Here is a 72,089-nt window from a genome sequence, read left to right on the forward strand (position 1 = left end):
TTAAGCGACTGTCTACTACATAATTGTCTAAAACTTCTCAGGTACATAAATATGCATAAACTGTAAACCTTTTTAAAATATCAATATTAGAAAATATTAAACCTTTAAAACTATTTAGTTCATTTATTTTTAATAAAACAATCTAATTATTAATCGAAGTCCTGTTTAATGAACCACTCATTACATTTACTGTTTCATTTTATTAAATCATTCATTTTAAAAGAATTAAAGTTAAAGAAATTAAATGTTTTATGTGATGTCACAGTTCGTATTGAGAATAGAAAATGAGAAAAAAGAAGCGTAAATTAAGCGTGAAAAAAAGTTTAAAAATTAGCTTGCAGACGAAAGACGGGGGGAGACGCCGAGAGAACGCTAACAACAACGTGTTAACGATAGGATATTGCGAAGCTTAAGAAAAACATTCGAGAAGAGATTTGTTGTTTTTGAATGTGGATAGAAAACTTTATCGTCGAGTCTATTTCATGTCCATCTCAACAAAATGTTTAGTATTTAGTAAATGTGCCTTTTGGACTCTTTTCTAGAAATCATTGGTAACACTTTTATTTTGATTTCTTTTATTTCACTTATTTCACAATGTGTCTATTAATCTTGTATATATATAATTAATCACGTGCACTAATATCTAGTTTGATAACATCATTCTTATAGTAAGTACTAGTATGTCAAATTAAGCCGGCGTTCCATCTGAACGTTTTTTATACTTAAGATAACCATTATTAATAATCTTATTTAAAAGCAGCTTTATCTATACCAAAACCTAAGTAATCAATGCTATTTTTGATGACGGTTACACCTGTTTTTATTCACAATGTTAAAATTTTGCATTACAATGTGCAGCTAACATGAATAACAAAATATTTTATACAGAAGAAACTAAAAACGAAGTACTGACCAAAATTAGTAATTAACTTGTCTAAATAGTAGAAAAGCATATTCAATAAAATGTAAATAAATTACTTAGTTTAACAGATCAAGTGTATTCATTGACAATGCATTCTTTATAATAAATAGTTTTATAAGTATCATAATGAAACTGAACGGCCAATCATTAATCAATAAACTTGCTAATTGCAAGTCACTTATAGTTAAGTATAAAATGCATTGTTGCTAATGTTATTTTTTTAGTTTATGAAAATCATATTTATAACTGGTTTGCAGTCAATTAACTGCTTATTGGAACAAAAGTTGTATACTTAGCTCTGAGTAGTTGAAGCAGTTCATTTATAGCTGGTTTGTATTTGAATTTACTGTTATTGGACCACAAGTTGTATATTTGGCTTTGAGTAATTGAATTGGAACCCAGCAGTTTGTTTCAAGTTTGAGCTAAAATAACATTTTTAACTGCTTTTATGTACAATTTAAATAGAGCTTATATTAATTTAAATTATTACACTGCTAAGTTTTATATGTTATTAACTTGCTAATTTTCTAGATTTGTATTCATTTGTATTGATTTGTAGTCGAGTAAATTTGTTATTAACATTGTCTTGATTTTATTTATTGATTTAAATTATCATAGACTCAAAGCTATATCTTACATGGACCCTAATTATGAACATCCCTCCAGTCTAGATATAGCTAAGCTACCATCTAGTAAACCTTTACCTCGGGCAAACCTTTTAAGGACTTTATCATAAAAGGTCGCCATTGAAGTCGGCAGATACTGATGGCTCAGTATCTGCAAGACCCGTTAACTTTTTTTATGTCTTAAGCACTTCTTAGTCTTAATCATTTCTATTAGTATAGTAACCACTTAAATAATAACTTAAATTAAAAACAACTGGTTATAAGTTACACAGCAAAGTTTAATATACAATAATTATAAGAAATGTCATTAAAAATACGTATTAAATCAAGTGAAATTGTACAAAAAGTTAATAAAGCTAAACAAAAATTTAATATTTTGGTACTTTCCTTAATAATCAACAAAGTTTAATCTATAATATGGTACTTTCTTTTAAAGCAACAAATTTATAAAAGTTCAAATGCTTAACTGAATTCCTTTCAAAGATTAAATTCAAAGTGATAAAAAGTATTATGTCATTCATCAGAGTTCATCAGTAACTGCCCGTTGCTACAACAAGAATAGCATTTTGTATTAAAAATTGGTCCTTAAGCAAACGTCATATTGCTTTAACAAATTTTAACTTCACAGTGTTACAACTTCTTAATTTGTAAACTTATTTACTATTATCACAAAGCAGAGACAATTAGCGATTTCAGCACACTTTCCTTTCTTTGTTTGCCCTTTTTTGGCATTCTTGGCCAGGCTTCAATGATAAGCCTCTAGTCAGTAGTAGACAGGAAAAAAAATCACATACTGGTTCGCCTAACTCCTAATGACGTAACTCATTAAACTGCTTCTCTTCTCTTGCAGCTGAAACAGGTTGCCCGCCTGCAACTCGTCACACTTCTCTAGACACTGCTGATGATCTCACAAATGTCACGAATCTATGACATGTTTTTTTTTTCTTTTTTTAAGTAACAAACTAAACTACTTTTGAAGATAAGAAAAAAAAGAGAGAAAAACTTATATTAAATTTGTTCAGGTATTTTAACCAAAAATAATATATTAAGTGCAATAACTAAAAAAAAAATCAACTACTAATAGAATCATTAAATAAACTAGTTACTAGAAGTAATAAATAGAAAGAAAATAAAATTATAACTATTAGTTTTCCATCCACTACTCTCAAATATACATAAACGCTTAAAAAGAGCAAAAAAATATATTTACGCAGAATGGACGCTTAGAACTCATCCGAGCTAGATGCTTCGGCGTAACTTATGGGGACTTATTAGTTCCCTATTGTAGCTATCGATCTCCCTACACGATGCGACTCTTGGAACAAAAGCTTTCACGTTCCCTAGTCCTGAATTGTTCTGAAAAATCATACTTTTTTCTGACTCGTAGCCAGACTCACTTCTTTCTGGAGAAGAATCTCGATACTTGTTATAACTGAAGCTTTGCTTGAAGCTTCTAAGATCCTTCCTTGTAAGTTGTAGGCTTGAATCGGAATTATAATACCTTCTGTAACTATTTGGTCTCCTGTTTCGCTTCTGCTGATTGCCTAATTTGTTGCAGCTGTAGTACATGTAACTATTTCGTAGAGGCGGTTGCTGCAATTTGAAACCTTTGTTATAAGATGTGTCTCTTATCTTCAGCATACCGTGAACCTCGAACTGGTTTATTGTTTGGACCTGTAACATTAGCAGCCTCTGGTAATTTTTTACTACCCATGACAACATCAAATTCAACTACCTCCCCTTTTGTAACTGATTTCTTCATTTTTCTAGGGTTATTTTTGATTATGGCACTATAATGGATAAAAATATCACTGTTTAACTCTTCATTATGGATGAAACCATAGCCTTTGTGAACATGAAACCACTTGAATTGACCAGTCAATCTAGAGGCTATAGGTTTTCTGGGAACAAAAATTTTCTGCTTAGATACTTTTGACTGCTTTTTAGTGGATTTACTTGTCACGTTGGTTGGAACTAAATGGCATGACAAACAATGAGAAGCTTCAACCATCTTTGTAAGAGGTTTTCTGACTCCATCCTCAATTCCTCTTACTGTGTGTAGGACAAGAGCTCCTTTTTTGTGGGTTTGTTGCTCTAATGGAGATATAGGACAAGTTGCGACGGCAGCACAATAGTCTGAATTATATCCCAAGTTAGCATGTTTGTTACAAAGAGTGTTTTGATCGTAATTTCCGTGCTGGTTATACCCTTCCCCTTGGCTACGATTGTGCTCATGGTTGTGGAAATTTTCCCTTCTCGTTGGAATAGTCTCATGCCATTTATGTTTGTTAGGATATCTCTTATTACGTTTTAAACGCTGAGGTTCGTATGAAAACTTTTTAGTATTTTCAAAGACCCTCTGTTGTTCAATATCGCATATAAACTCCGTACGCCTAATAAACTCGTTATATTCTAGCCCAAAACATTCCTTAATTTATTTTTTTAAATTATTAGGGGCATGTTTGTGCATAAAGTATTTAACTCTATCTTCCTCTTTAGACGTTGCCCATTGTTTAGCTGATAAAAACAAATCCTGGAATTGCATTGGCTCTGGCCATGATGGGCTTGCACTTAAGATACGAGGCAATTTACTACCTTTGCCTAGTAAAAACTTAACAAGACTGTTGTACGTCTTTCTTCGTCATGTGTTTCCACAAAGTCTATTATATCAGAACGGGGCCATATTCTCTGAAGAATTTCAAACTTCTCCATGTCAGAGGTTATACCATAGGCCGTACATCGGTCTGCAAAAAAAAACGTAACTCCACAGCCGGATCACGTAAAAAGGCTTAAGCTTTGTAACGGCCGTTTAAAATTAATTACTAGAACTAAATGAGACAACAAAATATTTTTTTTCACAGTCTAATAATCTAAAACTAATAAATTTTAAAATACCTTACTTGAACTTTGCATTAATGTTCTAAGAAATAAAAGAAACTTTATATGTTAAATTAGGGTTTAAAACAGATATATAGAAAAACTATAATTATTTTTAACTAGGAACATTTATATAAAACATTTAAACTTTATATTTGATTTCTTGAAGGTCTCATTTTATGTGTATTTTCCTTCTTAATTTCATTTTATCATTTTATTATAAACCAGGACATTTCTAGTATAGCGACTCATCGTAAATTTCAATTTTTAGCTATCTACTTTAAAAAAAACTATACTTATGTTTAACTTAAAAAATTGAAACTTTATGTTTGCATTCTTGAAGGTTTAATTTCACACGTATACTCCTTATTTTTGTCAATTAGTGACATTTATAATAAAGTAGTTTTTCAACGCATATTTCATTGTTAAAAACAGATTGATACTTTCAAAAAAAACTACACTTCAAGAATGCAAATATAAAGTTTCAATGTTTTAAATTAAATATAAGTGTTTTTTTTTTTAAAGTATAAATCTATTTTTAACAATGAAATATGCGTTGAAAAACTACTTTATTAGAAATGTCTCTAAATGACAAAAGTAAGGAGTATACGTGTGAAATTACACCTTCAAGAATGCCAACATAAAGTTTCAATTTTTTAAGTTAAACATAAGTATAGTTTTTTTTTGAATATGATGGCTAAAAATTGAAATTTACGATGAGTCGCTATACTAGAAATGTCCTGGTTCATAATAAAATTATAAAATGAAATTAAGAAGGAAAATATACATAAAATGAGACCTTCAAGAAATCAGATATAAAGTTTAAATGTTTTATATAAATGTTTCTAGTTGAAAAGAATTATAGTTTTTCTTTATATCTGTTGTAAACTCTAACTTAACATATAAAATTTCTTTTGTTTCTTAGAACATTAATGCAAAGTTCAAGTAAGGTATTTTAAAAGTTATTAGTTTTAGATTATTAGACTCTGAAAAAGAGTATTTTGTTGTCTCATTCAGTTATAGTAATTAATTTTAAACGGCCGTTACAAAACTTAAGTTTATTTTATTTTTCATAATTTAAAATATTTAAAAAGTTATCTTTTTATGAAAATATGTAAAAAAAATACTTTTTCTTATTAAAACTTGTTGCCGTTTTTTATTTATTTATAACTTATTGCGTTAATACCTTAGCCTGCATAAATTAGCTTATTGGTATTTAAATTTGTTGCCACTGTTTATTTATTTATAACTTATTGCGTTAAAACCTTAGCCTGCATAAATTAGCTTGTTTACCAATAATTAGGCTAAAAAAAAGATAGCCTGCAGTAAGTCAAAGTATTAACCTACAGTAACCTTTTTTTTTTAAACTTAGCCCAAAAAGATAGCATTCAAATGTTGTAATCTAAACAAAAAAGTTTCTATAAAATAGTTATCAGACTTAATGTCAAAGCTTCCTAAAATGTTTTTATTTTATAAATTTTTTTAAATCAAGAAATAGAGTGTTTCTGTAGACCTGAGAATTTTCTATAATAGAGACTTTTGTTTTTTAAATGTTTCAAAAAGTTGCTAATCATTAAGAACAAGACAAGTTTTGTGCTATATTTGTCAATTTTCTTGAATGTTTAATGAGTCACAACTCAAACATTAAGAATATAAGTTTATATAGGGTGTGCTCAAGGTAAGCTTTATAGCTTAGATTCAGTGCTAATCTAATAGTCGTTATTTCACTGGACAAAATCCGACTAGACAAAATTTTCAGCTCGATATTCGGCAAAAAACCAAAGAAGTTAAAACTAACTAAACTGGACGATTTCAAACTGGACAAAATCCGATAGGACAAGTTTAAACTAGACAAAAAAAACTTTGCAAAATTAAAGAGATAGTAAATAAAAAGAAAAATAAGTTTAATAAAAATTTTAGCTTTGTATATTTATGATTTAATATGATTAATATTAAATTTGAAAATTATAATTTAATTCAATTTAAAAGTACATAAGTTGAATGTAATTGTAAAAATTCAATAAAAAAAAATAATCAAAACTTTTTGTTTTTCTCAAATACAAAACTTTAGTACAAAAAAAATCTTCTTAGCTACCGCTTATCTAAATAAATAAACCCTAGCTATATTTTTAAATATCATCAGTAGTTATCCTCATAGATAGTTACAGAATAGGATTGAAAAAGATAATAAATAACAAGAAAATAAAGTTTAATAAAAATTTAACTTTTTATATATTATTTTCCTTAAAATCTTTGTAAATTATGTAAATAAAATTTAATCGTAATGTAACTATAAAAAAAAATTAAATAATTTTTTTTTTCTCAAATAAAATACTTTAGTTAACCTTTTGTACAAAAAATGCTATTTCTGCTTAGCTACCGCTCATCTTAGTTAATAAACACTAGCAATATTTCTTAATATCATCACACATAGAAAATTAAAGAAAAAGTATACCATCAAAATGTTTCAAATTTTAAAATCGTGATCATTATCTGATTATATACCGCTGATTTTAATAAAAAAATCCTAGATTTCATTTTTTTTATTACTAATTGTCAAAGTTTGGCATAAAAACACTAGTAACACTGCTATAGTTGCTTCTTTTACGAAAAAACAAAATTAGCCTAATAGATAATTAAAGAAAAAGTACATTATTAAACTTCTTGAATCTTTGTAATTGTGTTTAGTAATTGTTTGGCTACGGCTGATTTTAAAAGAATAAACTTTAGCTTTCATATTTTTTGAGTTATCAATGGTCAAAGTTTGGCATAAAAACACTAGTATAGTTGCTTTTTTGGAAAACACACTTTGGCTCATAGATGGTTAACGAAAAAGTACTTCATCAAACTAATTCGAACTTTGTAATTGTTTATTTTGATTATTTTGCTATCGCTGATTTTTTGTAAATAAACTTTAACATCTTTACCTTTCGAGTTATCAATAGTCAAAGTTTGGCATAAAACACTAGTATAATTGCATTTTTGGTAAGCACAGTTTGCCTAATAGATGATTAGAGAAAAAAAAAAACTTTATCAAACTAATTTAAACTTTGTTATTGTATTTATTAGTTGTTTGTCTACCGCTGATTTTTTGAAAATAAACTTTAGCTTTCATATTTTTTGAGGTATCGATAGTCAAAGTTTGGCATAAAAACAGTAGTATAGTTGCTTTTTCGGTAAGCACAGTTTGGCTCATAGATGATTAAAAGAAAAGAACTTCATCAAACTAATTCAAACTTTGTAATTGTGTTTATTAATTGCTTGGCTACCGCTGATTTAAAAAAATAAACTTTAACATTTTTATTCTTTAAGTTATCAATGGTCAAAGTTTGGCATTAAAACACTAGTATAGTTGCTTTTTCGGAAAACACAGTTTGCCTTATAGATGATTAAAGAAAAAGCACTTCATCAAACTAATTAAAACTTTGTAATTGTTTTTATTAATTACTTAGCTACTGCTGATTTTTTTTTTACTTTATCGGATTGTAAGGAATTTATTTTTATTTATTTTAAACATACATTATTATGCTAATCAAGAAAATGTATGTTTTAATTGATGCTGTTAGTTTCACCGTATGTACGGCTACTCCACCAGTACGCCTCGATGAGGCCAGCATCATGTACTGGGTTGACTTTTTTTTTATAGTGGAGTGTCACTTATAATAACATAAGTCCTATAATCCACTTGTATTTGTTCAAATACACAATCCACACTCATAGTTTTTACCTTGAGTGCAATCTTTTAAACAGGGAAGATGAAAACACCTTTCGCATTTTCCAGAACCACGCTAAAAATTTATATTTGTCATAAAAATAAATAATAATAATATAAAACAAATTATTAGTTTAGTAAATTAGTAAATTATTATATAAAAAAGCAATTATACTAGTGTTTTTATGCCAAACTTTGACCATTGATAACTTAAAAAATATTCAAACTAAAGTTTATTTTAAAAAAGTTAACAGTAGCTATGCATTTAATATAAACAATTACAAAGTTTAAATTAGTTTGATTAAGTACTTTTTCTTTAATCATCTATGAGCCAAACTGTGTTTTCCAAAAAAGCAACTATACTAGTGTTTTTATGCCAAACTTTGACCATTGATAACTCAAAGATAAAAATGTTAAAGTTTATCTTTTTAAATCAGCGGTAGCTATGCATTAATATTAACAAATACAAAGTTTGATTTAGTTTGATGAAGTACTTTTCATTTAATCATCTATGAGGCAAACTGTGTTTACCGAAAAAGCAACTATACTACTGTTTTTATGTCAAACCTTGACCATTGATAACTCAAAAGATAAAAATGTTAAAGATTATTTTTTAAAAATCAGCGGTAGCCAAGCAATTAATAAACACAATTACAAAGTTTTAGTTAGTTTCATTATGTATTTTTTCTCTATTTATCTTTGAGCCAAACTGTGTTTTCCGAAAAAGCAACTATACTAATGTTTTTATGCCAAACTTTGACCATTGATAACTTAAAGAATTAAAATGTTAAAGATGATTTTTTAAAAATCGGCGGTAGCTATACAATTAATATAGACAATTACAAAGTTTGAATTAGTTTGATGAAGTACTTTTTCTTTAATCAGCTATGAGCCAAACTGTGTTTTCAAAAAAAGCAACTATACTAGAGTTTTTTTGCCAAACTTTGACCATTGATAACTCAAAAGATAAGAATGTTAAAGTTTTTTTCAAAAAATCAGCGGTAGCTAAGCAATTAATATAAACAGTTACAAAGATTCAAGAAGTTTAATAAAGCTCTTTTTCTTTAATTATCTATTAGGCTAACTGTGTTTTCCGAAAAAGCAACTATACTAGTGTTTTTATGTCAAACTTTGACTATTGATAACTCAAAAAATATGAAAAGTTTATTTACAAAAAATCAGCGGTAGCCAGGCAATTACTAAACACAACTACAAAGTTTAAATTACTTTGATAAAGTATTTTTTTCTAATCATCTATGAGGCAAACTGTGTTTTCAGAAAAAGCAACTACACTAGTGTTTATAGCAGTGTTACTAGTGTTTTTATGCCAAACTTTGACCATTAGTATTAAAAAAATGAAATCTAGGGTTTTTTATTAAAATTAGCGGTAGATAATCAGATAATGATCACGATTTAAAAATTTGAAACATTTTGATGGTATGCTTTTTCTTTAATTTTCTATATGGATAACTACTGAAACTGATGATATTAAGAAATATTGCTAGGGTTTATTAACTAAGATGAGCTGTAGCTAAGCAAAAATAGCATTTTTTGTACAAAAGGTTAACTAAAGTATTTTATTTGAGAAAAAAAAAATTATTTAATTTTTTTTTATAGTTACATTACGATTAAATTTTATTTACATAATTTACAAAGATTTTAAGGAAAATAATATATAAAAAGTTGAATTTTTATTAAACTTTATTTTCTTGTTATTTATTATCTTTTTCAATCCTATTCTGTAACTATCTATGAGGATAACTACTAATGATATTTAAAAATATAGCTAGGGTTTGTTTATTTAGATAAGCGGTAGCTAAGAAGATTTTTTTGTACCAAAGGTTTTCTAAAGTTTTGTATTTGAGAAAAACAAAAAGTTTTGATTAATTTTTTTATTGCATTTTTACAATTACATTCAACTTATGTACTTTTAAATTGAATTAAATTATAATTTTCAAATTTAATATTAATCATATTAAATCATAAATATACAAAGCTAAAATTTTTATTAAACTTATTTTTCTTTTTATTTATTATCTCTTTAATTTTGCAAAGTTTTTTTTGTCTAGTTTAAACTTGTCCGATCGGATTTTTTCCAGTTTAAAATCGTCCAGTTTAGTTAGTTTTAACTTGTTAGTTATTTATTTTATTTTTTTCTTCATTTAACCCTCGATAAGCGGTTTTCAGATTAGATTTTGCGATATGATAATAAATATTACAATAGAAAATAAAATTTTTTTTGTCTCTGATTGTTCAGTTATAATTTACTATTTAAACATATGAAGTTTTGTCACTGATATTAAATTTTAATCAACTAATGATAGTAGGGGATTTCCGAAATATCTACAAAATGACTCTTTTAACTTCTTTATTTTTTGCCGATTATCGAGCTGAAAATTTTGTCCAGTCGGATTTTGTCCAGTGAAAAAACGACCATGTCTTGTCAAAAATTGTATCTTTCTAAATTAAACTGAATTGAAATTGAAATAAAGTTTTAATTTATTTTAAAGTTTAAAATTTTTCAAAGACTTAATAATCAAATGTGAAAATTAACTAAATGCCTATACTATCAGGGTTCGTGCGCGTCAGGTTAAATCAGGCTAAGTCAGGCTAAATCAGTTTTTTTGAAAAAAGTTGAAAGTGTCAGGCTAAATCAGTTTTTTTATTTAAAAGTTTGAGAGTCGCAGTTTTTCTCTGTTCAAATGCTTGAAAATATTCGATTAAAAAAATTGAGAAATCTTTTTAAGATCAGATTGAGATGTGAATTTATTTCTAAATAAAGATTTAGTTACTAAAGACGAAATCAGTCAGTATTTGTAAAAATAATGGGGTGGCTTGGCGTTTAGCCAACAGATCCTTCGCTCTACTGAGCACAAAAGATAGCTTTTTTTAATGAAGTAAAATCATTCAACCTTATAAATTGATGCTAACAGCTAAACAGTAAAACACAACATACATTTTTTGAGTGAAACAATAAAATCTTATAATATTTTAAGTTAGAAACAGTAGTAATGGTGACACAGTTAACAGCACAAAGATAAATAAAATTGATGTTAGCCTAATCTAAGAATGTGATTATAGTGTGAATATTATATTATATTAAGTCTATATATTTAGTTGAAGTTTTCATTACTTATAAAAGATATTTAGTTAATATAAATCCCAGTTTATATATAGTTAATAAATTTAGTTAATATATAACATTTAAAAGCTTAAGGTATATACCATAAAAGTTTTTTGGTTATGGTTATCTTTAGGTGAGCACCAATATCAAGCTGAAACTATAATACATTTGATGTATTATTTGGTCATTATTTCAGGCTAAAAATATATCTTTTATAAATACATAAATAAAATTAAACTTATAAATCATAAACTAATTAACTTCAGTATTTAATTGCTTTTATTTTACAATATAAAGTGATTATATCAATACAGTAATTTATGTTGATTATGATACTGTAAAATAATATTGATTAGATGTTTTAGTTTATAATATACTAATTTAGCTCTTTCTTTGTATTTATATAGCTTGTTTAAAACAAAGTATCGTTTATTTTGTCTGAAATAATGATCAAATAATACATCAAATGTATTATACTTTCAGTTTGATATTGGTGCTCACCTAAAGTTAACCATAACCAGTTTTTTTATTGTAAAAAACTTTAGTTATTGATAGTGATTAGTTAAATAGTTTTATATGAACTATGTTCTTCCAAAGTTTTAAACTTTTGTATTTATTCCAACAGACTTATAGGAAACATTTAGGTTTTCATTTAACACCTAGTGTTAAATTTTCTTTACAAAATTGATTGACCCCTCCCTATAATAGCCTTAGTAACAGTTTGTTTCTTTGCTCATACAATTTAAACTGCCTTTATGAAATCATTTGAAGTATATTGCTTTAAAATAGATGGAGGATATCTATTTTTAGTGAATTTGTAACCATACCAATCAATATATGGTAAAAAAACCAACTGGTATGGTTTTAAGGGCATAGGGGGGGGGGGGGTAAACACCCTTTTTTGGTTTTTGATCTTATTTTATAAAGTTTTTACTAAGCTATAAGATGCTTTTTACAGATTTAAAAATTTCAAAATATTTTTTGAGATATAGCCGGTCAAAGTCGGAGGCAACAATAGGATCCTTATGGGAGGCGCAAACTAAAATGGCAAATAACTAGAAATCACTAAAAATCTATCTCCTCCTACATTTTTTGAGCTAACTACCTCAAATTTTCAGGAAATGTTCCTTGCAATATTTAAAAAATTCTGTCGGAACAGAATTTAAAAATGTTATTGTGTTATTTTTTAAATGTTATTTTTAAAATGTTATTTTTTAAAAATTCCTTCCGACAGAATTTTCTAAATATATCAAGGAACGTTTCCTGAAAGTTTGAGGTAGTTATCTCAAAAAACCTAGGAGAAGATAGATTTTTAGTGAAATAGTCTATTTTTGCTGTTTTAGTTTGCGCCTCCCATAAGAAACCTATTGTTGCCTCCGACTTTGACCGGCTATATCTCAAAAATTAATTTGAATTTTTAAAATCTGTAAAAAGCATCTTGTAACTTAGTAAAAACTATATAAAATAAGATCAAAAACCAAAAAAGGGTGTTTACCCCCCCCCCCCCCCTATGCTCTTAATAAGTTAAAGAAAAAATGAAATGTGTTTTGTTAAATTTGATATTTTTTTTAACTTTCTTTTTTAAACTTTAGTTTGGATAGCTTGCTTTTTATAACCTTGTAAAGTTTGTCATAATCAATTGAACTTATAATTAATCATGAGCACAATAATTTTACTTTTTATTTCTTTTTTAATGAGAAATTTAGAAGATAAAATAATGGAATGATTGTTCATTAAAGTCTACAAAAATTTTAATACACATATAAAAATATGTTCAAAATGCTTTCAGGAGTTCTAATACCTTAAAACAGTTTTTAAAGTTTATTGACAAAGGGAGTAGAGCTCTTGAAAGCACTTTGAACCTATATGTGTATTAAAAAATTGTAGATTTTTCTAAATACTTGGATCATTCAATTTTTTTAACTTCTTGATGCCATAGAAAAATCACAAACAAACAGTGTTCTGGACAGATTTGACTAACAAATTCAATATACAAATATTTGCACCAAGTAATTGAGCGACTTAAAAAACTTTTAAGTATATTTTAGTTTGTAAGATTGTAAAATATAGTGATTTCAAATTGCAAATGGTTTTTAGATAAAGATTTTTTTTTATCAAGCAGGGCTGCAATACACTTTGCATAACTCATGATATTTTGAAGTTTTTCAAAATCTCAGGATGACTCATCTAATATGAGAATATTTGATTTTTTTAAATCTTAGGATAATTATAAGGGTAAAATAAGCAAGAACATGTTTGTAAATATTGTGACATAAATAAAGAAGAAAACAGTAACAATCCAATGGATAAACACATTTAAAGTAATAAAATGATTTGATCAAATAGATGAAAAATCTAGCAAATGTTTTGTCAACTTTGACATCCAAAAATTCTATCCAAGCATCAAATTGAAACAACTTAAAAATGCAATAAAATTTGCAAGAAAATTTACAGGTATAAGTGAAGAGGAAACAAACATCATAAACCACACATGCAACTCAGGGCTTACTTACAATGGAAAAATATGGACCAGGACTCAACTTTGAATTTCCTATGGGGTATATTTCAGTGCTGAATTATGTGAAAAAGTTGACTTATACATACTAGATAAATTAGGAAAAAACAAACATGTCAAAGCAAATAGGCCAAATACAAAAACAACCAGGATCATGAGAATATAAAAAAGCAAACGATAAAAATTCTTAAAGACATCGGTTTCAGCATCACAATATCTATTGTCAATAGATATTGGAATGACAAGATGTAACTTCTTGGACATTACCTTAGATCTAGCTAAGAGTTGGTACATGCTATACAGAAAAAAAAATCCTCAATCAGATACATCAACAATAACTCTAACAACCTGATGATAATCAAGAATAACCTACCTAAAATGATAGAGAAAAGATTAGATAGGTTGTCTACAGACCCACAAACTTTTGATAATGCAAACAGGGTTGCCACTTTACCTGGAAACCTGGAAAAACCTGGAATTTGACAATTTAGGCAAAAATAACCTGGAAAAACCTGGAATTTGAGATTTTTTGATAAAAACCTGGAAAAACCTGTAATTTTGATTAAAAAACCTGAAAAAAACTGGAATTTTTATAGTTTTAACATTTTCAGTAGTAAAATTCCGATTTGACACAAAAAATCTATCATATAAATAAGATATTTTTGTCATCATCAAAAACTTTTTTTATTAAAAAATACATAAAAGTAAATTTACAGTATCTTTTCAATGTTTTTATACTATTTAATACAGTTTCTTATACAAAAATTAACTTAAAACTAAAAATATACCCAAAAATGTGTACTTTTAAAAACCTGGAAGAATTTTGGAAAACCTAGAAAAATTTTTGAAAAAACGAGTGTCAACCCTGTTCAAAGCATAGCTACTAAGTTGCTATACACCTATCTAACTTCAAACACTAACTTAAATATGAAAATAAACCCAACCCTGTAGACAAAGCAAAACGAAAAACAAACAAGAAAAATTATGTTCTTCAATTCCCCATACTGCCAATCAGTTGAAACTGATATTGAAAAAAAAAATTGTTGGATATTATTGATAAATAATTTAAAAACAAAAGAATGAAAAAGATTTATAACAGAAACAAATGCAAATTATTGTATTCTTGTATGGAAAATGTTAAATCATTAATAAGTCGTCACAATAAGAAGGTACAAAGTAGAACAACCAATAAGAAAGATCAAGAAAGTAGTATGCGCAACTGCTGCAACAAAGATTCCTGCCCAGTTAAAAGTAAGTGTTTACAGAAGAATGTAATATACAAAGCAACAATCACTACTCAAAAAGAAATGAAGGAGTACATTGGATCTACAGGAGGTCTATTCAAAAAGAGATGGTACGGCTTATTAGTGACATTAGAAATGAAGAAAAAAAACAAAGGAACAACACTTTTAAAGTACATTTGGAAATAAAAGACCAATAACACATGCTACAAACTTAAATGGAACATTATGCATAAGATTGGAAACTTTATAAATGTAGGTAAGATCTGTAAAACCTATAACCTGGAAAAAAGTTGAAATAGCTCTTGCTGACAAAAAACGAAATTTTAATAAAAGACAAGAACTTTTTTACATCTGTCAGCACTTTAAAAAATTATACTCTAAAACTTGAAGTGTTTATAGCTTTTATATTTTTTGTTTTTGTTTGTTAAATTTTACTGTACTTTTTTTTGTTAAATGCCATTTTTTATTTGTGTTGTTATAAGCTATATCTAAAACAGTATCTTGTGTAAATAAAACTAATATTAGTATTGTTTCCAAAACAATTTTTGTCAAGACTTTTAAGTTAAAGGAATACTCTTCACATATGATGATAGTTATAAGGTTTTAAAAATCTAAGAATTTAAGTGAAATTAAATTGATTTAGTCGCAATGTTTTGTTATTTTATAACCAAGTTTGTCAATAATTTACTTTTAACTACTCAAAATATAAATTTAAGCGTTTGTTAACAAAAGATCCTAGCAAAACAAGTTCACCGGAATATATAATTTTAACAAATTATACAGTATCCTTCTTTTATTACACTGACATATGTTCCTGTGTGTTAACAGATTAACACATTTCATAGCTCAGTTGAAGTGTGTTAATCTGTTAACACACATAAACATTAGTCAGTGTAATAAAAGAAGGATTCTGTATATTTTGTTATTATTATATATTCCATTGAACTTGTTTCACTAAGATATTTTATTAACAAACACTTTAAATTTATATTTTGAATAGTTAATTTAATTTTTATTAATTTTGAAAAATTTAATAAAACTTATTTTAGTTTTTAAAAACTCAGGATGACTTGGTACAGTTTTAGGTCACTCAGGACCGTTTATTTTGACTTAAAAAGTAGCAGCCCTGCAAGATTAAAGAAAAATCTTAGTTTAGAAAAAAACAAAGGAAATTAAATTATGAATTTCTAGTTAAATGATTTTAAAACAAATGACTTCAGTTTCTTATTAATAAGAACTAAAATTTAAACTTAGTTTATATGTTACAAGGTTAATAATTATAATTAAATATTTCTTTTGCCTTTTACTAATAGTATTATTAATTTTAAATTGTTTTATTCTAATAAAAAATTCATCCAAATGATAATTACTGATTTTTTTAAAACTTAAGACTCTGTGAGTATTTTGAAAATAATTTTTATTAGTTATGTAGAAAAAAATCAATAAGTATTAATATGAGTATGATACAAATGAAGCTTTTTGAAGTTTTGAATACGTATTAATAAATTTGTTAGTATAAGCTGAGTAATAATTTATTTTATAATCCTAAATAAATATCACATTTTACAAGTTTTGTTTCATTAAATAAAGAATATAAAAATGTTTCAAAAACTATGATTTTATTTCTGTTTATTTTCTTTGTTATGTAATCAAGTAGACTTAATAAAAATTTTATTTACCTTTTTCATGTTTAAGGCAACTGGTTTCAGTAGTTACAAGTTTAGTTATTTTTAATTTAAAAAGTCTTTACAGGAGCTTACACCTTTTGTCAGTATTCAATAGTATAAGTCTGAAATCTTGACTTGTAAAAGGAAATTTGCCTTTAAGTTATGTAATGAAAACTCATTTTTTAAATGGTAAATTTATTAGTATTTTTTATGATTATAAATTCCACATACTTTCTGGACCATTTCACTAAAACATTTTTTGACTTAAGTAGTTAATTCGGACTTAACTTTCAACTAAAGAATTGTTTTTCGATTAATTAACCTAATCAAACTAATTTATTAAAATAATTAACGACAACTTTATTTACTTGAAGTTTAAAATAAAATAATATTTGGTTTTTTATTAATTATTATTTTTCAAATTGTTTTAGATGAAAATATGAGAATAAAGTTAAGACTATTGCTTCAAACTGTGATTGCACTGATTTTATTTTTAACAGTTCTTTATTTGACACCATCTGTTTTTAAAGATACTGTAAGTTTTACTTGTTATTTAAAAATAGCCACTAGACTAATCAGTAACATATTCTTTCTTTAAATATAAGTAAGTAAAATTTTGAAAAAAAGTAGTTGATGTTTTTTTTTTTTTGTAAAAAAGGTCTAATGATTTAAAAAAAATTATAACTACATAAACAGTTTATAAGGGTAAATTAAAAAAAAATAGAAACAAACATCTATGTTTGATTGATAACCAATTTAATTCTTTGTAATTAAGGTGCTTTGCTGAAGGGACTTTTTACATGTTGAATTTTGAAAATTTAGCTAACAGTTGCTTTTTTACTCCTTAGTATGTAAATTTTTATTTTAAGTGTTAGGGGACAAAGTCAAAGTTCAATTGGATCCTTATGGAAAGGGTAGAAGCTTTTTGCAGAAAGACACTTTTGTACGGGTTGATATTTTATATATTTTATACAAATTCTTATTAATTTTATTTTATTAATTTTTTATTAATTTAAATTTTATATTTATTTTATTTTTACTATCACTGTTACCCTTACCCTTGGTTGGTAACTTATTTTTTCTTTTTTTGTTTTTTAATAATTAAATTCATGATTATTATTCTTTTATTTTACTTAGTAATTTTTATAAGTTACCTTTTTTATTATTATTATTATTATTGTTACTATTATTATTAACATTATTATTATTATTATTATTATTATTATTTTATATTTTTAATATCACTGTTACTCCTTACCTTTAGTCAATAACTACTTTTTTTTTTAAATAATTTATTTTTATTTAATAATTTTTCATGTGTTTTTTAATAATAGTTTTTCTAATTAATTTTTACCATTATTTTTACTATCACTGTTGTCCCTTACCCTTACCTTGGTCGGTAACTTAATTTTTCTTATTCTTTTTTTTATTCTTTTTTATATAAAGTTTTTTATTTTTTTATTTATTTATTTATTTCTTTAATTTTGTGCAAAAATGACCCTTTGTGCAAAAGTGACCCTCTGTGCAAAAGTGTCTTTGTTCAAAAAAGACCCCTTGTGCAAAAGTGTCTTCGTGAAAAAGTGTCCCTTTGTGCAGATTTGACCCGTTCCCTTATGGAAGTGCCAAGTTAAAAAGACAAAAGAGTTTATTAAAAATGTATCTTCTCCTGTAGTTTTCAAGAAAACTTTTTCAAAGTTTATGAGTATAATCTTAATTTTGTAATAAAAATTGTTATTGTATAAATTTTGCAATTTTTAATTAAAAAAATCATTTTTGGTCTTATTTTTAAATTATTTTCTCATTGATCCAATTGGATAATTTCTTATAATGCAAGGAAAGTTTCTATAAAATTTTTGGTCAATAGCTTAAAATATGAAGGAGGATATCAATTTTTAGTGAATTTTTAAGCTTCAGAGTAAATTGTGTACTTAATACTTTAAAGATGACAATCAAAGTTCTCAACTTAAATACAAGGAGAATGATCAATTATAAATTATAGATTTTATTAACAATACAATGTTACACTCGCTTGAAACTAGTCAAACGAGATCTTTAGTTGAATAAAATCTTATTAAAAGAGAATCAAACAATAATATTTTATTCAACTGAAGATCTCGTTAGACTAGTTTCAAGTGAATGAAACATTGTATTGTTAATAAAATTTAAAATTCAGAGTAAATTGGTAGAAAAGAAATTTCAGTGATAAATTTGAATTGTAAACTTTATATTAAAAGTTAATAATAGTTTTTCTATCCTTTAATACTGACTCATAATTTATACTTTAATCTTTCCTATATGATCTAATTTTAATTTATGTAAAAAAATCCTTTACTTTTATTTTCATTACTTTCTACAGCAGTGGTCTTTAAGCTAATCAAAATCTGTGCACCCTATAATGCAAAATTAAAGTCTGTGTACCCCAATGTGCGACTATCTAGTATAAGTTTCATTTTTTCTGTAATATTTAGTTTGCCAAACATTTTTTTTACCTTCCAACAAGATTTCTCAAAAAACTGCTTAGAACCTTTATTTTTTTATATTATCAACTCCAGAATATATAGTGTAAGATTTAAAATATGGCCTTGTGGCTCCTCTTTTACGGCTTGTGGCCCCCTAAGTTTCCTATCTTTTTACATGTTATGTAATATAAGTTTCAAACTTACCAGTAAAAACACCTAAGACCTTTTTTTTTCATCATCAACTACAGAATATCTAGTGTAAGTTTAAAATTATGGCCTTGTGGTAGTGATCTATGGGATCCGGCTTTTTTTTGCTTGGATCAGGATCCAACCGGATCCTAAAATTAAAAAAAGATTTGGATTTAGCCGGCCAGATACGGATCCAGTTAATTTGGAAAGACTTTATTTTCCGCGAACAGCTTTTTTCAGTTTTATATACATAGGTTATTGTGTTTTAAATATTTAATATATATATATATATAATTAGTCTAACGAAACAGATTAATTAAAATTTAGTAAATTCAATCATTTGTTATAAACATACAGGTACAAATTGTACATGCATCCTTTAGAGTAAAAATAGTTAATTGTTAATTTAAAGTTTCTTACAGATTAGGTTCTTCTGCTGAATCTGCAGTTTAGTTCAATTTAGAAATTTAAAGTATTTCTCTTTTTAAAATATTACATATGTTAAAATTTTAATGTATTTCAATTTCTTAAAAGATTTTACAAGTTTTATATAATTTTTTTTCTCATTTAAATATATTAAATTATGTAAAAACTCTACAAATACAGCTCATATAATATATGGTTACTATAACTTTAAGAGGCAGCATTTGTTCAACAATTTTTTTTTTCATTTTACAAAATAAATTTCTTTTCAGTCATGGTTTATATTAGTATAAAATATTTATGTAAAAAGTTTAAATTTTTTTTGAACAACTACTGGCTCTTAAAGTTATAGTAACATAATATTTTGAATATTTTTTCTATATGTATACTTATAAAAAGGTTTTTTAGTAGGTTAATGGCGTTGATATGAGTAAATGTCATTTACTAAATTATTTACTTTTATATATGTAAACTGTTGCTGAAGAAGTTATTGTTCATCATATAACTGAACTTTGGTAAATAAAAATATAATGTAAAGCTTATCATAAAAAAAAAGTTCTTTGTTTAATAAATTGTAACTTTTAATTTATTTTTTTATTTTTACAAGGTACACAATTCAAGTTTAGTTGTATAAGCAGCATGAAATTTAACATTTAACTAAGATTCTGTATAGGTAGATTTTTTTTACAAGTTCTTTTTTCTAGTGTTCAAATAAAATATTTAGACAATAAGATTGTGTTCATTATAATTAAGTATTTGTGTTAAACAACTTTTACTAACTAATGGTATTTTAGTAATTAAATTTTATAAGTTTGTACTCTATTGAAACTACTTGAACAGATTTTTTCTGGTGCATAACTTATTTAAAAAAAGAAAAAGTTTATCTAAGCAGAAAAAGTTTGTATACCAAACTAGACTTTTTAAATCCTAATAAGTAATTTTACAGTAACAGTTCTTGTAATTTTTATTAAGTGTAGTTTTATTTCATTTTTAGCGCTAGTTTATTTTAGTTAGATTTTAATCTAACGAGTTTTATTAGTACAGCAAAGATCTACAGTATAAGCATTTTGTTAGTTTTTACATTCGATTATTACGTCATTTTATGTTTTAAAACTTTAAACTACAATATAATCTTATTTCAATTTCAATTTATGAAGATACAACTTTTGGTAAGACTTACTACGAAAGATCTCAAATAAATTTAAGAAAAAAAATGAAATGTGTTTTGTTATAGTTTTAAAATTAAAACTACATAAAACTTTAAACATTAAGGATCCAGATTAAGCCGGACCTTAAATTAAAAAAATAGATCTAGATCCGGCCAGATCTTAATTTTAAAATAAAGGACTAGATCCGGTTGGGGTCAGATCCTAATTTAAAAATAGAATCCGGTTCTGGCCGGACTTTAAATTTAAAAAAAAAGATACGTATTCAGCTGGATCCTAAATATTGGATCTGGTAGATCACTACCTGGTGGCTCCCCCTTTTACGGCTTGTGGCCTAGTAAATTTCCTAACTTTTTTACATAATTTATAGTATAAGTATTAAACCTACAATCAAAAATACGTAAGACCTTATATTTTGCTCCTCATCATAAACTCAAGAATATCTAGTGTTAGTTTCAAAATATAGGAAATTTTTTTAAGTTATTATTCATGCACCCAAAAATAAATTTCCTGTGCACTGGTGCCTACTTTGAAGACAACTGTTCTATAGTATTAATTAATTCTCAGATTTAGTGCATATTTTAGTTAAATAATTCAGTTTATTTAAGAATCTGCTGAGAGTATTTTGTCCAATGGTCAAGTTGATACAGCTTTGGCTACAATCAGTTTTGATATCAAATTATAATGTGTGACCAGTTGCAGGGCTAATTTAAATAAAGATACTTTAAGTATTTAATATTACTATGAAAAATAAAATTATTAAAGAACACTTTTGTTATGTATTTTTGCTCTTTTTATGTAAACCAATTTTATATAATAAAAAATACTTCGGTCTTTATCTTTAGTAATTCATTAAATGGTGGAGAAAAATGTAAATAAAACTACAATTCAGTTACATGTCATAAAATTTATTCAGAAACATTTTATCTTTCTCATAACTGTTATAATTTTTGGTAAAAAACCCACATATATATATTGAGTGTAAAAGACAATAATGTTTTTAATGTATAAAATTTTTGTAATTATCTTCAACTAAATGGTTGTTGTTTATAGTTTCTGTTACTAATTTTTTAAAGTTATGCCTCATAACTATTTTGTTTTCCTGTAGTATGAAGATAAGCAAGCGAAGGAAAAATATTTCAACAAAGGTTTTCCTGAATTTGACTCAAAAGAAATTATTTTAAGTGATCAAGATAAGAAACTACAAAATGCAAATGAAAAAAAAGAAGTAGTTTTAGATAAAGATGTTCTTAATTTTCCAATTCTTAGCTGGAGATCGTTAGGAAACTATGAAAAAACTTATCCTAGTAGATCAGGTCCTGGAGAATATGGTGAACCAGTTTATCTTACTTCAAAAGAGAAACAAAAAGCTAAAGCAGTGATAAAAGAGTTTGGTTTTAATCTTGTTGCATCTGACAAAATTTCTTTAAACAGGCTTCCTAAAGATCTTCGCCATCCTGAGTTAGTGTAGTTTATAATATTGAAATTTAAAATTTTGATGGTTTTTTGTGTTAGGTTTTACTTGTCATTTATTATTTTCTTGAAAATTACATTTGGGTTTATTTAGTAAAAGTGTGTTTCATAAATTTCATCAGCTATTTTTTAGTTAGAATTATTTTATCTACTAGTGTTATCGTTGTGGATTCTTATTTTGAACTATTTGCTTCACCTAATTAGATAGTTTAAAAACTAAATTACAGTGTTACTTAAACATGAAGTTTCATCAAAGTTATGTTTTGATTCTACTTAAATTTTTAAGAGCATATGCTGTCATTATCCTGCCAAAAATTACCTTATAGATTAATGTCTACAACGCAAAAAGCGCTGTATTAGAATCTCATATTTATATTAAAAATTGGAAAGATATGTAATGAAAGTTGTATTTTATTTTTATGTGTATACACCCTTTTGATTTTTTGTAACCAAGTATTGTAAGAAGTAAGTGAGTTTGACTTTAAGAAAGCAGTAACTTTTATTGGATTTATATAAAACGGACACTAAATTTTTGAAGTTGTTAAGTTTTGCTTGATAAAGGTATGTGATCTTCAAAATTTAATTAGCAACAAAACCAAGATTTTATGATATTTATTGTTAAAGTAATAAGTTCTTTCAATTTTATTCAAATTCAGATAAGTGCTAAAACCACCTTTAGCAAGTCAACAATGCAATGTTACAGTTTTTTTCATTTATTACAAATTTATATAGCACTTGAGCTACAAGCTATTGTTAACAACATACTTTTTTTAAAACTGTATAAAAAGTTGGTTAAGTATATTACAAACTTTACTATTACTTAACAGTATTTTATAAATTTTTTTATAAAAGTCCCTAATTCTTAAGTTTATTTAAATTAAAGTTTTTTAAAAGGAACTATCTTTAACTTTAAACTATCTTAAAAGACAAATACTTTATTCTATAAATTACCTTAATAAATAGGAAATTTACTTATGATTATGAATATGAATACATGAGAATTTTTTTGTTTAATACAGGGTTGCCACTGGTCAGGCTAAGCCAGTTTTTTTGGAAAAAGTCAGGCTAAATCAGTTTTTCAAATGATCAAAAGTAATTTTTTTTTGGTTTAGAATACAGGGTTGCCACTTTACCTGGAAACCTGGAAAAACCTGGAATTTGACAATTTAGGCTAAAATAGCCTGGAAAAACCTTGAATTTGAGATATTTTGAAAAAAACCTGGAAAAACCTCGAATTTTGATCAAAAATCCTGGAAAAACCTGGAATTTTTAATAATTTTGACATTTTCAGTTGTAAAATTTTGATTTGACACAAAATATCTATCATATAATTTAGATTTTTTGTCATCATCAATTTTTTTATTAAAAAACAAATTTAAAGTAAATTTACAGTATCTTTTCAATATTTTTATACTATTTAACACAGTATCTTAAATAGAAATTAACTTGAAACTAAAAATAGACCCAAAAATGTGTACTTTTAAAAACCTGGAAGAAATTTGGAAAACCTTGAAAACAAATTGAAAAAACGAGTGGCAACCCTGAAAATAGCAAAAAGTCAGTTTTTTAGGTCAAAATGGTAAAATGTCAGAATTTGTCAATTCTAATTTACACAACTCAATAATTTTCGAAGCCTTAAAATGGTAAAATATTTACATAAAAATTCTTTAAAGTCAAACTAAAATTGCAAAATTTTCCTAGAGACATGTTGAACTATTACCGTATTTGAACAATTAGTTGTTGTATGTAATCTTTTTAGTATTGATGATCTGTGGCAAGGACACTTCCATTATGAAACTTTGATATATACACAAAAGTCTATTTTGAAAAAATTTAGAATCAGACAGTTTTTTGTGTAAGTATAAGTCTTTATAATTAAGCACTTAGTTTAGTATTTTATGTAACAAGTTTATATGTATGGTTTACCTCTTTATATAATTTTTGCTAAGTTAATTAAATTTTGAAAATAATTAAAAGCAAAATATGTTATTTATTTTAGTTATTTAAAGATTTCATAACAAATAATAGGAGGAAGTATTTTATAAAACAGATGTATGGTTTAATTTATTATAGTTATTAAGTTTGCGTACTAGAATGCGTACTTGGTAAAATATTTGTACTCAAAATACGTACTTATCAAACTATGCGTACTCAGAATGCGTATTTAACTAGAAGTGCGTACTTAAAACGCATACCTAAGAGGAACGTTAAAAGTTAGGCTCAATTGGTCAAAATCTTGAAAAGTCAGGCTAAATTAAAAATTTTTGAGTCGCAACCATGTTAAAATCTGGTTAAGTGCACAACTACCGTTAATACAAGCATTTTTTGTAAAAGTTTGTGTTTATAATAATAACCCTGTAGTATTTTAAATGCAATAACAGTTTAAACTTATATTAATATTTTTTGTTTCTGAATCTATCAAAAAAAGTTATGTATTTATTTTTTTACGAATCAGTAGTAGTAAATATACAATAACTATTGATAAGTATCTCTGTTTTTGTTTAAAACAATACTTACAGATGTAAACATTGGAGTTATCCTGATCAAATGTTTGATGCCTCAGTTATAATAGTATTTCACAATGAAGGTTGGTCTACTTTAATGAGAACTGTTCACTCTGTAATTAACATGAGTCCGCCAGAAATGCTTGCTGAAGTTGTTATGATTGATGATCACAGCTCAAAAGGTTTTTTACATAGAAGTTCATTAAAAAAAAGTTATTTGTTTGCTACTATTTATAATATTTCGAAAGTAAGTGGTAGAACATAAAAATTGTTGCTTTTGAGTAAGTAGCTTATATTTTTAGAAAGCAAAATATTAAAGCTTTAAACGCTTTTTGACTTACTTAGTGACTTTTCTTCAATTACATTAGGTCTTTTTTGATCAATTTATTAGTTTTTCAAAAACTATGTATTAAAATGAAACGTTAAGAAATGAACATACAAACATAATTTGAAAAATAACCAGTGGCAAAATAACTTTTTTCAACAAAGCTTTGATTTTTATAATAAATCACCACTTGATGTAGTTTCATTTGAGAAGATAGAGTATTTTCTTCTAAAGCCTTTAAAAAAAAAAGAAAAGTTGCTCGTAAAATTTGATAAATACCAAAAAATTGTTTAATTTTTTTGAAAAACCTTAAATTTATTTAAATTAATATACAGCTACATACTGTGAATAACTTTTGAGTTTTTTTCTGCAATTTAATTTTCTTCATAGTGTTTATAATTAAGGCCTCTATTTAATATTAAACACTTTTATTATTTTACTTTTTGTTTCTCTTCTTTTTTAGTTGCTCTAGTATTGAAGCCTGAATTCAAAGTTGCACTAGAGTTCGAAGTAACATTTAAAACAATGATTTAAAGTAGAATTTTTGACATACGATCAGTTATTTTGTAAAATGAATTAAACTTTTATATTAGATATTTTTATTTCTAGCTTAAAAAGTTCAAAATTAAATTTTGTGAGTATTTTTACTTAAATTTGATTATGATATTTTATTAATTTTTTTATGATAGTACGATAGCTTTAAAAATTTATTTTCTTTAATTATTTCTTTTATTTATCTTTTAAAGGTATGCCTATCATTTTAACTAAAGAAAGTAAAATAGCATAAATTTGAATAATTTGTTTTAGTTTAAAAGCTGAAAATATGGTTATGTATTTAAGGGAAAATTTGAATTAGTTATTTAATTTTCAAAATTAGAAAACATATAAAATAATTTTATAAATTTCAGCATTTCAACAGTTTTGTTAAGTTCCTGTTATGTTTAATGTTCAAATTGAGATATAGTAACAAAAGTTTTAATTTTTTCATCACGAGTATTTTGAAGTATAAGCATTGTTTAATAAGTTAAACATTAGACTACATTTAAATATCACGGTAATCAAATATTATGCTTACTTTAATTTAGTTATTGTTTTTTAGTATAAACTGTCGTATTTGCATTATAATTTGTCAATCATAGAAAAATTAAACTTTATAAGTTGATAAAGTGGTATGAGTGGAGTTCAATATGTTATTTTATTGTTCTTATCAAACAAGTTATATACTATAATTAATAAAAGTTTAAAAAATTGTTTGCAAGTTTTACAAAAGCAATACGTTTTACATCAATTTAAAAATATAGAGCACCTTAGAAGTAAGCTGACAGAATACATTAAACGTTGGGGAGGCAAAGTAAAACTGTACAGGAACAATCGAAGGGAGGGATTAATAAGAGCTAGGATAATTGGGGCACAAAAGTCACAAGCTAAACAAGGTAGAGTTTTGATATATTTGGATGCTCACTGTGAATGCGGTTTCAATTGGCTTCCTCCTTTACTTATACCTATCATGAAAAACAGGTTAGAAGTTTCGGTAAGTTTTTGTTTAGTTTTACTATTATTTTCCATATTTTCTGTTTGAACAAATTGTTAGTCAGCTTTGTTTCAAGTTGTGTAAAAATAAAAGGCACCTTTAGCGTGTATTTAATCCTTTTAGTTTTAAACGAATATATTTTAATGTTTTCTTATAACTGTCTAAAAGTTGATTTATGAATAATTTTTTTTTCTAAAAATTGTTTTTTAATGGAAATTTAGCAAAAATTTGAGATAAGATTCAGTCAAAACTTTTTTTTTGAGCAAACAAGTAAAATATATTTCAGCTAACCCTTATCAACGACTTTTGTTAGCAACTAATTTTAAAAATAAATTTTGAGAAAGTAAACAGTTATAAGTTTCATCAGAAAATATTCAAACTTGTTTTTTATAACGCCCCCTTTGACGAAATTAATAATGACTCCTCTAATAATACTACCTAAGGTCTTTTTTGTTCTTGAAACCTCTTGGGACTACCCCTAGGGTCAGTGTTAGCACTGACAGGGCGAATCCGAGGTGATAGTTACCTAGTTGACAATTTAGTTAAATTAACACTAGAAAGGGAAACATAAAGAGGGTCCATAATTTCAATAAAAAAATTTAGATTTAATATATTACTTTATACTTAAGACTAATTGATACAACTACAAATGTAAGTTCTTAATTTAAGGCAGTGAAAAACTTTAAATTTAGCATTACAACAATAAAGCAGTATAATAAAACCCTACAAAAAATTTATCACTATAGACCAGGGGTTGGCAAACTGCAGCCCGTGGGCCAACTGCGGCCCGCGAAGGGTAAATCTGCCGCTCGCGAGCACATTTATTTTTTGAATGGAATGTGGCCCGCGAAAGAAAATTTTGTGGCCCGCTGGCAATTACCGTCTTAAGTAATTTTTTCTTCGGTAACTTGGTTTAATTTGATTTATTTCATTTTAAGTCCCTATGTAACATTTTAAAATAATTAAAAGACTTTACTGCTTTAGCTTAAATAATTGAAAACGACAGATAAGAATTCTAACAGGGGTTTTTTCTCAGTTTCATAATAACTTTCTTTTTACAAAAGCAAGTAGTTATCTGAAAAAAAGATTGTAAAGAGTGCTTGTATTTAGTCAGTTAGTTATATTACACCTTATTAGTAAATAAACTAAATGTAAATGTTTTCCGTTTTGTACAAAAGTAATGCACAGTAATTAACTAAAATTTCATTACATTACAGTTTAGGTATTCTTTTTAAATAATTTTTGTACCTAAGTTTCTTTTATAGATGTTTTATGACTAAAAATTATATATGAGTGTGCACAAAAACATTAAAAATATTATTATAACAAGAAATAAGGTTTATTTAGGTTTTGACACATTTTGATTTTTTAAAAGTTTTCTTTGCACATAGTTCCTATGCAAACCAATTAAAAAAGATGCTCATATTTAAAACCTTTTTTTATTTAATACTTAAGTTAGATTAAGTGTAGTTTATTCATATCTCTCTAACATTATTGTTTCTAAATGTAGTATCTAAGTGTGTACAGACACATTTAAAACAATATATGTGACATATATTGAAATAGTTTTTGTTAGGTATACATTTTCGCTTTTAAAACAATGTTTTTTGGCAAATTAAGTTAATTTTTATTAGTAGCATACTAGTATACAACAATTGCTGTATTTTGAAACTACATATTCAATATAAATTAGATTTAGGGATGGCAAACTATTTATTAAGTTTGTACATTGTTAATCAAAGTTGTTCAAACTCAGCAAATAAATAACTAAATATTGACACACACTCAGACTATGACTATTTAAAGGCTTCAAATCTCCAACAAGCTTGATAATTTTTCAGTTTTTGGCGTGAATTGCTTTTTTTATACGAAAATAGCAGGCTAGTTTTTAGTCACTCAGGCTGGCATTTTTGCTTTAAAGAGCGGCAAATTAAATTTATGATGTATGATTAGTTCAATTAAAAGTGTTGGTTTGAATTATAATACATGTTAAATTTTAAGTCTTGCAGCTGATGTAATTCGAAATATTATTTATATTATTGTATACATGTAAGTGTGAACGATCACTGTTTCCAAAAAGCTTGAATCCCTGAAAAGCTTTGAATTTGACAATTTATGCTTGAAAAATCTGGATAAAGCTTGAGTTTTAGAATTTTTGAAAAAACATGGAATTTCAAATAATTTTTAAATAACTAATGTTAAAAAGTAATGAATTTTCGATTTGACACAAAAAATCTACCATATAATTTTTTTGATAAAAAAACACATTTAAAGTAGCTTAATAGTATCTTTTTAATATTTATATATTATTTAAGACAGTTTTTTACCATCAATTTAATTTTATACTAAAAATATAAGAAGAAGACTGTACTTTAAAACGTTCTATATTGGTGCACTGCACCTTTGCTTTTAAAATGTATTTACCTACTGTTAAACTTTGCATTAGAACTAAACCTAGAAATTCTTCTATAATATCGAAGTTAGTAAAAACACCTCTAATAAAAGTTCTCAGATAAAAAATATTTGTTGTATCAGTGCGCTCATCTTTTCAGATTGATTTTTAGTCCTATTTGATTTATGCGGCTTTATGATCTTTAGAGATTTCCTAAACACGACTTCTTGTTGTCATTGAAGAAATAAACTAAAATGCTTTACTACCTAACATAAATTCTTAAAAAAAATACCTAAACGGTATCTTCTTTTTAATAATAAATTTTGCTACTTTATAACTTGCCTTGATATTTTTTTCTGATCAGTCTGTAGTTACTGAAGATAATCATGTGCTTTGTTGGAACTGACTTTGGCTATTTGTTTATTTTTCGTTTCTCGCAATAACTCCTAACTAACGTTTTTTAATTTTTTTAGCTCGTCTTATATTTCACATTTACTCTTTTTAAATGCAATATTTTTATTGCAAATAAATAATTGCTATAGTGCTTAATAAAAAATAAGTTTTTCTACTTCGTTAATGACTTTATAAACTTTTATACTTTTGTTAAAAATGTTAAAAATATTAATTGTTTATTCAAGCTTACTTATAATTTTTTTTGCTATGTCTATTTTACTGTTATTTCTTTATTTTGTGAACTTTATTTTAAACAAGGTTGCCAAACAAACAGACTAGTTTGAAAATTTGAAAAGCTCAGACTAGGTTAAACCTGTTTAAGACATTTTTTTTAAACTTAGGTGCGTGTGAAACTTTTATTTCAAACACATAAAATAAATCTTCGAATTCTAAGAATAGTTTTTATGACTTTAGTGTAGTTTACTAATTGTATTTTTTCTTGTTTTCTTAAATATTGTGTACTTTTTTATAACGATGAAATTTTAATTAGGTATTTAATCTTGATTAACAGAAAGTTTTGAGCGTTTTCAACTTTTAATAATTTTAGGCTGGTTTGATATAACTTTAACATTTTTACTTTTAAAGTGGCAACCATGTAAAAGACTAATTATTTACTAAAAATGTTTTTATTAAAGTATTCGAGAATTAATCATGTTTAAGAATTTGTTTTAGCTTTTTTAAATACAAATAGGTACTACTTTTATTAAGTTAACTAATTACTGATTTTTTTAATGAGTGTAAACTATTTAAGACGGATATTTTTTTTAAAAGTAAGCATTTTTAGAAGAATGAAAATAGGGTTAATAGTATAAAAAAGTGTATAAAGTTGACCTATAAATGTTTTCAAGCTCGGTTTTTATAGAGAGTTAGTTGTAAGTAAAATTATTAAAAAAAAAAGTTGAACTTATTAAGTGCTTAAGAAAGTTCATAGTATATTAACACTTAAGTATATTAGTCAATGTAAATTTTGTTCTAATAAATATTTATACTTTATATAGGCAACTATGTGTAGCTAAAAGTCTTTAAAATAATAAAGTAATAAAAAGTAAAACTCTCTCTCAAGTGTGACTAAAACCGAAATATTATAAATGTAGCTAAAACTGCGGCCCGCGAAGACTTTGGAAACTTGAAATTTGGCCCGCGAGCACCAACTGCCTGCCGACCCCTGCTATATACAATTAAAAATGTTATTTAAGTCAAAAATGTTTATCAGAAGTACTGACCGAATGTTTCTGATAAAAAAATTCAAATATCAAAAGATCAAAAGGTGCAGACTGATACAAAGCTGCAGATCAAAACTGGCAGAAAATGAAACAAAACCCATTATGTCTAGTACAAAAATCAAAATATCTAAATTCAGATCAAAAGGTACAAAGCTGCAGATCAAAGCTGACATAATCTTAAACAAAATCCTATATATTAAAAATACCTTAAATTTTTCCTGTTTATTTTTCAAAGGCCAAAATCCATCTCATCATTTATCTGTTTTTTTAACAGATGCTACAACATTCACAATACTCATCATCGAAGTACTAAGAATAATGTACTTAAGTTCCAATTTGTTTAAAAAAACGAATTTCTGTAAGCAGGCTCATAACTGTATTCACTTACTTCTGAAGAATTACAATAAGCAGAGTCTTGATCATACACTCTAATTTTTCTACTTGACACTTTAGGGTTATGCCCATGTTTAAATCTTTTTCTGTGCCTCTGATGCTTTTCAAACTGTTTGTTATAGATTGGCCACCTCTTTGGAATTTATGTTGAACTAAAGTGCTTGTAAAGTACTTGTGTATAAGGACAAAACCTACTTGTTGACAAGGTCTGTGCTTGATGTTTTATACTTATACCCTGAACTGGTTTGCCTTGGGACTTGTTATGTTTGCGGCATCTGGCAATTTTTCTTTACCTAGTACTATATCAAATTGAACTGCTTCACCATATGCATTTGACCTTAGAAACTTGTTTGTGCTGTTTTCAATAATGGCAGACTGATGAAAAAAAAAGTTATATGCTGACTGTCACGATAAATAGAACCATATCCTTTGCTAATATTGAACCACTTTACTTTACCGGTCACTCCTAATGCTATTCTTTCTTGGTGATTTAGTAGTTTTGCTTGAATAACAACTATCAGCAGTGTTGTTTGGTGACAACTTTCTCACTTCTGATAAACTTTTATGAGTTTTTATTACTAAAAACAAACAAGTTTGTTTTTAATTAAGTGATTATTAATACAGTTTTTTTTTGATATTTATATTAACACTTTATGGCCTTTTATGAAACTGCCCTTACATTTTGCAATGAAAACATATTACACTCGTCATCATGAAATCCAAAATATCTATATAGTTACAAAACTACCCTTTTCAAGGTATAAGAACTTTTTTTGTTCTTTAACATCAAATCCAGAATATCTAGTTTAAGTTTCAAAACTATTTCCATATTAGTTAAAAATGTTAGTTGAGTTTTTCAAGTTTACCCACAAACGGCCGCTTCATTACTTCGTACTTTATCCCGCTTGGTTAAGATCACAACAGCGGTTTCTCGCGACTATCCCTGCCTGATGAAACCGGTCGTAGGTTGTCCCGGATGCTGTTGTTCATGATTTTGCGGTCATGTTTATTGATTATTATTGATGGCGCAAAACATCTCAACTCTGTTGATGATGACCGTAATAACTACTGGTTAGTTAAATAGGGAAATACATTTTTTTGCTCTTTGTCATAAACTTCAGAATTCCAAGTGTAAGCTTTAAATTATGACCTAAAGCAGTGGTTCCCAACCTTTTTGATGCCCCGCACCCCTAAAGTCTCTTAATTTGATCTCGCACCCCTAACACTATATGCTATAATTATTTATTAATAATTTGATTATAAAATCATTGATTTCATTAATTAATAATTTGTATTTTAATTTTTATGATAGTGTACTATATTAAAAAAATAAAATACTTGGAAATTTAAAAACATAACAAACTATATTCGAACACGTTTTATTTATTTTTTATAAGGTAGAAAACATCAGAACTCACTCTTCCTTCTGCAATGATAAACGATTTCTAAGATTAAAAAAAAAATTAGAAGTGAGGAAAAAGCACTAGAAAAGTAATAAATATTAGGCTTAAACTTAAAAATAATTTTTTTATACATTTTGTTATGAATATATGTACTTAAAAAATAAAAATCAGCTATTCTAAGTTAAGCTTATGTAATGTTTTATTTTCAAAACTATTAGCAGCTAGGAGGTTTCAAAATAATAAAGACTTGAGTTAAGATTTTAAAAAGTTAAAAAATATTTAGTCTTAAATTGTACAAAGATATGTATAAAAGCAAATACAAGAAAAGTTTGTATGCTTACAACATAAATAGAAAAATGTAGATTGAAAAAGGTAAACAGTTTAAGTTCAAAAAAGGAATGAATAGAAATAAAGTTGATGCATTGAATACTTTTGCTGATCTATAAAAATTGGTTTCACTGAAGCTAAAAACAAGTTTTCTTAAATGTTATAACATACAGGAATTGCTGTGAACTTTACAATTTACTGATGTTAAATCTTTAAGCACCACTTTCTGCACAACTAAGCTTAATAAAAGATGACATTATAAATGGAATAGACTTAACAGAACCTGTTCTTAACAGCTAATAAAAAGCCTGCTGAAGATACTAATTTTTATCTAAGTATTTCAATTAAAATAGATGCTAGCTCATAAACTGTTTTAAACAATTAATGTCCAGTTAAGAAAATAAAACATTTAAAGAACAGATGATTAAAATTCACAGGTGTAAAACTCTAAGAAAGCTTTATTGAAATGTTAATTCTAAACTAACAGCTATTAAATGAAATTAGTACAATGAATTTACTTCTAGAAAAGCGCTCTTGCTTTATGACGTATTAATAAAATTAATTTATTCAGAAAGTTAGCACCAACTTCTTTTTATAACAAAATGTACTTTTTAAACTTTATCAGAGAGTGAAATCTCCTTATTTATCATACAAAAATAAAAAGCTATCTCGCACCCCCTGGAATGCTGCCTCGCACCCCCAAGGGGTGCGAGCACCCCTGGTTGGGAACCCCTGACCTAAAGGATCCAAACGCTTAGTCAAACAAATTTCAATTTGTATTTCAATTATTTTTTTAGCTTTTTTAAATATCAAAGAAAACATCGGCAAACACTTAACAGATTCAAAGCCTGGACTTTCGTGTGCCGTGAGACTAGTTGAAGTTAATTAGTTGAAGTTTCGATCATACCACCTGAATCATTAGACCAAAAGCCCTTGGTAGACTTAGACCCGTATTTCGTTTTTTATGAATCTCTTCAGTCAGCTGTTTAAGCCAACTTAGATTTATCTTAATTCCAAAAAAGTCAACCTTGCAAAACTATCTCTCCTGCAAAGTGACAATTTGTGTAAAAAATGGCAACAGTTAAAAAGTGATGCAATGCAAACATAATGCTTCGTGCAAAAGTGCCACGTATTCAAAACTGGTACCGTGTAAATGAATTTCATTTCCCTGCAAAATAAATGCTGGGTAAAAGTGACATGGAAATTTGAATGTCAGTAAGTTAATCGCGCGGAAATTAAATAAGAATTTTATTATAACTAAGGAGCTTATTACTCTCATTGATTAACTGAGTGAAAAGTGGTTTCATGAATAAGTTCGTGAATAAACAGGTTTATAAAAATTTAGAAAAATAAATTAAAATGCAATTTCGTCATTCCAAATAAAAGTTTAAAAAGAATCGGCAAACGTTCAACAGAGTCTAAGCCAAGTACATATTCCGTGAGAAAAGCTTAAGTTAACATAAAAGATTATTCATAAATTTTCGGTCATCAGACCACAAGCTTTCGGTAGACTGAGATCTGTTTCTAGACTAATGCTTAGAAATAAATGTGTCTAAGGATGAAAAGACAGATTGCATAACAGCTGAGAATTTCTTATGCCCTCCTTATCATGCATTGGTATAATAGCTCACACTTTTTTCGAGCCAGATCTTTTGTCTGTGCATGACTTTTTTAAAGTGTCTGTATTTATACAGCAGACTAATGAGTGATGGCTGTCATAATCTTCACTAAGATAAGACCTAAATAAAAGAACATCGTTTATACGATAACGTCTTGCTTGAATCAGTTCTAGCTGGTGCCAGTTTTTTAAATGGGGATGTCTTTGCAATGGTTTATGGTACGGTTTGATTTTTAAAATGAATTTTGTTAAAGACGAAATTCCAAAAAGCATTGACCATTAAAACATAATTTTCCAATACTAAAATGTCTTATACAGGAAGCTCAAAAGTCATGACTAGATCCTACCTTGTAAATTGAGTCCTTCAAAATTATCCAACAGTTATAAAACTTACTTTTAAATATACGATGTAGATGTAAAAAATATTTTTGTTTGAAAATATCTGAACATGACGAACTCGTTGGAATATAATTACAACGGTTAACAAAGTACTTGCTTCATTAAAACTGACGTAGTTTTCTCTGTGACAAATCAGTAGCACAGTTCTACGGAGACCTGAAAAAACAGAAGTACTCCAAAGAAGATGAATGTTTTCATTATCTAAATATAAATTATAATTATAAGCGAACAAAACAATTACTAATAATGTTAGATTATATTTACAAAGTATACCAATCACAAACAGTATTAGTTTCCAAAAATGTTAGTTGAATAAGCTTATACAGGTTACACGAAACTCGTATATAAAATGGGACGAAGTTTTTTTTACTACCGTTTTCAGGGTTGCCACTTTACCTGGAAAAACCTGGAATTTGACAATTTAGGCTAAAATAACCTGGAAAAATCTGGAATTTGAGAAATTTAGAAAAAAACCTGGAAAAACCTGGAATTTTGATCAAAAAAATTAGAATTTTTAATAATTTTAACATTTTCAGTTGTAAAATTTTGATTTTACACAAAAAATCTATCATATAATTTAGATTTTTTGTCATCATCAATTTTTTTATTAAAAAACACATTTAAAGTCACTTTACAGTATGTTTTCAATGGTTTTAAACTATTTAACACAGTATCTTAAATATAAATTAACTTGAAACTAAAAATAGACCCAAAAATGTGTACTTTTAAAAACCTGGAAGAAATTTGGAAAACCTGGAAAAAATTTGAAAAAACCAGTGGCAACCCTGAGTTTTAATTAGATTGTTTTTAAAATGTCCCTAACCTAAGTAATTTTAAATATTATATTAATAATTTTAAAGTTTTGTTACTTAATTATTGTATTATTTGCATCATCTTATAACCTAAAGTTTGTAACTAATACTGTTTTTGACTTACGTGCATTCTGACTAATATTGTTATTGTTTTATTTACTTACACTTGTAAACTATATTTAGATAATACTCACATTCATCTTCTACTCTATCTCTTTTTCTTTGAAGTACTTAAGTTTTTCAGATCACAGTCGAGCTGTGTTACTAGTTTAACTTAAAGAGTACGTTAGTTTCAATAAAGCAAGTACTTCCAAATTGTTGTTATAACTTCTCTGTTTATCTTTACACTTTGAAGTACTTACATATTTACATACTTCGACGAACTTTGTTATTGTCTTAACATAGAGAAACGTCGTTAGTTTTAGTAGAATTTGTACTTTTTAGAGTTTTGCTACTATATTCAGATCAACTTGTTTCGTTCAATTTTAATGTCCTTTTGTTGTAGTTTTTCATTCAGTGATTGATTTTATAAATGAATATCTTACTAAAAACATGTAAAAGTAATTATAGTTTGTTAGTTCCTTATTTTAATATTCTATTTTATTTACATATTTTTACAACAGGAAAGTCTGTACAGTACCGCTTGTTGACTCAATATCTGGTGAAAAGTACACTTTTGAGCCCCAATATGGAGGTGATGAAAACTCATTTGCAAGAGGGGCTTGGGACTGGTCGATGACTTGGAAGAGAATTGCTTTAAATAAAAAGGAAAGAGATCGAAGAAAACACACTACAGATCCTTTTAGGTTCAGTTTTGTTTTATTAAAACAAATTTCAGCCTAGTTTAGAAATTTTAGGTAACGTATGAGTCTATTTAATTATGAATTTGGAAGTCTTTATCTTGTTTGCTGCTGGTATGTTTTCCACTCTATCAATATACAAAAAGCAAAAAATCTATATTTTTAGGGAGCAGTAAAAGTTGAACTATTTATCCCATGTTTTATTTCTACTTTATTTTATTAAACACATACCTAATCGTTTTAGTAAATTGTTTTCAACAATTAATATACACCAGGGTTGCCACGCACTAAGGCTAAAAATAATTAGTGTATTTAGCGAATTAGTAGATATATAAGGGATATAAGAAGATAAAAACATCTTAGACAATTAAATTAATATTTAAATGAGATTTAGTTTTTATTTATACGAACTTAAAACATGAATGATTAATAACTACAAAAAGCTAGATTCAAACTAAAAATGATAACAAACAATTGAACAAAAAGATAAGTAGAAAATACTTAAAATGTAAGATAACGACAACATTGCACTTTATTTTTTTTTTAAACAAACATAAATATTACCTTAAATAACAGACCAACTGACTCTGCAGTCAGCCCATGCTTTTAAAACGTTGTTTGTTTTATACAAAAAGCAAAAACGTATTTGCACTTTGTACGTAACTTGTTTATCTATTTAACAATAACTCATATCCGTTTACGCGCACTAAATACGCAAATAAAAACGTAGACAAAACATTTTATTTTTACTCATGTCTTGAATAGAATGCGTTTTTTTTACATATATCCGCTAGTAAATTTCATTTTTGTTTATATTTTTAATGTTTAGAATAAATTTCGCTATCGCAGTACACCTTCATTTTTAAAGTTATTTTTAAACAAATACCATTTGCAGCTTAATATGATTATAACTTTTACTACAATAAATTTATATACTTAAAGCTTTTTGAATCGTATTTTTGATTCTTTGTCGAAAGTTAAATTAAAATTAAAATAGTTTTGAAGAATGTTAAAATTTAAAATTTAAATTAATTATGAAGTAATTATACAAGGTTATAAAAAAAATCATTAAATATATTTTCATTATAAAAAAAATTTATCACTAAAATCTACTGTGACAAAAAATATTTAGATCACCTGCAATGGCTGGAGGATTGTTTGCAATTGAACGTGATTATTTCTTTGAAATCGGTTTGTATGATCCGGGTCTTGAAGTGTGGGGTGGAGAAAATTTTGAAATATCATTTAAGGTATTCATTTACAATGCATTTTTTTAAACATATTTTCCTCTCCATTAGACTTACTCAGGCTACTTATAAGTTTTTATAAACTGTATAAAGTTTTGAAACATGTTTTAAATAAAAAACTAATAATTAAAATGGTTACATGGCAATTGAAATTACAACTATTTAAATTTATGTAAAAGTTTTAATGCGATACATCTTAAAAGGTGACTTGAATTTAAAAAAATCTACCTGATGATTAGGGTGCATCTGTTGCCCCGACCTTAGATTTTTGCTTAGCCTATTTTTTGTACGTGGCAAATAACATAAATAGACAGCACAACAAAAATTGGTAGCTGTCAAATTTGCACGAGAAAACATTTTGCACGGAGACATTTTTACAGAGGTTGAATATATTTTTTTTTTTTTAGTTTTTTTTCTATCACTGTTACCTATTTTTATTACTTTTTATTCAAATTTTGTTTTTACTATCACTGTTACCGCTAACCCTTACCCTCGTTCAGTAACTTTTTTTTCATTTTGTTTTTTTAATAAATTTTTATTTTTCTGATTTTTTTTTAATATATATTTTTTCTGTTTTTTTTTGCTCTCGTGCAAATTTGTCTTCGTGCAAATTTGTATTCTTGTTATTTTGATCTGTTCCCTGTTAAAAGTAGCTAGCTAGCTATAAGCTGTTATAACAAAACACTTTTTAAAATTTTGCTCTATATCATTACTTTAAAGTTTTACAAGGGGGGTCAATTTTTAAAAATCTAGCTTTATTTTGTAGAATTTTATCAAAGCTGTAAGTTTCTATTTTTAGTTATTTAAAATATGAACAACCAAAGTTTGTAATTTCATTGGCTTCATGTAGTAGAAGCAAACTAAAAAAGCAAAAAAAAACTACTTTATTTAAAATTTATATGTTCGTAGAAGATAAAAGAAATTTAATTGTTGTACATGTTGCAACCTACTTATGTGCAGTGTAAGTGCATTTTATTTTGTTGAATGTCGAATTGAACAAAGTGATGGGTCAAAAGTGATGAGTCTTCTTCAAGAATGGAATCGTCTAAACAGCATTATTGTTGTGGTTTTTGACAATACTAGATCTAATACCGGGCCCTACTCAGGTGCTTGTATTACATTCCAAAAGTGTCTTGGTAAGCCAATATTTTTAGAAGCTTGCAGGCATCATGTACTAGAGCTGCTATTAAATAAAGTTTTAGTTCTTTAGCTATAGAAAAATCAAAAACACCCGAGATGGAAGTCTTCGAAAAATTTAAGAAACTATGGCAAAATTTGTTGCAATGCTTTGATAGAAATTATGTTTTGAATTTAAAAGTTACTTTTAAAATTTGTCAAAAACATCAAATTTTTCAATTGCCTTGTCTGCGTGATGATTATAAAGAGGTTGTCAAACTAGACTTAATTTACATTGGAATTCAGCCCTCGCAAAATTTTAATCCTCAACGTTCTGGAGCTATTTCTAGAGCTAGGTGGATGAACAAAGTAATTTTTACATATTTTTTTTGCTTTCACAACATAACTTATTGAAAACAATTTCAGACACCACTTATTTTAAAAAAACTGAAACGTTTTGTTGATTTTTGCATAAACTGCAACTTTCACTATCAGATAAATTGTACTTTAGCTTAAGCAGCTCCTGGCAACGACTTGAACTTGGATGAATTACACTTCAAAAATACAAAAGTACTGATAAGTTATGTGCTACGTCTGCGTTAAGTGCTATGAAAAACCATCTGTGGTATATTGTTGAAGAACTAGTTCCTTTAAGTTTGTTTGATGATGATACTAAAGAATCAGTCAAAGCTAAAGTTGCTGATGCTTTAAATCATCAAATAAATCAGGATAGGCTCCAAGCATTTATATAAAACAATGAGTAATCTATTTTTACTGTTTGGTCTAATGAGAAACAAGATTTAGCAGACTTTGTTGGAAGTAATTCTATTTTTTTTAAATCCTAGACGTCATTCTTTTCTTATTTAACCGCCAGAACAATGAACTAGCGACAATTACTTAAATGCAAAAGAAATAGTGAATTACATGAGTGTAGTCAATTCCGCTACCGAGCGAGGTGTTAAATTGTCCAGGAATTTTGTAACTTCGTCGAGAAATTAAACACGTATCAAGACAATCTACAAATTATTGAGGAGGTAAGTACCAAACCTCAGCTTTATGAAAAATTCAAGAAATCAAGTATTTTGTTTTAACAGTAGATCATTAGTTATGGTATATACCTTAAAGTATAAAATAAACCTTTTAGCATACCTTTAAGGGTGAAACTTAGTTTTGCAAATAAAAATCTGAATAATTAACCTTGTATATTTGTCTCCTTATTTTTAAATAAGTTGAGGACTATTTTTGTTCAATTTATAACCTCAAATATAAATCTATTGATGTATGTTGTAAGTTTACTAATTTTTATTTGTGTTTCTCGTTGCTAAAAAAAGTACCAAAACTTTTGATGGAAAAGCGAACGTAAACTTTTAGATTGTTCTTTATTGGCATATGCTTACCATAGCTGTAGCAATAGAAGCATGTTGATTGATTCTTAGTAATTTCGTTTCATGACTAACCAATACTTTTTTATAAGAAGTTTTTTTAATTTAAATAGTTTTTTGTTGTTATTAAATAAATCATTTTTATACACTTTTCATGTTGTATAATTATGTTAGGCAAACTCTCTATTTGGATGGACCTGATATAGCAGTGTTTTGTACATAACAAGCCAGATTTATTCGACATAGACTTTACTAAATAACTTTATTATTTACTTATATCCAGAAAAGGCTCGAATCATAGGTTCTGGAATAATAAAATTAGTTTTACAATAAAATTTTATTAATACACACACTGTTTTAGGTGGGTGGGTGTCAGAATGGCACAGCGACACTTTAGCACGGATCTTCACTTTAGCACGATGCGTCACTTTAGCACGAGTAATATTTATTTAAATAGACAAAACCAATGTTCTTATTATAAATACTTGTCTAATTTCAGTTCTATTACTAAGCGAACTGTTTATACATAGTATTATTCATAGTTCAAATGTATTTATCAAAGTTTTGTTTCGTTAATTTTTTGTCTGTTATAATTGCTTGATTAATTAAAAAAATAAAACTAGAATAAGTTAACGGAAAATTTAGTGTGCGTTTTATTGTATGAATTGCATTTTATAAAAGAGTACATTATATAAAAAAAATGTTTTTCTTATCCAGTCATAATCTCGAAAAAAAGCTTGCCCTTCATGGCCTATTAGCAAGGAAGCACTGTATTCAGTATTCAATGAATAACAAAAAAGTGCAAACTTATTGTTGTTTCATTTAATTACCTAAGTTCAGTGGAAAATACCGGATGTTTCAAACAATAATAAAACAGCTGAACAGCACTTTAACAATGTCACTTAAATTTGCTTTAAACTTACTAATACAATAAAAAACATTATGATGTTATTGCTGCTTGTAATCAGTGAAAAAAAATCTATTTTACCTAAAAAATAATAATTAATAAATAGTTGAGTAAATAATCAATATTTTTTCAGTATATTTAAGTTCAATTTAAGTTGAAGTATATTTTTGAAGAGTAAGTTAATATGTATTTTATGTATTACAAGTCAAAGAAGCTTAAAAAATCAACAATAAAACATCAACAAAATTCAAAAACAAAACGATGTCAAAATTATATTTACATTTAAATTAAACTTATGTTTGTATAGAACAGTTAAAAGGTTATTTTTAGTATATTAGTATAAAAATATTGAATTTATCACACGATTAACAACAACAGCATCTGAGACAACCTACGGCTGGTTTCGTCCTTGTTAGGACTCATCAGGCAGGCATAGTCGTGAAAAACCGCTGTTGTAATCAAACCAAGCGGGCTGTTGTTGTTGACCGTGTGGTAAAGTTTAATATTTGGCGCGAAGCATCTCAACTTTGTTGATGATAGGCAAAATGAAAACCACTTTATTAGTAGAAATTCATTTTTATATCTGTATTAATCCAACAAATAGTTTTCAATAAGATATGGATGACTGGTGGTGAACTTTTGTTTATTCCATGCAGCAGAGTTGGACACATATACCGAATGAAGGGTTGGGACGGAAACCCTCCCCCTTCATATGTACCTAGCAACCCCAGTCTTAGGGTAAGCATAGCTTTTTAACAACATCTACTTTTTTTAATGAACTGCTGAACTTTTTTAAAGTACTTCTAAGACTTATAAGCCTTATTAAGTAAATTTTTCGAACAACTTAGTATAATTTCTTATAAAATATTGTAAATAAATGATCGACTTAGTTTTTGTAAACAAAAAGAAAATTGCTGAGTGCATAAGTTATTTGACAGAATTACGTTCGTGTAGTCGAAACTTGGTGGGACGAATATAGAGATTATTTCTATGCTACTAGACCTGAAACTATGGAAATACCTTATGGTGACATTTCAGAGCAAGTTATTTCTGTTTCTATATATTAAGTAGATAGTTGTTTTCAAATTGTCTTTTTAACCCGGGGTTTACCAAAGTGGGTAATACAGGGTTGCCACTTTACCTGGAAGCCTGGAAAAACCTTGAAAAACCTGGAATTTGACAATTTAGGCTAAAATAGCCTGGAACAACCTGGAATTTTGATCAAAAAACCTGGAATTTTTAATAATTTTAACATTTTCAGTTGTAAAATTTTGATTTGACACAAAATATCTGTCATATAGTTAAAATTTTTTATTCATCATTAAAATTTTTTTTTATTAAAAAACAAATTTAAAGTAAATTTACAGTATCTTTTCAATATTTTTATACTATTTAACACAGTATCTTAAATAGAAATTAACTTGAAGCTAAAAATAGACCCAAAAATGTGTACTTTTAAAAACCTGGAAGAAATTTGGAAAACCTGGAAAACAAATTGAAAAAACGAGTGGCAACCCTGGTAATATCTCTTTTTAGAAGCGATTTTGGCTTTCACTGGGCGTGAATAAGTAAGGCGGCGAATGTAAATGGGTAGTTAAGTAGTAAAGGAGCTATTGTTTTATAAGTTTCTGCAAAGGGGGCGTTTGTGAAAATTAGTTTTAAAATTCCTGTTCTAAACCTTTATTTTTTCGATCTTTTAAGTAAGTTTATAATTTCAGGTAAATTGGAGAAAAACACATAATTCAAAGTCATTCAAGTGGTTTATGGAAGAAATAGCTTACGATGTTATTGAAAAGTTTCCATTACCAGCAAAAAATAAGTTATGGGGTGAAGTCAGTTCATATTGTTTTTTTATTCTAAAACTAATATATAAAAATAGTATAATTTAGATCCCTGTAATTAAGGTTCTTAATATTAATTTTTCTCGATAGACCCTTACTCCAGCTTTTTAATATTTTTGGCACATGCTGATCAAATTATAAGTAAAACCTTAGTGGCGTTTATCCGAAGTAGTCACTGCCACAGTCATAGCTTAATTTAAAAATGGTGTTGTTTTTAATATTCTTTTGTGGGAGAAACTCTCTTAAATTTTTTAGGGGTCGATTAGTGTACAAAATTGTTCTTAAACGTACGAAGCCAAAAACCTGGTTTACTTTTACATAGATTTTCTTAAAAAACCTCGCAGAAAACTTGAAAAAGTGGTTTAAGGTTCTATCGGAAAAATCTGAGAAAAACTTTTTTTATGCGATTTGACAAAACTTAATTGACAATCATGGGTGTGCCAGTAACTTAAAAGCGAAAAATTTTGAATTTAACTTTTAAGTTTTCAGCTACATAATTTGGAAGTTTTATGTATTCAACCATTAATGCTAGAAAATGTAAGCAGAAAAAGTTCGTTTATCAGACTAGACTTCGTAAATCCTTATATTAAAAAAGTTACTTTAATTTTAAAAACAAATTGTACAGTAATCTTCCTTTATTGTACCAACATATGTTTCTGTGTGTTAACGAATCTAAACACTTCAACTGGGTTCTGTAAAAAGTAATTACTGTAATGAAAGAATAGAAGCATAGAATAAAGAATTTGTATACATGTTATTATTAGAATAAAATATTTTCTACAGATAATAGTTAATAACAGGTAAAATACTTAATATTAAATCCGACTGTTATAAAACTATATAATATATGTGATTATTAAGTCTATAATAAGTAAAGTAAACTAAAATATACAACAAAACAAGAAATCATAAATAATATAAACAAACAACTCACGTTAATGGAAAAAATAACTGATTCAAATTTTACTGTTGTTAATGAATGAACAAAATACATTCATTACATCTAATAATCACGTCACAATATAAATGAGGTTATTTCAACTATTTAATTTGTATTGCAAAGTTTGTTAATTTAGTTTTTATGTTTTTAATCTATTTTGAACAAAACAAAACATTAACTATTAGTTAGTGTATCAATAAATCCAATAAAACTTAACAACGTTGAAGATAATAAAAGTCACAGAAACTCGATGTAACATGTATATTATATATTAAATGATTGTAATGATTAAATCAAAGTTATATACAATTAGAAAGTAGATTTAGTTTAAATGTAAAAATCAAAAATGAAAAAAATTAAAATTTAAGAAAACAAAGCACAAAAAAAAAAACCAAACTTGTTATTGAGCTTACAAAGTACTGACCGACAATTAAGTTACAGCGACGTACAAAAAATCACGATGTCTTAAATTACATATATACTGTATTAATAATTATTAAAATAATTTATTGATAAAGTAGCAGTCGGGTGTTTACATTAGATATCCCATACAGATATTTTAAATATTTAATAAGTAAACTGTGTTATATATGAAAGTTAAAATGTAAAACAATAAGTTGGTCATGTACTAAGTATAAACCTGCAGTAAAAAACCTACTAGCTCTCTTGGGCGTAGTAGGTAAAAAAGCACGGTTTATATGTGATTTGAATACAGGCTTCCAATTAAACTTGGATCTTCACACTTTATGTGTTACTTCACTAGGATCTTTTGTTAGCAAACGATTAAATCTATATTTTTGAACAGTTATACTTTAATTTTATAACTTTTTTGTTTTTTTAAATTTAGTTTTATTAGTGAAGTTTCTACCGTTGGTTACCTTAGTATGAATTTAAATTTAATTATTTTATAATAGTAAACAGTAGTGTTTTTCTAGCGTTTCCTCCTAATATTTAATTGTTGTTTTAAAATTATAATTTTTACATCGTTTATTTTTTTTTAATGTATTGATTTTAATATACTTTTTTTCAGTTTATTCTTACTTAGAGACTGTTTTAATAAGCCTTAGATAAAAATATTTAACAGTAGATAACAATCAAATGTGCCTTGTTAAACGTTATAATAAAGTTATGCACAGGAAAAAAGTTATAAAAATTAAATTAGTTATTATATCAAGTATATCTTTTTAATCAGTTAATTTTTTACAAAATGTACCACTTTATAATACCTGTTTTTTTTCTTTATAAATTACAGGGTTGCCACTTTACCTGGAAAAACCTGAAGTTCGACAATTTGGCAAAAATAACCTGGAAAAACCTGGAATTTGATAAATTTTGAAAAAAACCTGGAAAAACCTGGAATTTTGATCGAAAAACCTGGAATTTTTAATAATTTTAACCCTTTCAGTTCTAAAATTTCAATTTGACACAAAAAATCTATCATATAAATAAGACTTTTTGTAATCATCAAAAAAATTTTTTATTAAAAAACACATTTTAAGTAACTTTATCATATCTTTTCAATGTTTTTGTACTATTTAATACAATTTATTTTATAGAAATTAACTTAAAACTAAAAATAGACCCAAAAATGCTTACTTTTAAAAACCTGGAAGAAATTTTGAAGACCTGGAAAAATTTTGAAAAAACCAGTGGCAACCCTGAAATTAACTTGATTCATTTAAGTAAGTGAATTTTCAGATGGTTTATTATTTCTCAGCGGTTTTATTTCTCTTTAAAAAAACTTTATTTGTATTTAATTTTTTTTTTTTAATGTCCTTGATAATTTACAACCATTAACTTCTTAAGGAAAGATTATCAACTAAGGATTAGAAAAAAAATCAAACTTGCTCATTATAGTTTAACTTTTAGATAATACTTTTTAGCAAAGTTATGTTTATCTCTCTTAGTTAGGTGTCACGCATTAAAACTACATTTAATAAATCGTTATTATTGAAGTTACGTTTTAGAGTTGTATTAATTTAAAAATATTTTGTCCCTGAAAGTACGAGTTATTAAAAAATTCTTAATTACCAAATGTTTTAAGTTAATAATAGGTATTTTAAATATTCTTCAATGTAGGTAGTATATATTAATTATATCAATGGTTTATATTTCTTCACAGTTGCCAAAAAACCTGGAATTTGAGAAATTGAAAAAAAAAATGGAAAAACCTAGAATTTTAAACACTTTAGGTAATAAAATTTCGATTTGACTCAAAAAATCTATCATATAAACAAAATATTTTTGTCATCATCAAAAAATTTCTTTTATTAAAAAACATATTTAATGTAGCTTTAGAGCAGGGTTTCCCAACCAGGGGTGCTCGCACCCCTTGGTGGTGCGAGGCAGCATTCAAGGGGGTGCAATATGGCTTTTAAATTTTGTTTGATAGATAAGGAAATTTTTCTTTAACTTGGGTGACTGTAAGCTAAAACTTCGTTTACTAAACTTAACTATCAATTTTTAAAGCTAACAAGCAATTCAAATCATAAAAAAAAATTGATAATTACGCCATAGCATAACTGAATAATTTTAACCTAAGCTTTCAAATTTAATACTAATTTAGTAGTAAAGAATAACATTTATTTATAATTTAATAATAAATAGGAAAAAATGGTCATTAAATTTAAAGTGGATCGTTAGTTGAATTCTAAATATTTTCAAGAAAATCTAGCATAAATAAAAATTTAATTTTCCGTTAATTACATTGTGAGTATTTGCCAAATGACGTGTCAATAGGAGTTTTATTGAAGAAATAGGATTAGTTTTTTTTGTTTATACTTTCGTTAGTTAAAAATAAAAGTTTTGTTTTTGTGTTGAAACATAGATTCATATTTATTTTGTTTGATTAAAAGTTAATTATTTTTTACCTTATTTAAAGATAGGGCAGGTAGAATAACGAGTGATGAGCTTAAAACTCTTTTGCTTGACTTTCAGAAAATGTTTATCAGTGCAGAAGGAGTGTGAGTTCTGCTGTTTTTTACCTTAGAAAAAACAAACTTATGCAGTTTGTTGTATTTTTTAATTTACTATATTTAATTCTTGTTAATATAGACCACTATAAAAAAAATTGATAAGCAAATCTTTATCGTTTTCTATAAAATTGTTCTTAAATAAATCATTACATGTATTGCAAGGGGTGCAACAGCAAGTAAAAACATTTTAAGGGTGCGGGGCATCAAAAAACTTGGCAACCACTGCTTTAGAGTATCTTTTTAATGTTTTTATACTATTTAACACAGTTTCATACCTTAAACTTGACTTTAAACTAAAAAAAGACACTAAAATGTGTACTTTTAAAAACCTGGAGGAAATTTTCCAAAAATAATTGGCAACCCTGTTTCTTAATAAATCACAATGTTTTAATTTAAGCTTGAGAAATGCAGGTCGAATCTGCCTACCAGCTGGCGACGCCTGATATTTTTGTTAGGGTGTGCAGAAAAATTACTCATCCAAGTTAAACTTAAAATATAACTAGAAATTTTTCTTTCAAATTCACTCAAACAACATTTAGTTTTTGTCAATAATATGAAACCTTTTAGTTGTTTAAGTAGTTAAATCAATATAAATAATAAACACCTAGTTACTAATCATTTATAATATTTCAATTGCTAATCAACAAAGCTAAAAAAAAGTACTGGAGTTAAAACACATTATAACTTGATAAAAAAGTTAAAGCAAAATGTTTTATAAAGTAAATGATGATTATAGTGTTCATTAACTAATGTTTCAAAAAAACCTTTAGAATAATTACAATTTAGAACAAAACACTTTTGATCAATTAAAATGTCTGGTGTTGGTCTTTTTATTGAAGCTTTTCAACTTCTGACATTTTTGATAATTTGCAGTTTTTTATACTAGAAACTGTTAAATTAATTTAATTGGTAGAAAATAAAGATATCTGCATTTTATTATAATTGTAAACAATTAATAAAAAGTATGGTGCAACTTAATTTAAAAAAGCTGTGCAATTAAAAGTACCAAAAAAAAGTTTTCAATTCTATTTTGAACAAGTTAAAATCTTTAGTTTTTCATAATTAAGTTTAAACTTTAAGTTTAGAAATATTTTTGAAATTAAAATTTGTAAATATTAAAAATCACATAAATATGTGTTGTAAAACATTTTTTTACACACTATTTATAACTGAACTCTTAATCACCATAGGTTGTTTTAACTTTTTAAAGCAAACTTTATATACAAGCATTTCAAAAAACAAAATATCATTATGCCACAAGTTAAAGAAAACAATTTTCTTGGGTATTTAAACTATCAGTTTTCTTGCTCTTATCTAGCATGAATTTAAAACTAAAGATAAAAAGCATTTCAGGGTTCGTGCGCGTCAGGCTAAGTCAGGCTATATCAGTTTTTTTGAAAAAAGTTGAAAAACGTCAGGCTAAATCAGTTTTTTATTTAAAAAATTGAGAATCTCAGTTTTTCTCAGTTCAAATGCTTGAAAATGTTTGATTAAACAAAACTGAGAAATCTTTTAAAGATCAAATTGAGATGTGAATTTATTTCTAAATAAAGATTTAGTTAATAAAGACAAAATCAGTCAGTTTTGTAAAAATAAATGCTTAAAACCTTTTGTTGAATCTCTTAAAAATTTAAGAATCTTCATTATTTTGTTTTGAGTAGATTATATACATCATATTTATGAAAGTTCATTAAAAATACAGTTTAAACATTACAGTTTAGTTCAACAACTTGGCTGTTTGTTTGAATTTTAATACTTGTGTAAGCGTTTCATTTAAATTTTAATAAAACACGACAATGCACGTTGTTTTATTATAAATTTTCTGGTTATAATGTTTTTACTTAGTGCTTAATTAAATTGAACAATTGTGTTTAGTAATATATAATAAATTTTTACCCTAGTAATAGATTAGATATAACACTTAATCACTGAACTTGTTATGTTAAGGGCATATGGGGGGAGGGGGGGTCAATCACCTTTTTCACAATTTAGTCTTATTTTATTGAGTTGTAACTGAGCTATGATTTGCTTTTTGCAGATTTTTAAATCTCAAAACATTTTTGAGATAAAGCTGGTCGAAGTCGTAGACTACAATAGTACTATTCAAGACCCCCAATCCCTAAAATGACTTCCAAAGGGGATTTTTCTTATTTTAAAAAAATGTCAGGCTAAATTGGTCTCAGTCAGGCTAAATGAAAAAAAATTTCGCGCACGAACCCTGGAATTTACTCTTTAAAATCCAGTCCTATTTAGTGTTAAAACTAAACTAAGTTTTCTCATACTAAATATTTTTAACTACCTTGTAATTAAAGACCAAGAACTATACTTAACCAAAACTCATGTAAGGATTTTGTAAAACGTTTAAATAATATTTTGGGTATTCAATGTCAGCCATTAAAGGTGCAGGGTTTAATTTAATTGGTAATATGACAATAGAAATATCGACACTTCAAATTCTTTTAAGTACTTTTAGAGGACCACATTCTAAAGATAAGTTAAAGTATAAAAAATATAAAATTATCATGTGAGTCTAACTGTTAAACATATGGTGATGATAAAATTTAAAATGATACCTAGAATTAATATGATTATTAAAAATAGTCATAATTTATTATGTTTTAAGACTTCTTTAATTCATATCTCTTAAGTGACTAATTTTTTGATAAGAAATGTTCATGTAGGTCTAATTAATAAGATTATGATAGTTAAGTTATGATTTTTTAATAGAGAAAGTCAACATTAACAAAAACTATTAAAATTTGAATTGTCAAAAATTTAATTGTTAGCACCCTTTGGTATTAGACATATTCATATTTACTTGCTTGAAATTTACATGGCATTTACAATCGAAGAGGAGAATATGCTTATGTTTTTTTATTTAAAACATCCACTTTTTCCTGAATGCCAAATCAAAATGTTAATTTAAGTTTTAAATTTACTTAAAATAAGTTAAAGTTTGTTAAGTTTTTTGTTCTACATAAGTGTGTATTCTTTTACTTTAACATTAACATAAAAAAAAATTAAGTGTCTTTCTTTCAGATTTACATTTCTGTTCAACTAAATTGAAAACTTCACGGAATAAATATTATTAGTAGTGTTTAAAACTGTTTTTTTCTTTGTTTGTTTTTCCAGCGTGACTGTAGATTACATTGTTACTTAAATTTGTTCTGTTATAGAGTATTTTCAATGGCGCATTATAAACTATGCTCAAACTCCTGTAGAAATTTTGCATTGGCCTTTTTTAATTTCTACTTGAATGCTCAATATTTTACAGAAAACGCGCTCTATTTTTGAGCAAAATGGTCATATTCTTAATTGAATACTTATATGAAGGCAACTTCAAAAACAAAGCTAAAAATTTTTATCTTTTTTTTTTAGGTGGAGGAACTGCTTCAATTCCCCAAGCTTCTCCACTGCTGCGTACCTAATCAGGTCCGAAAAACATAAATACATTATCATCTTCCATATTGAACACTAGGTCTTTCACTTCTACCATTTTATATTCTAATTTGACCTTTGGATCTGTCTTGACAAACCATCAGATCTTCCATGTCAACTTTCATACTTTCCTCAATAAACATTGAATATGACTTATTGATTTTATCAGTTCAGTTACGGAGTTTTCAGATTATAAAAATGTTTGCAGATCATTAACAAGCATAGGATCACCTAGCTTTTCTTGGGCACAAATGAATAGTTGAACTTTTGTATGTTTAAAGCTTATATTCAACCCTAACTTAAACGCCACTCATTTTCTGAAAAACGATAGCGAGGTTCGTTGACTGATCCCCTGGCCAGCTCTTGGTCGAATTAGGGTATTGTGTTCGTAACACCCTGTATGGTTTAATAAAATGGATATTTAATTATGCATATTGCTGTGGATATTAGAAGGCTGCTTACAATGTCATATATTTAAAAAATAGTTGGTAATTGTTTACTCATAAAGATCCAAACGAAACAAATTCGTTAGAATATACAGTAACAACAAAAATCATACAATATGTTCTTTATTTAAATGACGCACGTTTCTCTGTGCTAAGGAATCAACTTAGCTCCCAAAAGTTCTAAAAATAGTACTACAAAAAAAAAGAATAGAAGACAAAAGATAAATGTATGTTTTTACTAAATATAAGCAACAATCATATTAGGAGCTTATAGTAATTACAATTACGTTCGTACATATAATGATCGCTCAAAGTGTGAAATGGAGTAAACGTAATTAAATTAATAAATTTTGTTTATAAATTAAAACTATAGTGTTACGTAAAATAGTATGTTGATTATTTAAAACAGCTTTAAATAATTGCTTATGATATTTAAAGCTATCTAAATTAGGAATAAAATAAAATAGTTGTAATCTTAACAATGAGTTATGTAAACAAGTAAAGTAAAAATAAACTGTACTCGTGTTGATAGTTTCCAAAAGTAATAAAAGCATAAAAAAAAGTAGTTAGATTATAGATTTTTTGATTAATAATATGAATAGATGATAACTGCTATAGCCGTTTACAATTTTTTTTTATTAGTTAAAAAGTTATAATTAAATAAAGTTTTTATAGTTCACCAAAAAAAAAATTATTAGGGTTTTACAATTAACCTGAGTGTATGGTAATGAGACAGCTTAATGTTAATTTAAGCCTGTAGTGAAACTAGCTGATTTTTTATGCGCAGAAAACGCGGCTTAACTGTTATTTGTTTCAAAAAAGGTTGAATACAGACTTTCAATTATAATTGTAAGTTAGCACTTGCAAATATAATGTAATAATTTATGAAACAATAGAATTAAATAAAAGAAAATAATATGAATAAAAAAGCTCCGTATTAATTTATAATATTTAGGTAAGTATATAAATACATTTAAAAATATGTTCGTGTGTAGAAATGAATGTGAAAGGTGAACGAAACACAAATATATTATTTGAGGAAGAAGCGTAAACATTAACTGTTTTATATCGTTCATTTTTACACGAACACACACATATGTATTTATAAATATACTTACCTCTAAATAAAGATCTTTTATTAATGTGTTTATCTTCCAATCTTTTTTTTATTTCTAGTATTTTTTTATGAAATCCGAGGAGTTGTTTTAATTGATTAACACAAAGAAACGTCTGTTAGTTAAATAAAGAAAGCAGTGAGCAAATTTTTGTTATTACAATTATAATGCCGGTGTTTGGTAATTTCAACTACGATTTTGACAGTCATTGATAACCATGTTACTTAGCTATTCAAAAATTTTCATGAACAATAACTTTTTATTCGACTGTTTGGTTTTATGTAGCAAACGATATATAAGATAGTAGGTAATTAAACACGATACAATGAGCTACATAATTCTACAAAGCCTGTAAGTATTTTTTACAATTGAAATTTAGTTACTTAGACAAAAATAAATCAATAACGATTAAGTTGACCTTAGTCAAGTACAGTTTAAACTACCTCGTTTACAATTAAGCATTCGATATTGAAAGAATACACCACTTTTAACCTAATTTATACGTATTAGAAACTACTCATTTTGTAAAATATTAAACAGAAAGTACAGTTCGTATTTCCCTTTTATAAAAATAGTACTAAATGTACATTTAGATATAACTATTTTAAGTAGCTCTAAAAAACAATAATAGTTATTTTAAAAAGGTTCGTAACATTGGAACTAATTTGTGCATCGATTCAATGGGTCACAAAAATTCTAATGGGGAATTCGAAGTTGGTTGGTGTCACAAAATGGCGGGAAATCAGTTGTTTCGGTTAAATGAAGCTAATCAGTTGTCACAGTACGATCAGTGCGTGTGTATGTACGGAAGAAACGGTGGTTTAACTCAGACACACTGTGATGAAAACCAGTTCAATGATTGGGAATATAAAAAAGTTCGTATAAATTTTATACCATCAAGAAAGTATGAGTTTAAATTTCAAAAAAAAACGGGATTATTTAAATAAGGATTTGTGCTTGTCAAAAAGACAGTTTAAAGTATTATTAAATACCATTTTATGAATAAACACATAAATTTTTCATAGTTTATTTTACTTTTACGGCGTTTATCAAAAATAAAACTGCAAAATAACTTTAATCAGTTCTAAAACAAAATATATAAGACAAATTAATTAACATAATATATAAAATTATACATTAAAATATATATAGTACGGTAAAAATTCAAGACTAATAATCTAATTTAAGTAAGTAAACATTTATAAGCATTAAAAAGTAATGTGTGGGTAATACTCGCTTTAGTTAATTGCTTGTTTAAAATTGAACTTTAAAGTTTAAGGCCATAGGGGAGTTAAAAATATTATTTTTTTGCAAAAAATATCATTAGCTGTTATATGAAAGATATGTATAAACTTTTGAGATATTGTATTTTTTGTAAAAGGTTTCCGATACAAACGTATAGACCACAAGTTTTTTGGTGTCGATTTTCTCAGAAATTTAAAGTATCACTAAAAATCTATCTACTCCTTTATTTTTTGAGCTAGAAACCTCAAGCTTTTAGGAAACATTCCTTATATAGTTTAAAAGACTTTCAGTTTTTCAATTTAAAAAATAAGAAATTTATATAAAACAGACAATAAAAGTACAGTGCTTATTCAATTATCCGAACTTCACTTATCCGGACAGTTTCAGTCAGAAGAAAATTCAAAAAAAAATTCAATATTAAACTCTAAAATTTTTTTATGATAGAAATATTTAAGCTCTTATGCAGTAAGAAAATTTTAAAGTGCTTTTAAAAATTTTACAGTTTTGTTCATTGTTATTATGACGTAATAATACTACTGTTCTATCTTTGTTCAAAAATAGCTTAGTTATCATTAATCTGTAAGCATGTAAAGTAATTCAGTTTATAAATTTTTAATTTAATTAATTTGTTTTTTTAATTTATATTTACTCTTAAACAAAAATTATACTTTTTTCAAACTTAATAGTTAGGCAGTTGGGTTTACAAATGATAAATTTTACTTGCTTGACCCTCAAAAAACGTATATCGTTGCAGAGGGTTAGTAAGTCTGATGTTTTTCTACTTTAAAAAAAACTAATAAGTTAATCTAAAATTTAGCTTTTATTATTTATCATTTTATTAAATAACATTCACAATTACTATGTATTTGTTTTTATTATAACACCTTTATTATGCATTGAATATATATATGCAGCAGTTATAATATTAAATGAAAAAATTGATTTTTTGTACTTATCCGGATTTTTGGTTTTCCAGACATGTTTACAGAAAAATGTTGCCCAACGTGTCCGGATAATAAAATAAGCACTGTATTACTGTTAATAAAGTTTTTGTTTTCCTAAATAAAAAATTCTTGCTTTGAATCGGTTTAAATATTAGTAATGGACTTTCTCTAAAAATTTGCAGAAGGTTAATTAAAAATTAAGGAGGAAATAGATTTTTAGTGAAATAGTCTTTTTTGGTGTGTGCCTTCCATAAGGAAGCTCAAGAGCACACCGACTTTGATTTGTATCTCAAAGGTTACTTTGAATTTTTAAGCGGTCAAAAATGTCTGGATAAAACTCTTCAAGATAATATCAACTTGTAAATATCAAGGTGGACTCCCCTACTACCTTAGATAAAATGGCTTTACAAATCAAAGTCTCAAGTTTATTTGCAAATGTTATAATTAATAATGTAGTCTGATACTGCTGTTTTCCCTCTTAAATGTTCTATAATTCTTATTAATAATGGTCTAGGTTACAGAAGTAAATTTTATTGTAAAAATGAAAAATTACTCTTAGCAATTTCAATATTTTTAAAAATTAGAAATAAACTTAGACCTTGATTAGTCAATAAACAAGCAATTAACTAAACCGGGTATTGGTCACACATTAAGAATTTTTTATTATTTTACTGTATATAAATGTTTGTTTACTTAAATTTTATTATTAGTATTGTAATTTTTTCGTAATAAATGTTTTTAAATTACAAATTTTACATATTATGTTAATTAATTTGTCTTATATATTTAGTTTTGGCACTAATTTTATTTATTTTGCACAGTTTTATTTTCGATAATGACTAATGTAAAGTAGAAACACGGTCAAAAAGAAAAAAAAAACTTTAAAAAAGCTATGTGTGTCTGTTTAAAGCGTTTTTTTTTAAAGTTCAAATATCCTCATTGGTATTTAATTAATAAAAAGTTTTACAATCTTTAAACACTATTTTTTAACGTAGCATTTAGTTATTAAATGAACAAAATACTTTTTGGTTACTAATTGTTACTTATTTACATTCTTAGAGCTTTACTAAACCTAGTTACTTAAAGTTTGAAAATTTCAAATTGTTTAAGTCGGTTTTTCACCACTTAGTAGTAAGCATACTCCACTAGTTGATCACTTAATATATTACATTGGATGTGTTTATGTACTTTACATGTATAAAAATTAAAACAGAGTTTTTTAAGATTAATTTTTTAAATGCATAAAAGTTTACTAGTAAAAATGTAATGGGATTTAATTCCTTTGAGGCGTTGGTTAATTTATACTATTTTAATTGTTTGTGGTTTAGAATAACTTGAAATTGATATATTTTCGGTGCTAAAATGACTTTATATGTCTTTTGTTTAACACATTTGACTTTATTTCTTAATTACAGAATAGACTACTTTTGTTTGATTCAGTTTCCTCAAAAAGGTTACTTAAGATGTATTAAAAGTGTAATTGTTACAAAAAATTGAATTTGTAAGGATTTTCTAGTTAAACAGGTTTCACTTGTAAATAAGTAAAAGTTTTTGTCTAAAAGCAAACTTTAAAGTATTACCTACTGTGCAAATAATACCTTATTTATTTTTTATTTATTTTCTCTAAATATTTTTAATCGCAAAACTAACTTAGCTTCTAATTTTAGTCTCTTTTTTTTTGAGAATAAAAGTATTTTAAATTAAACTTTACAGGGGAAAATGCTATTTGTCCATTCAAGTTCTAACAAATGTCTTACTGCTAATGAAGAAACAAAACTTGTGACTCTTCAAGTCTGTAATGAGAATAATACTATGCAACAGTGGAAGTTTAATAAAGTACAAGCTTTTTAAATTTATAACTATGTTGTAAAATTGTTAAATATTGTGATAGGTCAGTATTTGTCTTTTTGTTTTACCAATAATATTAAAACTAAACTTAATTTATATTTAATAAATTTTTTTTTTCTTTCTGAAAAAAATTAAAGAATTTAAATATGTTAAGTTTTTGTACTTGCACGATACCGATTTAAATAACTAACTAAAAAAATTCAAAATTTAATAAAATTTGGTAGTTAGTTAGACAAAACACTAGACTTTTTATTTAGTTTTCAATATTGATTAGAATGAAGTAGAAATTGTCTTCTGGTAAAAAATTAGTTTTAAAATAGATATTTGATTTGATCTTATAGATACAAATATTCTATGCAGTACGATAATTAAAACTAGACCTCTGAAATTCTTTAACATGAAAACTCTGAAACTTTGAACATGATTTTTTTGATTAAAAACTCATAGAACAGGTATTTACATTTTAATTAAAAAATTTTTTTTTAGTTTATACTTTTTCAAGTTGAGTATATGTTTTTTTAATACTTTATAAACACGCTTTGTACGGTTCAGATAAAAGGATTTAAAAGTTAAACATTCACCATTTGAAACTAATAAAGATAAATTACTCTATTTTTTAGACGATGCTTTTCGACACAACCTTTTAGTCTTTTTGACGTGATAAAATAAGTGTAAAAGTATACACTAAACTTAAAATTATAAATATTTATTAAAATGAAAGATGCATACATTTACAATTAAAACTAAATTAAGAAACTTAGCGTATAAAGGTAAACAAAAAGTAGATATGTAAGAATAAGTATAATAGTTAATACATAGTTTAAAGTGTCAATTTCCATTCGATGAATTTGAGTGTTACTTAAGTTCATGTTTTTGGATTAGTATCATTTTCAGGCTATAAATTTAACTCTGCTTGCGTCGTTTTACACCTCTAAAATTTTGAACAATGTTTGAGTTTTTACAGTTTCTGCAATAAAATAGGTGATCGAATATTGATTTTTGCTTTTTTATTTATTGTGATTTTAATTTCACTAGTATCTATTTGTAATTACTTCGTAATACATCTTTATTTAAGCTATTAAAAGTATAACGCATAATTCTGTATTGTATTCGTTTTATAATAGTTTTTTTGTACTAAAAACAATTTATAAGAAATTTAACGAAAAAGTTTTAGTTTCTCTGTAAAATTTAAAGCTTGTGGAATTTTATTTATCATTTGTACGCAAAATATTTTAAAAGTAAATATCGCCCTTTATTATTTTTTATATCATTTTGTTTCATGTATACATGTTCTTTTCGTTACTGTCAATAGTGTTTGTTATAAAAAGTTATACTTGTTTAATAGTAATTTGCTTTTTTACCTAGTGACTTAAATTGTATCACTGTTACATTTATTATAATACTTCAATTTAGTAAGCTTGAATTCTAATACAAAATATATTATTAATTTACATGTTTTTACAAATATATTCAACAATATATCACAAAGCTAACGCTGTTTCAACTAAACAAGGCTCATCAGAGCTTATAAGTAACAATAATAAAATTGAAGCACAAATATATATCAAAAGCAATTAAATAATCAACAAGTAATCAGTATTTGATAAATCAATTAATTAATATATTTACTATGTGATTTACGAGGGGAATGCCCCGGGGTGGTGGACACATTAAATCCATGCTTAATCGTAGGGAAGGTTAGAGGTTCTAGAGCAGGGGTCGGCAGGCAGTTGGTAGTCGCGGGCCAAATTTCAAGTTTCCAAAGTCTTCGCGGGCCGCAGGTTTAGTTTTAGTGACATTTGATAATATTTTGGTTTTAGTTTTAGTCACACTAAAGAAAGGTTTTACTTTTATTCACCTTATTATTTTAAATGACTTTAGCTATACAAAGAATGCCTATTTAATATTTATTAGAATAGAATTTACATTGACTAACTAATATACTTAAGTGTTAATAAACTATGTACTTTTATAAGCACTTAATAAGTTAAACTTAATACTTTTGTAAATTTACTTACAACCTAACTATCTATAAAAACCTAACTTGAAAGACAATTTATGGGTTACTTTTATACATTTGTCATATTATCAACCCTTTTTTTATAGTTCTAAGAATTTTTACTTCAAAAAATTTTTTGCGTGTTTTTAAACTCATTAGAAAACTTATTAATTAGTTACCTTAAAAAAATTAGTACCTGTTTGTATTCCAGAAAGCTAAAACTAATTCTTTAACATAATTTATTCTCGAAAATTTTAATAAAATATCTTATTAGTAATTAGTATTTTACATGGTTGCCACTTACTAAGCAAAAATGTCTGAGTAGTATCAAACTAGCCTAAATTTATTATAAGCTAAAAAAGCTAATAAATAGTTGTTAATCAAGCTTAAGTACCTAGTTAAAATATCATCATTATCAAAATGTACACAAATGTAAGAAAACAAGAAAAAATTACAATTAGTAAACTACATTAAAGTCATATAAACTATTCTGAGAATTAAAAAATTTCTTTGAAGTGTTTGAAATAAAAGTTTCACACACACCTGAGTGTTCAAGCTTTTAAAATAGCCTGTTTGTGTAGCAACCCAGTTAAAATAAAGTTCACAACATAAAGAAATAACGAAGATTATTAACAGTAAATAAATTACATGTCAAAAAGTATAAGTCAGTTGGAATCAGGGGTGTCGCGTGGGGTGTTGCACTGCCGCAATTGCACCACCTTAAAATTTTGTAAGAAAAAATTAAGTATCTATAACGTTTTCGTTATTTTTTAGACCAAAATCTCTTATTTAACTCCAATTTAGAAAACTACCATTTTGCTCACTTCACTGCCGCAAACTCTTTGCTGACTGCCGCAAATGAACTAAAAACAGCAAAATTTCTTCAAGAATTACCGCAAAATCAATATCTTGCGGTAAGTAAGCTAAGTTGAAAATTCCCTGAAGCAGTAGAGGTTTAGGTATCATTCCACAAGTTATTGTAAACAAAAAATGAAAACAAATCTAAGCAGAGCACAGGCGATTCAAGCAGAGGCAACTCGAGAAGAAGCAACTCGAGAAGAGGCAACTCGAGAAGAAGCAACTCGAGAAGAAGCAACTCGAGAAGAAGCAACTCGAGAAGAAGCAACTCGAGAAGAAGCAACTCGAGAAGAGGCAACTCGAGAAGAGGCAACTAGAGATGAAGCAACTCGAGAATAGGCAACTCGAGAAGAAGCAACTCGGGCAGAAGCAGCTCAAGAAGAGGCAACTCGAGCAGAAGCAACTCGAGCAGAAGCAACTCGAGAAGAGGCAACTCGAGCAGAAGCAGCTCAAGAAGAGGCAACTCGAGCAGAAGCAACTCGAGAAGAGGCAACTCAAGCAGAAGCAACTCGAGAAGAAACAACTCAAGTAGGGGCAAATCGATCACCTTCAACTCTGATTTTTTTTCTGCACCACCAAAGAAAAATACCACGCGACGCCACTGGTTGGAATGGACAATTAAGATTCTTAAACAAACTTAGTATAACATTCTATTGAGTCATTAGCGAAGTAGAAAAACTTATTTTTTATTAAGCATTTTAACAATTCTTTATCTGAAATAAGAATATTGCATTTAAAAATAATAATTGTAAAATATAAGACGAGCTACAAGAATAAAAAACGTTAGTTAGGAGTTATTGCGAGAAACGATAAAAAACAAATCACCAAAGTCAATTCTCCAACAAAGCACATGATTATCTTCAGTAACTACAGAATGATCAGAAAAAATGTTAAGGCAAGTTAAAAAGTAGCAAAATTTATTACTTAAAATGAAATACCGTTTATAATTGAAAACTTTTCTAAAGAATTTATGTTGGCGGTAATGAAAAGCTTTTGTTTATTTCTTCAATGACAACTAGAAGTCGTGTTTAGGAAATACAATAAGGTTACAGTCGCATAAATCAAACTAGGACTTCTGTTAACACGAGAGCACTGATTAAAAAAAACTGTTACTCATCTAAGAGTTTTTATTAGAGATGTTTTTACTAACTTTGACATTTTAGTAGAATTTCTTGGTTTAGTTTCAAAGCGTAGCACAACAACCGGTGAAATTTTACAAGTAAAGGTGCAATGCACCAAAAAAAAGTTTTTGAAAGTACAACTCCTTCCTTTATTTTTAGTATAAAGTTTAATAAAATATCTTAACAAATATATCAATAGTAAAAAATACTGTTAAACTACTTTAATATATTTTCTAACAGAAAAATTCATATTTGGTAAGTTTTTCTGTCAAATCGAAATTTTATTACTTTACATGTAAAAATTGTTTGAAATTCCAGATTTTTTCAATAATTCTCAAATTCAAGTTTTTTTCCAGAATTTTTAAGCATAAATCTTCAAGTTCAAAGCTTTTCCTGGATTTAAGTTTTTTGGCAACACTAATAGTTCACACTTAAATGTACACAATAATATAAATAACATTTTGAATTGTATTAGCTGCAAAACTTAAAATTTAACATATATTATAGCTCAAACTAACACTGTTGATTGAGGAAAACATACATCATAAGTTTAATTTGCCACTTTTTCAAGCAAAAAAGCCAGCCTGAATCAACAAAAACATTCCTGATATTTGTGTATACAAAAAGCAATTCTAGCCAAAAACTTTAAAAATGACTTAGTTGGCCTGATATTTAAAGTCTTCAAATAGTGATAGTCTGAGTGTGTGGTAATGTTTAGTTGTTTATTTGCTTGAATTTGAACTATTTTGATTAACAATGTACAAACTTAATAAACTTACTATCCCTAAATCTAGTTTATATTAAATAGGTAGCTCCAAATAATTGGTGTATTTTGTGTTAAGCAATTGTGTGTATTGTTATGCAAGGCATAAAAATTAAATAAGTTTGACAAAAAAAATGTTTGAAAAATGAAAATGTATACCTAACAAAACCTATATCAATTTATGTCATATATATTGTTTAAAATGTGTGTGTACAATTTAGATATTACATTTTTTTATTAGATTTTTCAGATAATTACTTGCTGTTGTAAAAAAGAAGTTATTATAAAACTGAGAAAAATATCCTGTTAGAATGCTAATCTGTCTTTTTCACAGTGTTAAACTAAAGCAGTAATTTCTTTTTAAATATTATACAGAGACTTAAAACCAAACTAATCAAATTAAATCGAATTACCGAAAAAATTTAACTTGAAATATATTTTTGCTTGGCGGGCCACATTTACATACTCGCGGGCCACAAAATTTTCTTTCGCGGGCCGCATTCCATTCAAAAAAATAACGTGCTCGCGGGCCGCAGATTTACCCTTCGCGGGCCGCAATTGGCCCGCGGGCCGCAGTTTGCCGACCCCTGTTCTAGAGGGTAGCTTTGCTACATTTAGACTAGAAGGGGGTTTAAAATTAGGGTCCATCTTAAATATAATTTGAGACTAAGATAATTTGATTTAATAAGTTGAGTCAATGCAAGATAATGAGTTTATTAAGCTTTAAATTTAAAAAGCAAATACAAATCTCGAAATTAGTCAATTATAAAAAATAGTTTAAATAAATATCAGTCCTAACAAGATTGTTTCAATTAGCAAATAAGTCAAATTTAAAAACCTAGCAATGTAATAGTATAAGCTACTAATAAAATTGTACAATTAGGCAGTTAAAAATGTTATTTTATTTTGAACTAACTGCTGAGTTGAAATTCAGCTGTTCAAATATCAAACTGTGTCCAAACAAGTAACAAATCAAATAAGCTGTAAATGGACTGATACCAGTATTCAAATCCAAATATCAAACTGTGTCCAAACAACACAGAAGTTGCTGCAAGCCAGTGATAAAAATGTGTGTGTTTATTGCATCATCAATCAACTTTTATGCATAATAATAAAGATTTGAGAGGGGTGTTAAACTTTTGATAATTTTTTTAATTGGCAGTAAATTTAAACACTCATTCTTGTTGAAGTTTATTTCTTGGAAAATTTATTAAAAGTTTTTCTCCCATTGGCACACCCTGGTGACTATGCACGTTGTTGTCATGCAAACTATTTTTTTATTAAACCAAAATCTTACTCTGCGAACAAAAGAGATAGTTAGTTAACTGCGTTTTTTTTTAATGAACCCAAGTCTTGGTTTAGAAATAATATTTTTTCGGACAACAATGTGTGTAGGCTAATGATAATGGTTGTACATTTGTAAATATATAATGATTTTTTGTATATTGTCAGTTTTTTTTTTGCCTTGTAAATTAAGAGTGTTATAACGCTGAAAAATAGTGTTCTCAGTCCATAAAAAATTGTGTAATGTTTATATGTTTTTTTTTTTGCAATTATTTGAACAACATTTTTATTCATGCCCAAATGCAGGTTTGAGGAGCTTTCATTTTTAAGTTTCTTCTTATAAATATGTTTATTGCTTCTGATAAACCTTTAGTGGAAAAATATAACAGGGTTCTCAGTCCCTAAAAAACTGTGTCTTGTAAATATCAGTGTTCGTGCGCGTCAGGCTAAATCAGTTTTTTTGAAAAAAGTTGAAAAACGTCAGGCTAAATCAGTTTTTTATAGTAAAACTTGAGAATCTCAGTTCAAATGCTTGAAAATTTTTGTTTAAAAAATTGAGAAATCTTTTCAAGATCAAATTGAGATGTTAATTTATTTCTAAATAAATGTTTAATTATTAAAGACAAATCAGTCAGTATTTGTAAAAATAAAAGCTTAAAACCTTTTGTTGAATCTCTAAAATTTTTCAAAGAATCTTCATTATTTTGTTTTAAGTAGATTATATACGTCATAATTATGAAAAATCAATAAAAAAATACAGTTTGAAGATTACAATTTAGTTAAACAACTTGTTTGTTTGAATTTTAATACTCATGTAAGGGTTTCATTTTAAATTTTAATAAAACACGACAATGTAAGTCGTTTTAATCTAAATCTTCTGGTTATAGTGTTTACTTAGTGCTTAATTAAATTGAACAATTGTTCTTAGTAATGTATATTAAATTTTTACACCAGTAATAGATTAGATATAACACTTGTTTTAAAACTTATCACTGAATTTGTTATGTTAAGGGCATAGGGGGGTCAATCACTTCTCACTATTAAGTCTTATTTTATTGAGTTGTAACTAAGCTATGAGTTGCTTTTTGCAGATTTTTAAAGCTCAAAATGCTTTCAAGATGAAGCTGGTTGAAGTCGGAGACTACAATAGTAATAATCAAGACCCCTAATACCTAAAATGACTTCTAAAGGGGATTTTCCTAACTTTGAAAAAATGTCAGGCTAAATTGGTCTCAGTCAGGCTAAATGAAAAAAATTTCGCGCACGAGCTCTGAAATATATTTTTTTGTTTTTACCAAAGCCGCACTTCATGATGCTAAAATGCAGGTTTGCAGGAACTTATATTTGTCAAATAGTGTATAAATCTGATTTATGTTTTTCAACCTTGTTGTTTTACATTTTAACTTTCATATATAACACAATTTACTTATTAAATATCTGTATGGGATATTTAAATTAAACAGCCGACTCCTACTTTACCAATTAATTATTTTATTAATTATAAAATACAATATATATTTAATTCAGGTCATTATGATTTTATGTATGTCGCTGTAAATTAATTATCGGTCAGTACATTATAAGCCTAATAATAATTATGTTTTTTGTATTTTGTTTTTCCTTAAAGTTTAATTTTTTTCCTTAAAGTTTAATTTTTCACTTTTTGATTTTTACATTTGAACTAAATCTGCTTCCTAATTCTATATAACTTTGATTCAATCATTACTAACATTCAATATATAATATACATGTTACACCGAGTTTCTGTGACTTTTATTGCCTTCAGCGTCGTTAAGTTTTATTAAATTTTATTGATTTACTAACTAATGGTTAATGTTTTATTTTTGTTCAAAATAGATTACATAAAAACAAAATTAATGTTCTTTACAATACAAATTAAATAGTTTAAATAACCTCATTTACATTGTGACGTAATTATTAGTTGTAACGAATGTATTTTTTTCGTTAGTTAACAACAGTAAATTTTGATTTAGTTATCTTTCCTATTAACGTGAGTTGTTTGTTTATATTATGTTTTGTTGTATAATTTAGCTTACTTATTTATTTTAGACTTAATAATTACAAATATCATATAGTTTTATAACAGTCGGATTTAATATTAAGTATTTCACGTATTAATAACTATTATCTGTAGAAAATATCTTATTTTAATGAAAACATGTATACACCTACTTTATTCTATGCTTCTATTCTCTCATTACAGTAATTATTTTTTTTACAGAACCCAGTTGAAGTGTGTTGATTCGTTGACACACAGAAACATATGTTGGTAGAATAAAGAAAGATTACTGTATAATTTGTTTTTAAATCTGATTTATTGTTTTTGAACAACCTTTGGTGTATGAAATTTCTATAAGAGGTTTCTCAGTCCCTAAAAATTGTGTCTTGTACATATTTATCTTGTTTTAGTTTGTTTCTATTCATCTTTAGTATAATGCATTTTAATATATTTACTATTTTGTTTTAATTTTTTTTAGGTTAAGCTGTTGACATCCTATAAAAGATGGTTCTCAGTCCCTTAAAAATTGTGTTTTGTAAATAAGTTCGATAAAAAAGCTTGCAACGAAGAAATTGTCTTTAATAAATATGTGTTTCTTAACTGTAAATTGTTACTTTTTACAATTTCTTTTAAATTGGACGTTTTTAAACTTACAATCACTTTTTGTAATTTTATTTGTATTTTTTTTGTTTATATACTTACAGGTATAGTGTTGGTTAAAAGGTAATCAAAATTGAATTTAAATAGACTGATAATGTAAAAAATGTGTGTGTGTTTATTGCATATTCAATCAACTTTTATGCATAATAATAAGTGATTTGCCAATTAACAATGTGCTGATTGTGATTGGCTAGACATCTTCACCCTGATATTTATAACCCAACATCAGGGATGCATTACAACTAAATTATTGAATAGAATTCATATTCAATCAGAGAAAACAAAATGAAATCAAATAAAGATTTTAGATAATACAATCAATACATGATAAAAATTACTATAAACAAACATTTTAAGGATAAAAACTTAAAACAATGAAAAAGTACATAAATATAAGCGCAACAGTACGTAAATATTTGATAATCAGGTCTTAAGTGAGTTCACAATACACATAGCAGTTAGCTCCTTTCTGATATATAGTAATTTTATTCTACCTGCTTCGGCATTAACAATTTTTTCGAGATTACATATAAAACAATTCTCTTCTTTTCTAGGTATCGAGCTGTTAGTTTTATTTGCACTTGCAATTTAATTTCAGAGAACACAATATTGTTTATAATGGTAAATACGGACAGATGTTTGAGACTTCCCAAAATTTCTTATGTTGTTTCCATTTTAAGTGAAGTGAGACTTCGGATGACCCAATTTATTCCTATATTCTTGACTGTGTCTTTGTGAATACCCTTTATAAAGCATTAACTATAAATGGGAAAATTTATCCTACAATACTCTGTCTATTTTGCTTGTATTTTTATTGTGAGAACTGATAGTGTTCTTCATAAAAGAGTTTGTATTTATAATAAATAGCTGTATACAATGCAGTTTATTAAACACACCAGTAGCATCGCGTGGTATTTTTGTTAAGAGTTGCGGAGAATAAAAATATGTCAACAAACTAAACTTTTTTATTTTTGTAAGCACTATCGCTTGCTTGCAGAGAGAAAAAAAGAAGAGTTTTTGATTGTAGCGTGGCTATTTAAAGCCAAACGCCACGAGAGAAGTGTTCATTCGTTATCGCTTTTGTTTCGGCTAGCTAATATTGTTGGCAAGCATACTTACAATTCGTTACAATTAAAGCGAACGCTCTTTTGTTTTAGCAGGCACTTTTTAGATTCTTAGTGAACCAGCTTTCACTATTTTTTGTTAGAATCATATTTAATATCACTTGAATTGTATTTTAGCGAATATATACGTTCAGCTTTCGTTGTTTTTTAGCAACTGTTGCTCAGCATTGCACTTATTTTGTAGTCCACTGACTTCAATAAACACCGCTGAGAAACTAAAGCAAATGTAATTCTGTTCACTTCCCAGCTTTCTTTGATCGCTACAACCGTTTTTCGAGCTTTACACTTCTACAGTGGATTATTTTCCTGTAAGAATTGCCGAAAAACCAAAGTAAACGTAGTTCATTACACTTTCCAGCTTACGTAGTTCGCTTCAACCGTCTTTTAGCTCTACACTTCTACAGTGAAATATATTCCTGTAATAATCGCCGAAAAACGAAAGCAAGTGTATATTTCGACCTGTATTGATTTCTAGCTCGTTGTTTTTTTTAACAACCGTTTCTCTAGTAGAAACTTCTATTGTATTTCAACCAAAGCGGAATTTTAGACGTTTCATACGCTTCAAGTCCTAGCTTGGCTCTGACTTCAGTAAGAATAGCTGAGGACTATACAAACGCTAATACACTTAATAAAAGTTGCCTTGCAAACAAACCATCGAGCTCTGACTTGCATGCATGTAAATGTTATTTTTTTATCGCTTGTTGTTAACACTGTAAAATAAATTTTGATTGCCGAACCTATATTTTTAGTATTAACAGTAGAAGATAATTAAGTAAGTGTAATATTAATCTAATTAGTGTATCGTATTTTGTTCTCTATTAAAACTATATAGTTAAGTATATACGTTGAAATCACTAAGATTAAATTAAGAATTTACTTTCTAGTCTATATTAAGACTATACATTAAGTAATCATTAGAATCTTCGTAGACTACATTAAGAATATCTCAAGACAACTAGTTAAACGTAGATACGATCTGGTTAGTCACAAATAACATATTCTATTTATAATAAGCTATGATTACTACCAGTAAAAAGTCCAAGGCGCTCTCGTCCAATAGCCTTACAAAGCTAGTTTCTAAGCACGCTACGCGTTCCCAACCGGCCGAGAAGACATCAGGTGCTAGTAGGCAAACTCATAAAGGTAATCCCGAGCTTGATGCAGTTCCTGACCAACACAATGTGTTATCAGATCAAATTGTAACAGCAGAGGTTTGTATTTTAAACAAATTAAATTCCTTTTGACATGAAAAAAATATCAATTTTTTGATGTTAGATAGTATTTACATTCTAAAAAACTTTATGTAAAAAGTTGCGTTTTCTTAATAGTTATAACTTTTTTTTTTCAATCTTAAACTATACTGTTTGACTTTCCCCTGCTCGAACTCAACTTGTCACTACCTGTCATATTGTTCTCTTATTATTATAAGTTTTTAACAACGCAAAATTCTAATTTTTTATTCACATTTAAAAAATCTGTAGCTTTTAAAAATATTGTTTACAATGCATTGCTTTTTGATAAAGAGAATCCGATTTAATTTATATAATTTTTTTGAACTACTAGAAATATAAAGTTAATCGTTTGTTGACAAAAGGTCCTAGCGAACAAGTTCACTGGAATATATAATAATAATAAATTATACACTATCCTTCTTTTAATACTACTAGTATACTAATAAAGTAATATAACTAAAAGTAGTAGTGTACTAGTAGTATAATAAAAGAAGGATACTGTATAATTTGTTATTATTATTATAATTAACAGTATTTTGTTTAATTTCTTAGACGACAAGTGCTATAGAGTGTTTATATTTCAGAATTAGCTTTCAGAAGGGCAAAACTAAGTATTAAAAGTTAAGAAAGCACGGTATTTTTAAGCTAAAGAATCGAAACAAAAGCGCTTTTCTTTTTTTTCGCAAAATTGTATACGTTTCTGCAGACTTGCAGCAACGTACCAAGCTACGCGCCTGGATCATACCACTTCAATTATAAAAAACAACCGTTCGGTCCCAGGTTTCGTTCTCATTGCAACTCATCAGCCGCAATCGAAAACGTGCAGTCATTAACTACAATTGATTGATGATGTTTTACCATTTTAATTATCCCGATTTACTATTATTGTTACTTATCTTTACGCGCGAACCTGGCTATTATCTGACTCCGCGCGTTATAATTATATCGGGGATGTTATTTTAATGTTTAGATTTGACTTAGCTAAGTTATTTAGCTAAGTTGGCTTATTGAATTGTGAGTTAAACTTAGACTGTCTTTTAAGTATGCCTAATTAAAAAGTTAGATTGTTAGAATGCTTAAACTAATTGTATATAAAGAAATCGAGTTATAGAAATATAAAGCTGTTTTACGATGAATAGAAACTGCGATACAAATACAATATAAAACTGTAAAAATAACTACTTTTAATCAAAAGTTCATACAAAAAACAGTCGACATTGTACTTAAAAATTACGATGCGAACACAACACTTATAGCAATGTTAACACTAGCACGCTCAAAAACTGGGAGCGGGTCAGAATGACACAGCGACAAAATGACACGGTCGTCAAATAGACACGGTGCGTCACTTTGGCACAGCGACAAAATGACACGGTGCGTCACCTTGGCACGGAGGGTCACTTTGGCACGGCGACAAAATGACACGGTGCGTCACTTTGACACGGCGACAAAATGACACGGTGCGTCACTTTAGCACAGCGACAAAATGACATGAAGGGTCACTCTGGCACGGTGCGTCACTTTGGCACAGCGACAAAACGACACGGTGCGTCACTTTGGCACAGAGGGTCACTTTGGCACAGCGACAAAACGACACGGTGCGTCACTTTGGCACGGTGCGTCACTTTGACACAGCGACAAAACGACACGGTGCGTCACTTTGGCACGGAGGGTCACTTTGGCACAGCGACAAAACGACACGGTGCGTCACTTTGGCACGGATGGTCACTTTAGCACAGCGACAAAATGACACGGTGGTTAATACGGGAGGGAACGATTTGTTGTGAAACTTCAATCTTCATTGGTATGGACAACGATCTTGTTTTTCTAGGAAACTTTTCGGTTTCCTGTCTTCTAACCGGTTTTGTAGAATCAGCAACATTCACATTGATTAACTTTAAAAACAAAGACCGCAGGAATTTTTGATTGTGACTTCATAAAATACAGTGAAACACGTAATGTTAATACCTTCTATTGTCCATCGTTGTACTTATAAACAACATACTCATTTTTAAGCAGTAGCAAGGTGTAAGGTGTGCTTAAAAGCTGTGCTTAATAAACGACAAATAATTAATTGTATCAAACAAAGTTCACAAAGATGCAAAAGCAGCAACTTTTTAAACAAAATACGACTGCCAAAGTTAAAGGGAATTTATTTTTGATTTCTTTCAAATGGAAAAACTTAAACACAGTTTTGTACTAGAACTTGATACGAGTAATAAAAATTAAAAAATGACTTGCCATTTTACGACTAAAAAGATAAAAACTCATACAAACATATTTTTTAAACTTCAGCAACATTCTGATTTAAAAAATACAATCTACATTTTAGATCAATCATTCAGCACATCAAAACAATAAACTAGTAGGTGTAAACACAGAGGAAAATTTGTTATATAAGCTAAAACTAAGACGTTATCGAAAACAACTTTTCTGCTGTTGTAATTCTAAATTCTAATGCGGTTCTTATTTTTCGATTTTATGCTTAAAAAAAGTGATACTTGCGCTCTTTTGACGACTTAATAGGTTACAATTTTGAACTAAAATACTGCGTTTCCTGACGATTTACCTTAGTAGCAACATCTTCAAAAAATAATTGTGCACTTGACTTAAAAGATCGAAATTTTGCGCCTCTATGCGACTTTTGTTAGTTGCAACATATATCGTGCACTTAGAAGTAGAAGTATAATGCTTATTCGCAAACAAAATTGTGCTCCTAAGCACTAAAAGTGCATAGATAAAAGTATAAGTACAAATAACCGCAAATATTTTTTTTTTTAGCAAAACATTCCCTACATCAAGCATCTCTTTAAATAAAACTCAATAAACCACTATTACACACTTGTAATAGACTATTGTAGACTTGCTTTAACAAAGTACAATTTTCCTTACTATTATAATATTAAAACTAATTGTATAAATGCTATTTAATTCCTTAAATGCAAAAAAAAACTATAATATCTGTCATACTCTAAGTTTAATTCTTTATATTTTAGGCTACAAAGTTTTGAAAAAATTAAAAAGACTTGTAGTATTAACGTTATTAGAATTAACTAAATTGACGATAAACTTAACATTTAATACACTATTTTTAAGAACAACTAATTTTGATTTATTAGGACTCAAATTGTATAACCTCTTGTGCTTAATTTTCTTAAAAGTGATAAATTTATAAATGTGCATGAATGGTTGCATCAGAGTCTTAATTTTCTCTCAACTGTTCATGATACTATTTTTAACTTTTTCATAAATTTAGGCTCCAGGACCGTTTATTTTAATTATTTGCTTTTAGACAAGTTTATTATACATTTTCAATACAGAGTTTTAAGTAAACATCCTAACTTATTAACTTTTGTTGAATATTTTTTTGTATGTTTTTGGAAATTTAGGACTTAACATTAAAAAAATTTATTTTTAACTGCACGTAATAGATTGTTAAAGCATGTGATTTACGACTCGATAACTGAAATGTTTTTGGTATAACTTTTCGAGCGATAACCTTTTGTCGTTTAAAAAACAGTAATAATAAAACTTTTATGTTTAAACAAACTACTAGGTTAAAATATTAAACATATTTAATATAACTGGCTAGATACTACAAAAGCAGCTAAACTCTGTATTTTCAAAAACTAGAGTTAAAACACGCATGACTTATTCTTACAACGAAATAACTCTGAATTAAATTATAGATATTTTTTATAACAGTTCCTGATGATAATTAATTAAACGTTTAACAAAAAGTACTAAATTTTATTCATTACATAAATATAAAAAGTTGTGAAACGTAAAAAGTAAAACTTAAAAATGTTTTTGTTTTTATACTTGTACTTAAATTTTAAAGCATTGTATCATATATAGTTTCAAATGTATCAAGCTACTATAGTTTGGAAAAAATATAATATATCTTTTTTTTAACTAATTACTATCAAAGTTTTACAGTTAAAAGTTATATTACTGAAAAAGTTTAGTTTTGCTTATAAGTTTGTTTATCCATGCTATAGTGACGCACCGTGTCATTTTGTCGCTGTGTCAAAGTGACGTATCGTGTCATTTTGTCGCTGTGCCAAGGTGACGCACCGTGTCATTTTGCCGCTGTGCCAAAGTGACTCTCCGTGCCAAAGTGACGCACCGTGTCGTTTTGTCGCTGTGCCAAAGTGACCCTCCGTGCCAAAGTGACGCACCGTGTCGTTTTGTCGCTGTGCCAAAGTGACGCACCGTGTCGTTTTGTCGCTGTGTCAAAGTGACCCTCTGTGCCAAAGTGACGCACCGTGTCATTTTGTCGCTGTGCCAAAGTGACGCACTGTGTCATTTTGTCGCCGTGCCAAAGTGACCCTCCGTGCCAAAGTGACTCACCGTGCCAAGGTGACGCACCGTGTCATTTTGTCGCTGTGCCAAAGTGACGCACCGTGTCATTTTGTCGCCGTGCCAAAGTGACGCACCGTGTCATTTTGTCGCTGTGTCATTCTGACACCCACCCCAAAAACTAACTCATCAAAAATAAGCGCGTTTTCTAAATTTAATCGGTTTTAACTTTGTGAGAAAAGGAGAAAAACAGTGCTAAAACTGTTACATTATAAAGCAAAAGTTTGCTAGTATTGCTCAGTAAGAATGTTATAGTTTTAAGTATCTCAAATCTTCCCTTGGTTGTGTGTTGTTCTTCGTGATTTTTTTTTGTCTTTATCAAAATCGTTTTAAATAAAAAAACCTTTTTTCTCAACTTGTCACTACCTTTTAAAAAAAACCTTTTAAAACTTTTAATTGCCTACTGAAGAAGAAAAATTGAAAGTACTTTAGGCAATATAACAAGTACTGATAAATTTGTAGATTTTTTTGTAAAAAAAAAAAAAAAAATTCATTTAAAACGCTAGTATTGCTCAGTGATGTTAACATTGTCATTTGCCGGGCAACGTTTAATATATTGTCCCATAGGCAAGACAGCTGGTACGCTTCTAATGAATAAGATAAAAAAAAACATCTTTGTAGACTTTCGCCGATACTTTCTTTGAG

At 27.1% G+C, this 72,089-nt stretch overlaps 1 protein-coding gene across 1 annotated transcript; it reads left to right on the top strand.

Moving 5' to 3' along the window:
• The first annotated feature begins 16,839 nt into the window (after positions 1-16,839).
• LOC145835767 (N-acetylgalactosaminyltransferase 7-like) lies at positions 16,840-57,320 on the top strand. The gene is made up of 12 exons (XM_082943482.1): positions 16,840-16,876; positions 17,119-17,222; positions 22,033-22,385; positions 24,917-25,083; positions 26,528-26,744; positions 36,401-36,583; positions 37,710-37,827; positions 41,845-41,967; positions 42,168-42,272; positions 42,948-43,061; positions 52,629-52,859; positions 55,887-57,320. Exons 1-12 carry the CDS (start codon positions 16,855-16,857, stop codon positions 56,022-56,024), a joined length of 1,875 nt encoding a protein of 624 aa, XP_082799608.1. The 5' UTR covers positions 16,840-16,854; the 3' UTR covers positions 56,025-57,320.
• The last annotated feature ends 14,769 nt before the right edge of the window (positions 57,321-72,089 follow it).

Source organism: Thalia democratica, chromosome 5, assembly GCF_965202585.1.
Source record: "Thalia democratica chromosome 5, ktThaDemo2.hap1.1, whole genome shotgun sequence".
Classification (NCBI taxonomy): domain Eukaryota; kingdom Metazoa; phylum Chordata; class Thaliacea; order Salpida; family Salpidae; genus Thalia; species Thalia democratica.

Excerpts from the sequence above, each read along its gene's own strand:
- LOC145835767 (XM_082943482.1), top strand. The coding sequence starts at position 16,855 with ATGAAAACTCATTTTTTAAATG. Across the intron at positions 22,386-24,916 it reads AAAGATCTTCGCCATCCTGA|ATGTAAACATTGGAGTTATC; the intron begins GTTAGTGTAGTT and ends CAATACTTACAG. Across the intron at positions 41,968-42,167 it reads CTAGCAACCCCAGTCTTAGG|AATTACGTTCGTGTAGTCGA; the intron begins GTAAGCATAGCT and ends GTTATTTGACAG.